The sequence below is a fragment of the Anomalospiza imberbis genome, chromosome 18 (assembly GCF_031753505.1).
Source record: "Anomalospiza imberbis isolate Cuckoo-Finch-1a 21T00152 chromosome 18, ASM3175350v1, whole genome shotgun sequence".
NCBI lineage: Eukaryota > Metazoa > Chordata > Aves > Passeriformes > Viduidae > Anomalospiza > Anomalospiza imberbis.
The window spans coordinates 1,829,854-1,897,155 of NC_089698.1; the positions used below are offsets into that span (position 1 = coordinate 1,829,854).

The 67,302-nt window shown below is 52.8% G+C and overlaps 3 protein-coding genes and 5 non-coding genes across 12 annotated transcripts; 7 read left to right on the forward strand and 1 right to left on the reverse strand.

Annotated features, from left to right (window-relative positions):
• Positions 1–976: 976 nt before the first annotated feature.
• DHX37 (DEAH-box helicase 37) lies at positions 977–17,016 on the forward strand. The gene is made up of 27 exons (XM_068208346.1): positions 977–1,180; positions 2,008–2,177; positions 3,099–3,211; positions 3,781–4,105; positions 4,703–4,851; positions 5,131–5,223; positions 5,345–5,441; positions 5,795–5,908; positions 6,729–6,830; positions 7,340–7,454; positions 7,577–7,672; positions 8,001–8,077; positions 8,697–8,835; positions 9,068–9,144; positions 9,718–9,950; positions 10,802–10,913; positions 11,495–11,601; positions 12,154–12,342; positions 12,447–12,571; positions 12,806–12,922; positions 13,032–13,204; positions 13,602–13,716; positions 14,129–14,266; positions 14,538–14,632; positions 15,110–15,183; positions 16,089–16,186; positions 16,707–17,016. Exons 1-27 carry the CDS (start codon positions 1,078–1,080, stop codon positions 16,787–16,789), a joined length of 3,429 nt encoding a protein of 1,142 aa, XP_068064447.1. The 5' UTR covers positions 977–1,077; the 3' UTR covers positions 16,790–17,016.
• An 809-nt stretch (positions 17,017–17,825) lies between these two features.
• On the reverse strand, positions 17,826–17,897 carry TRNAA-UGC (transfer RNA alanine (anticodon UGC)). The gene has a single exon. It is a non-coding gene; the product is annotated as a tRNA-Ala (tRNA).
• A 192-nt stretch (positions 17,898–18,089) lies between these two features.
• On the forward strand, positions 18,090–18,161 carry TRNAD-GUC (transfer RNA aspartic acid (anticodon GUC)). Its single transcript has one exon. It is a non-coding gene; the product is annotated as a tRNA-Asp (tRNA).
• A 366-nt stretch (positions 18,162–18,527) lies between these two features.
• Positions 18,528–18,600, forward strand: TRNAF-GAA (transfer RNA phenylalanine (anticodon GAA)). The gene has a single exon. It is a non-coding gene; the product is annotated as a tRNA-Phe (tRNA).
• A 247-nt stretch (positions 18,601–18,847) lies between these two features.
• On the forward strand, positions 18,848–18,919 carry TRNAD-GUC (transfer RNA aspartic acid (anticodon GUC)). Its single transcript has one exon. It is a non-coding gene; the product is annotated as a tRNA-Asp (tRNA).
• Positions 18,920–19,183: 264 nt separating this feature from the next.
• TRNAA-UGC (transfer RNA alanine (anticodon UGC)) lies at positions 19,184–19,255 on the forward strand. The gene has a single exon. It is a non-coding gene; the product is annotated as a tRNA-Ala (tRNA).
• A 3,983-nt stretch (positions 19,256–23,238) lies between these two features.
• On the forward strand, positions 23,239–24,549 carry UBB (ubiquitin B). 2 transcript variants are annotated; one of them, XM_068208380.1, is made up of 2 exons: positions 23,239–23,371; positions 23,781–24,549. In XM_068208380.1, exon 2 carries the CDS (start codon positions 23,787–23,789, stop codon positions 24,474–24,476), a length of 690 nt encoding a protein of 229 aa, XP_068064481.1. In that variant the 5' UTR covers positions 23,239–23,371; positions 23,781–23,786; the 3' UTR covers positions 24,477–24,549. The 2 variants fall into 2 exon arrangements, with proteins under 2 accessions (XP_068064481.1, XP_068064482.1); XM_068208381.1 differs by having other exon boundaries at positions 23,250–23,405.
• A 3,815-nt stretch (positions 24,550–28,364) lies between these two features.
• On the forward strand, positions 28,365–47,803 carry SCARB1 (scavenger receptor class B member 1). 4 transcript variants are annotated; one of them, XM_068208372.1, is made up of 13 exons: positions 28,365–28,555; positions 32,178–32,335; positions 34,451–34,592; positions 35,040–35,243; positions 35,430–35,525; positions 36,113–36,225; positions 38,254–38,420; positions 39,042–39,160; positions 40,178–40,251; positions 41,101–41,152; positions 41,614–41,760; positions 44,037–44,162; positions 47,298–47,316. In XM_068208372.1, the coding sequence occupies exons 1-12, from the start codon at positions 28,436–28,438 to the stop codon at positions 44,160–44,162; spliced, it is 1,518 nt and encodes a 505-aa protein (XP_068064473.1). In that variant the 5' UTR covers positions 28,365–28,435; the 3' UTR covers positions 47,298–47,316. The 4 variants fall into 4 exon arrangements, with proteins under 4 accessions (XP_068064473.1, XP_068064474.1, XP_068064475.1 ...); XM_068208373.1 differs by lacking the exon at positions 47,298–47,316 and adding an exon at positions 44,640–44,848; XM_068208374.1 differs by lacking the exon at positions 44,037–44,162 and having other exon boundaries at positions 47,298–47,803.
• Positions 47,804–67,302: the final 19,499 nt, after the last annotated feature.

Genomic DNA, 67,302 nt, shown 5'->3' on the forward strand with positions numbered 1-67,302 from the left:
CTGGTAATACTGTTAAGTAGCTACAACTGTACCAGACTTATTTTTTACAGAGCTTTACATGCCTTTATTTATTCCTTTATCGGACCATCCAAACCATGTACACCGTATTCAGTATTTGTAGACCAGTTTCACAAATCAACTTAAGGTAATTGTGGCAAAGCTTCGAATAAATGTTTACTGAGACTTTGCACTGAGCTGCGAGTGCCTGGTGAGGCTCGGAGGGGTGGGGTGGGATCCGTGGGGTGGGGAGGGGAGGGGAGGGGAGGGGAAGGAATGGGGTAGGAGGGGAGGGGAGGGGAGGGGAGGGGAGAGGAAGGAATGGGGTGGGAGGTGAGGGGAAGGAATGGGGTAGGAGGGGAGGGGAGGGGAGGGGAGGGGAGGGAAGGGAAGGGGAGGGGAGGGGAGGGGAGGGGAGGGGAGGGGAGGGGAAGGAATCGGAAGGAATGGGGTGGGAGGGGAGGGAAGGGAAGGGAAGGGAAGGGAAGGGAAGGGAAGGGAAGGGAAGGGAAGGGAAGGGAAGGGAAGGGAAGGGAAGGGAAGGGGAGGGAAGGGGAGGGGAGGGAAGGGGAGGGGAGGGGAGGGGAGGGGAGGGGAAGGAATCGGAAGGAATGGGGTGGGAGGGGAGGGGAGGGGAAGGAAGGGAAGGGAAGGGAAGGGAAGGGAAGGGAAGGGAAGGGAAGGGAAGGGAAGGGAAGGGAAGGGAAGGGAAGGGGAAGGAATCGGAAGGAATGGGGTGGGAGGGGAGGGGAGGGGAGGGGAGGGGAAGGAATGGGGTGGGATCGGGAGTCCCGGTATGGGTTGGGGGGGGTCTCGATCCCGTGGGGCCGCCCCGCGCATGCTCCCGCCCTTTCCCGCCCTTTCCCCGCCCCTTTCCCGCCCTTTCCCCGCCCTTTCCCCGCCCCTTTCCCGCCCTTTCCCCGCCCCTTTCCCCGCCCTTCTCGCGAGACCCCGCTGGCCCGGAAGTGGCGGCAGCACGGGCCGCACGTGGGGCCGCGCCGGACCGGACCGGACCGGACCGAACCGAACCGAACCGGGCCCTGTCGTGTCCCATCGTGTCCCGTCTCCGTCCCCGCCGCCATGGGCCGGGCGCGCCGCCGGCACAACTGGAAGGCGCGGCTGCCGCAGGGCCCCGCGGCGCCGCCCGCCGCAGAGCCGCTGGAGCTGCCGCTGGAGCTGGGAGGTGCGGCGGGAGCCGGGCTGCGCTCGTTAGTGACTGCGCGGGTCTCAGCAGAGCCGCTGAGATCGGAGCTGCTGTCGCGTCTTCGTTGCAGTTTTATTGTTGTTAGTTTTAAAGCTCCCCGGGGAGGCGGTGGGTTCTCCGTGCCTGGATGTGGCGCTCGGTGCTGGGTCTCGGGCTGGCCTCGGTGGTCTCTGGGGTCTTTTCCGGCCGAATCCATTCCCTCGTTCCGTGACCCCGCCGGCTTTGCACTAACAGCTCTGTTGAGCAGTGACTGCCTCCGTGGAGTTCAGGAGTTGGGCTCGGGGGTCCCTTCCCACTCACGACACTCAGTGGTTCCATTATTTATTAAAGCGACTACTAAACATATCTCTTATGTTAAACATTCGCTTTCTCAAACTTTAAGAAAAAAAAATGGCGTTACGTTATAAAAATGGCGTTTGTTGTTCTGTTTTTATTATTCATAATTTAGTAATGCAGTTTTTTAGTGTTAAAATCCACTGGTGCCCGGGTGAAGCAGGACACTGAGGAGTCACCCCGGGGCACACTGTGTCCTGACCCTGGGGGATTGAGTAAAAAGGCAAAAATTGCACAATATTGTTACATAAATCTTGGAAAATCGCCCTCGGAGCTATAGAAAGCTCAGGGTTATTGAATCCCCAGTTTCGAGGTCTTTTGCCCTGGCTGATGTTGCAGGATTTTTTTGGCTGGGCATGAGGGCTGTGTTTGTTTGAAGCAGCTAAATCTGGCCTGCTGCTTGGTAAGCCTGCTAAGAGTGTGCTGAAAATAATCCACCTGGCACGGGTGAATAATCAAACCCTTGCCTTCAGATGGAGCAACGCTGAAGGGAATTGATGAAAGCAATGCCCTGGTCCTGCCAGCAAAAAAAGCCAAGAAGAAAAAAGTCACTTGTGTTGTGCAACAGCAGAAGAAACCCCTGAGCAAGAAACAGAAGAAAAACCTGCAGAAGGTCTTGGAGCAGAAGGAAAAGAAAAAACAGGTATGCTGCTGTTTCTGGCACCAGCAGCTTCGTGCTGGTCTCTTGCAGTGATGGTTTGGTGTTGGAGGGTGGGTGGTGCTGAGGAGCTGGGGAGGGGTGTGAGCTCTCAGGGGACTCTCACAGGTGCAGGTGCTGAGGGTGATGCTACAGCAGCGCCAGCCCCCCTTTGCTGGGCGTGGGGGCAAAGATGCTCTCCCCACGGGCTGCCGAGTGCAGCTCCAGTGGGGCAGGCGTTCCCTGCCCTCCCAGTGGGTCAGGTGTTGCAGAACACATCGTTTGTGGGCCGGGTTCCTGTTCTGTACAAGTGTTGGGGAGTTCATCACTGGCAGTCACTGATGGTTTTGCATTTTAAAAGCGCTCTCCGAAGCGGGTGCTGGGAGCAGTTGTGGCTGCAACCCTCCCTGCACCCCAACATTGGCCTGTCAGTACTTCTGAAATGCTTATTGCGTGCTTTCACTGTGGAAATAAGAGCTTTTCTGTCTTTGTAAAACCTTTCCAGGCAAAATTCCTGCTCCTGTTAGTGTCTGAACAATGGCTTTCCCAGAGGAGCTCTGGTTTTGGAGGCAGTTTCAAACTGTGGCTGCCTGACCTCCTGCCCCGCCATGTCCCACGGGAGGGATTTGAGGGAGGCTCCCATTGCTCCAGGCCTCATTCCAGTGGCTCAGTTCAAATCTATTTTCTTTGCTGGTGTTCCCAGGGTGCAGCTGAGCTGCTCACTGCTGTGATGTCAAGTCCCCATTTCTGTTTCTGCCGAAATCTTCACCAGGGAGGACTGACCCTGGAGCAGCAGGAAGGTTTTCCAACTGCACAGCGGACTTGCCAGAGCACAGAGCACACCTTGGAATGCTCAAGTGCAAATCTTGAAATGAAATTCTTTCCCCATCAAAGCAAGCACTGATTTTGGCTGTTTTCCCCAAACAGAGAGCTGAGTTGCTGAGCAAGCTGAACGAGGTCCAGGCTTCTGAAGCAGAAATGAAACTCCTGTACACTACTTCCAAACTGGGCACTGGGGAGCGCATGTATCAGGCTAAAAGGTGAAGTGATTTTTGGGTGGAACCCTTGCAAGTGATCACTGTATTGGAACAGCAGCATCCTGAGCTTTCCCTTGATTTTTATTTCTTCTTCTTGGTGCAGACAGGTTCTTCAGAATGGATGGAGTTAAATAATTTGCTATTTTTATCTGATAATGTGATAGTTATTTTCTTGTGTGAGAGGATGTTAGTTGAAAGAACTTGGTCCTTCCTATGGGTTGGGGATGAGGTGGGTGACACAATCTGCAGGCTTTTAGCAGTTGTGCTAAACTACAAAACTAGTGGATAAACATTTACTTGTTTTCTTGTGCTGGAAGACATCTACTGATGTTGACCACAGTTGCTAGATTTATCAAGAGCTGCACTTGTAGATTAAACTACAAAGATGCCTTCAGAAGAAATGGATAAACCCCAGGATAGGAAATGCTTAGATACAAATCCATCAATCAAAGCCAAGGCTTTACCTGGCAGAGTTGTGAAAACCTCCAGGAGTGGAGATCCTGGATTTTGGGGAAGTCATATCTGGTTTGAGGTGCCAAAACACAGCTCACACATTGATGTTTTGTTTCCAGGGTGACACAGGAGCCGAGGACTGATGTCCCTGAAAGGATCAGGAGCATCAGCGGTGCCAACAAGAGAAGGCACAGCTCAGGTTCAGAATCAGAGCCTGAGGAAGAGCCCATCAGCTCTGAGGAGGAGGAAGAGCAGAAACAGGACACTGAGAAGTTCCCAGCCAGTGCTGTGAATGCTGCTGAAAAGGCAGAGGGAGGAGTGGGGAAGGCAGGGGCTGAGCAGCCTCCAGCTGGTCCCAGAGCCCCAGTTCCCCAGGCAGCCCCCAACAAGGCTCCCTGCCAGCCTGCAGTGTTTGTCCCTGTGGACAGGAGTCCCGAGATTCAGGTGAGGCTCTGTGAACAGCACAGTGCTTGTCAAAGGGGCTGGAGAGGATGCTGTGTTCCAGCAGCTGGGTGCACTCAGCTCTGCTCCAGCAGCAGGAAAACTCGCCTTGTTTTAGGCTATTAGCTTTGTCTTTAGTTTTACATACAGAATTTATTAACAGTCCTTTTCCTTTGCTGGAAAGCCTTCTGAAGTCCCCTTCAGCTCTCTGTTTTGTACCTTATGCTGGATAGTTTTGTCCCATTTGTTGTAGGTAGGGCATCGTGCAGAAACAGAAAAGCCCTGCACGAGTCTCAACAGACGAGGCTGTTGTGAAATGAGTTTTCCCTTGAAGTGCTATATTAAGAGGCTCAAGGGACTCTGAAGTTTCACAAATTAAAGTGAAAGGCTTGCCCTCTGCTTGCTGGGAAGCTGCTCTGATCACTCTGGTTCTCAGCCAAGCTTATGTGGTGTTAGCTGGTTTAGAGCTTCCTGAGTCACGGGCTTGCAGAATTCCTTTTTGTGGGTTTTATGGTCTGAGGAGGGCAACAGTTTTCAATCCTGAGGAAAACAAAAGAGCGAGAAACAGTGCAATTGATATATGTGTTTTACACTATTTAGGAGGCACGACTGAAGCTTCCCATCCTTGCTGAAGAGCAAGTGGTCATGGAAGCCATTAATGACAATCCCATTGTGATCATATGTGGAGAGACAGGAAGTGGCAAAACCACCCAAGTGCCTCAGTTCCTCTACGAAGCTGGATATGCCAGGTAGGAATTGGATTTTATATGCAGCAAATGGAATTGCAGAGACAGCATTTTGGGAAAAACTAAGCTGTAATCCATGCATCTTCAGATCAGTACAGATGGAACAGAAGGGAATCCCAGTGCTTCCTGCCTGTGTTTTTATTCCAGCTGTAACCAGGAGTGAGGCTGCGTGACTGATGCCATTAATCTAGAACCAGCAGTGAGAAATCCTGTTGTCATTTTTCTGGCTGCTCCTCTCTTTAATTAAAACAATTCCTCTTTTTCCTTCCCCCACCCCGTTAGTTCCGGCGGCACCATTGGGATCACGGAGCCTCGGCGCGTGGCCGCCGTGTCCATGTCCCAGAGGGTCGCCAAGGAGATGAACCTGTCTCACAGGTGAGCTTCAGAAAGGCTCGAGACCTTGCTGGAGGGTGGCACTGAGGTGCTCTGTGGGTGACATGGACTTTGTGCTTCTCCCCATGCTTTTTCCTGGGGCTGCCCTGGTGTTTGCCCACAGAGTGGTTTCCTATCAAATCCGGTACGAAGGGAACGTTACGGATGAAACACGGATCAAGTTCATGACAGATGGTGTGCTGCTCAAAGAGATTCAGAAGGTAACTTGCTGTCCTCAGTGTTAAAAAAAAGGAATTTTTTGTACAGCTGGGAAGAGAGGCCAATGTGGACTTGTTGCCAGTCTTCCAAATCAGAATCCCTTTCAGCACCAGAGATTTATTTCATCTCTACCCTGATATTTCTGCCCAAGTCCCTAAGCATTAGGTTAATCTTGCTGGGTAAAATGAGAGCAAGAAGAGGCCTGGGAGCCAGGCTGCTTTGTGGAGCGTGAGTGCATTAAACTGAGTGAGAAATAGAGCTGGGGATGGGGTCAGTGCCTGTGTGGCTGTGGGGTGGCCTGGCTCAGCTATCCTTGGCTGAGGCCTCCTGTGGTGAAACCCATCTCTCTCCTCAGGACTTCCTGCTTTCAAAGTACAAAGTCATCATCATTGATGAAGCCCACGAGAGGAGTATGTACACAGACATCTTGATTGGCCTCTTGTCTCGCATCGTGCCCCTCCGTCAGAAGGTGAGAGACATGCCTCAGGTTTGGCTTTTCTATTTTTCACACTCTGTGCTGCTTTAGTGTGCAGTTCTGGGCTTCACATCAGGGGATGGTGAGCTCTCTGCACAGAGCAGGGAGACAAAACAATTCCTTCTCCTGCTGGGGACCAAGGACAAATGATCCAAATCTCAGGCCCAAGAGCACAAACAACGTGGGCTGGAGAGAGAAAAACAAGCAGGATGGGGCTGCATGGGCTAAAGCTGGAATGGGACAATGAACTCCAATGTGCAAATGGAGCAGAACTTATCAAAGTGAGAGACCCCGTGACCAGGTGTGCATTTTGGGACCATTTGGGTTCATCTTGGGTGCGGTCCTGGCTGGGCTTTTGTGCTGCCCAAGGTGGATCCATGGAGGAGATCCTTTTAATAAATCCCTGCTTCATTCTGTGACTCTGCCCAGCCTCTGCTCCAGGGCAGCCTGCACAAGGCATCGAGAGGGGCAGGGCTCCTGCTCTGGACATGGATGTGCCAGGGAGGGGATGTTCCCCATGAAGAGGCTCTGTGATGTAGAATTCCAAGGAAATCTGACAGAAATAACGCTCAGTTAACAGATTTGTCTTTCTGTATGATTGAAGAGGCACAGAGCCTACAGCAAGGGGGAAATGGTACAGAGCAGTAGCAAGAGGTGACTTCTCAGGCAAAATCCAGTTAATTTGAGACTCACAGTGGAGATAATTGAATTCCAGCAGCCTGGGAGAAAGCAAGGTGTTTATTGCTGCAGTGGCCAGCAGCAGTGCTCGGGGGGAGCTGTTTGGGCACAGGGTGACAGAGCTGTGTCCCTGCAGAAGGGGCTGCCCCTGAAGCTGATCATCATGTCGGCGACTCTGCGAGTGGAGGATTTCACTGACAACACCAGGCTGTTCTCTGTTAAACCTCCTGTCATCCAGGTACTGTCCCCTCCCTGGGAACTGAAATACAGCCAGCACAGCCTTATAAAACCAGTGACAAAACAGGGGCACTCTAATCTTTCCAGCTGGTGCTGAAATCTTTCAGATAAATGATTTAAAAACAGTCATTTTGTTTAGGCTATTGTTTCTTTTGGGACTTGGTGTTTTTCTTTCCACTTTTATCAGAAAACCACCCTGGCGGAATCTGATTGTCTTGAGAAACTCTTTAAGTTACGGTTCAGGAGAACTAGAAAGCTTAAATCTGAGTTGATGGTGTGAAAGGGAGAAAAGCTTTGGTTTCTAGCATGGTTTTATGGTGTTCAGAGCAGACAACACCAGTAATTTCTGTGGGCTTGGTGTTTTGTAGGGCACCAAACCCTAGAGGTGAACAGAAATACAGGGTGAGCTTTTCTGGTTGTCCATTGAACGCTGTAATGATTGTGTGGAGTTATGACAGCCAACAACCCCTTTATTTATATAAATACCTTGATTTGGTATTTCCTCTCCAGGTAGATGCAAGGCAGTTCCCTGTAACTGTTCATTTTAACAAGAAAACCCCCCTGGATGACTACAGTGGGGAGTGCTTCAGGAAAGTGTGTAAAATCCATAGGATGCTGCCTGCAGGTAAGAGAACTTCACTGCTGAGAACCTCTCAAATTGCTCATACTGAACATGTCCAAAGCTGCTTCTTGTTGTTGTGTGTTTTTCTTTTTTTTTTTTTTTTTCCTTTTTTTTTCCTCTTGCAGGTGGGATTTTGGTGTTTTTAACAGGCCAGGCAGAAGTTCACTCTCTCTGTAGAAGATTAAGGAAAGCATTCCCATACCAAAAAAACAGCGCTGCAGGTAATGCTGTAGAAACTATTAAGCTTCAAATTTATCCCGCTGAGAAGTGGGCTTGCTTTGCATCTAAAAATACAAACTTTTATTTTAAAACCACCAAAGACAGGGTTTGGGGAAAGGGCTTGTTGTGGATGGTTGTCATGACTGATGTTAAATTCTGTGCTGGTTTGAGTTTGGGAAAAGGTCCCCTTCCAGTTCCCCTCTGCCTTCAGTTTGCTTCTTCCACACTGGGCATCCCCAGAAAGGTGGGAGTGGGACCAGACTCCTCCCATTGCCTTTTCCAAGAGGAAAGCATGCTCAGCTAACAGCTGTTCCACTGCTGGCTTTGTAGGAGGAGAGGATGACAGAGACGACTCGGTGGAAGAAATCAGGAAATTTAAGAAATCGAGGAAGCGGAGGAGAGTTCTGGTAACGTGTGATGGGTAAAATTCCTCCAAGGGACAGGAGGCAGCGGGTGCCTCCCTGCAAGCTGCACTGCTGTGTGCCTGGGCCTCTGTCCAGCTCTTCCAGACCTGCCTGAAGCCCTGTAGGCCACAGGTGTCCCCTCGCTGCAGAGTGCTGAAACTCAGGATGTTATGGGCAGGAGATTGGTTTAGATTGAGTACTGACCACTAAAACCTGAATGGAAGGAGCTCCAGACTTGCTGGTGCCAGGGCTGCTCCTCATCTCGCCATTTGTTACCCAAAATTTGGGCTGGATTTGACAGAGAGATAAAATTCTAAGACTAACCCATCTTGACAGAAACTTTTGAACATTTGTTAGATGTATCTGGATTAGGAGGCCAGTTCTTTTCTTTCTAAGAGTGTTATAATAAATGACAATATAAGGAGATGGAATGAGATTTGCCATTGTATGCTTTTGCAATGCCTCCAATTTGAAAAATGTCTAATTTGCAAATACTTTATTTTGCACCTGAGAAGGCCTAAGAAATGTGAGTCCTTGTCTCAGCTTTGCTTCCAAAGCAATGCAAAGTGCTGCTTGTGTCCCCATCTTAATGTGCTGTTTTCATCTTCCCTCTCTTTCTCAGACACTCCCCAAAATTGATCTGAACAATTACTCTGTGGTACCAGTGGATGAAGGAGATGAAGACAGAGACATTGACAGTGATGATGATGCTGCAGGCTCTGATCTTGACCTGGATTTAGGAGATGGAGACTCAGAAGAAGGTTTGGCACCTGTGAAATGAGTGACTTGAGTTGCTTGTCCTGTGCTGAGCTGTGGCACCGGAGCAGCCCCGTGTCATGGCAGAGCTGCTCAGGTTTTCCAGCTCCAGTCCCAGTTACTGGTACCAGTTTGCACCAGTTGCTTTCCTGGTTTTAACGAAGTGGTGTTTGTGCAGATGTTGCTGGGACTAAGCCTGGGAGTTGGACTGAGCAGTGTTGGTTTGTTTCCTCACAGATGAGAAATCTGATTCGTCCCTGCCCCTGTATGTGCTCCCACTCTATTCCTTGCTGGCACCAGAGAAACAGGCAAAGGTAAAGGATTTATTGTCACAGTGAGCAGAAGATCTTACAGATAAGAGTGATCATTGTCTGAAATCACAAGTGAGATAAAATTCCCATTTTGGACTATTCTGTCAGCCTGAATGGCCCAGTGGGCAGGTTGGGATGGGATTGGGGCAGCCTGGCTTGGGCTGTGGTCTCCCTGCTGTGCCACTTCAGCAGGGTGGGAGAGATGATCAGCACCAGCCCTGCAGGGTCGCTAAATCCATCCTGGCCCTGGGCACCTGGAGGTGCTGCTGCCAGCAGGCAGCTTGAACAGATTCCTGTGTTCTGCTGTCTCTGGAGGCAGCAGCAGTGTCTGAACACAGCTCAGTGCTGGTGTGTGCCCCACCTGCAGCCCCTGGGCTCATTTCTGAGGTTTAACCGAGCTGGACAAAGAGCTTCAGAGCCGGACACACGGCGTTAGGTCTGCTCGGACTCCTGCATTCCCCTTGCAGTGCCATATACCCTGCCATGCCTTTGCAGCCCATCCAAGACCACTGCCTGTCCCTTCCCTGTCCCTTCCCTGCTGCCACTGCCTCTCCCATGCCCACGTGTCTCTTGCAGGTGTTCCAGGCTCCTCCTGCCGGCACCAGGCTCTGCGTGGTGGCCACCAACGTGGCTGAAACATCCCTCACCATCCCAGGCATCAAGTACGTGGTGGACTGTGGCAAGGTGAAGAGGCGTTTCTACGACAGGATCACGGGGGTCTCGTCCTTCAGGGTCACCTGGATCTCGCAGGCCTCGGCCAACCAGCGCGCCGGCCGCGCCGGCCGCACCGAGCCCGGCCACTGCTACAGGTCAGCCCTGCTGGGCAGGGCCAGCCACACCCAGGGCTCTCCCTGGCACTTTGGCACCATCCCCTCTTGTGATGCGGGTGAAGCCAGTGGGAGGAAATGCTGATGTGTGACTCCAGCTCAGAGGCTGAATGATTTCTTTATTAGAACTATGCTATAATACATTAATATACTATTTAAAGGAGATACTAAACTACAAACCTACTTGTTCTAACTCCCATATCTAACTCCTCACAACTCGTGCCCCTCTCTGAGAGTGCAGCCACAGGTGGGTTGGATTGGCCATCAGCTCAAACAATCCTCACCAGAATCCAACCAGGCAATCACCCCAGGTAAACAATTCTCCAAACACATTCCACATGGGAAAACAAGGAGCAGAAATAGAAATTGTTTTCTCTTTCTTCTCTCTGTGCTCCTCTGTGAAAAATCCTGAGAGAGAGAAGAATGTGCCTGGCACAATCCCACATGCACTGCCCCCTCCCCTGCTGCCCCAAGTGCTCTGGGGTTGCCTGCCCTGCATCCCAGTGCAAGGTGAAGCCAAGCGTGAGCTGTCACTGGTGATACTGGTTGGAGTTCGGCTGCTCAGGGGCATTTCTCTTGCTGAGAACTCTAGTTTTCATGGCCACATGAGATTTCACCATGGCCACATGAGATTTCACCATGGCCAGATGGATTTAACTCTGAGCCAAGTTAACTTCTTGTGAATAAGGCAAATGCCCCAACCTGTAAATAAGGATATGATGATGTAAATGCTATCCACAGCTGCCTTTTTTTAATCCCTTGCTAATTTTTCCTGCATATCCTTTGAGCTAAGATTTCTTTTAAGTATCTAAATAACACTTCTGGTCCACTAGGTTATACTCTTCAGCAGTTTTCATGGACTTTGAGAAATTTTCTGCTCCAGAAATAACAAAGCGACCAGTAGAAGACTTGATTCTGCAAATGAAGGCATTAAATATAGAAAAGGTGAGCTGGAAAGGGCTTTGTACTACAGCAGTCATTAAAGTGGCTGCCCTTAGGAGCCAGAAACAAACAGAAATGTATTTTATTGTCATTGCTTGAAGCTGTGCCTTGTGGTAGAAATTAGGATCCTGAGAGTCCATTTTGGTTGTGCACACTGCAGAAGCTGCTCTGAATTCCACTAGGCCTTAACAGACATGTTTGTTCAGGCAGTAAATGCTTGCTTATATTCTTAGAGGTTAAAAAAAACACCCTTGTCTAAACAGGGTCTGTGTTTTGGAGATACTGGAGCATTTCAGACAGCACAGCACTTAAATTTAGACCTTAGAGCAGCCTGCCCTGGGCGGTGCCTGCAGCTGAGGGTGATTCTGGTGTTCCTGTTTCCTCATGTTTTCGTTCCAAGCATTTCCTGCCATTATGTGTCCTTTCCTTTCGCTCCTGGCAAACATCCTAAATGTTTTTCTTAGGTACATGTGAGCAGAGGGGAGCATTTCACTCCCTTGCAGAGCTCCTTGCTGTGTTCAGGCTGTTTTCCAGTGGGTGCCGTGTCAGTGTGGGACTGAGGGGTTTTGCTTTTGTTTCCCTAGGTAATCAACTTCCCATTCCCAACACCTCCTCCCACGGAAGCTCTGGCAGCAGCTGAGGAGCTGCTGATCGCCCTGGGTGCCTTAAAGGAGCCCCCCATGACAGGAAGGTAATGCCTGTGATGTCCTGCACTGTGGGCTCTGCTGTCCTCCTGCTCCCCTTCCACCTCGCACCCAGGGATGCCCTCTGGCTCAGAAACTGGCACCAGCCCAGCCTCTGGTTCCCCTCTGCTTGTTCCACTGGGCCTGGGTGTGTTTGGGCAGGGAAACGCGGTGCTGGGAGCCCCAGGCAGGGAGCTGGCAGAGGCCACAGCCGCCCGCTGCTGATCTCCGAGCGGATTTTTCACAACAGAAAAAGTTTGAAAAGATGAGGGACAAGTAAATCTGTGGAGATGAGACCCATGAGACCCTGACCGTGCCCTGTACCCCTGGGGCTGCTGTGGCCCTTGGCAGCAAACCTGCATCCAGTTGTGTGTTCCCTCCTCAGCGAGCCCCAGGTGGGAGCTGTGTGAGGTAGAGGAATCTTCCCCCCAGCCTTTGGGACCAGCACATAACAAAACCTGAGAAAACACCTCCAGTTACTTGGGCTGCCAGAACGGGGAGCACAAACTTGCTCCAGTTCAAAGTTACCTCATCACGAGCTCTCTTCTCCTCCGGCCCAGGCTGAAGCAGCAGCTGGCAGCGAAGCTGAGCTGCCCCATCAGTCCCCTGGGCAGAGTGATGGCCACTTTTCCCGTGGCCCCCCGCTATGCCAAGATGCTGGCCTTGAGCAGGCAGCACAACTGCCTGCCCTACACCATCACCATCGTGTCTGCCATGACCGTCAGGGAGCTCTTTGAGGAGCTCGACAGGTGGGTGGCTGAGCCTGGCGTGCTCCCCACGGCGGTGTCCCTGTCACAGCGTGCCCTCTGCCTTAAGCACAGCCCTCACGGGTGCTGCTCCGTGTCCCTTGCAGGCCAGCGGGCAGCGAGGAGGAGGCAGCCCAGCTGAAGGGCAGGAGAGCGAGGTTCCTGCAGGTGCAGAAGGTCTGGGCTGGGCAGGGGCCCATGCAGAAGCTGGGGGACCTGATGGTGATGTTAGGTACAGAGCCTGATTCCCCGTGCCGTTCCCTTGGTCCTGTTCTCCTCCTGTCCCGCCGAGCCCTGGGCCTGGCACGGCCGGAGGCTCCCTCGTGCTGCGGCACCGAGCTCAGCAGTGCTGCCCAGGCTCCGCTCCCCCGTGCCCAGAGGAGAGCCTGAAGTGCCCGCCTGGCCTGGGCCAGCGCTGTCCCCCGTGGGTGCCATTAGACCTGACCAGCCCCTCTGTCCACCCCAGGAGCGGTGGGGGCCTGTGAGTTTGCTGGGTGCACCCGGAAGTTCTGTGAGGAGAACGGGCTCCGGCACAAAGCCCTGCTGGAGATCCGGCGCCTGAGAGGGCAGCTGACCACGGCAGGTGAGGGGGGCCGGGGGGAGCTGCTGTGCTGGCTCCCTTTTGGGGGATGGCACGTGCACACCGCTGATTCTTGTCCTGATGCATCTTCTCTCCCTGGCTTTCCCCGCAGTGAACTCTGTCTGCAGCGATGCTGGGCTCTACGTTGACCCAAAGATGAAGCCCCCAACAGAAGCTCAAGTCACCTACTTGAGGCAGATTGTGCTGGCTGGGCTGGGGGACCACCTTGCCCGAAGGGTTCAGGGTGAGGAGCTGCTGGATGACAAGTGGAAAAATGCCTACAAGGTGAACAGCTTGCTTGGGCTCAGTTCCTCCTCCCCTGCGTGGCAGAAAGGTGCTCCCGTGCAAAGCCCGGGTTTCTGGCTGGGTGCAGCACTGGGGATGCCTGTGCTGGCTTCCTGCCACTTCTCTCTATGGAATTGAAGTTGGCGGTGTTTCCATTTCCTGGTGTTCACGTAGGAAATGTTGTGAAAGAGCTAAGAAGTACCGTTAGTTCATCTTGTGAAGTGCTTGGTGTCTCCAGAGAAGGTGAAGCAGAAAATGATGGGGTTATTAAAAACCTCCATCGCTTAAGGAAAGCTTACAAATGTACATCTGGGAGAGACTGAAATGAGGTGCAGTGAAGAACTGGAATTGTCAGGAACTGGTCTTACTGTGCTTCAATCTTTGTGCCTCCTTACAGACTGCACTCCTGGAGGACCCAGTGTTCATCCACCCCAGCTCAGTCCTCTTCAAAGAGCTCCCAGAGTTTGTGGTGTATCAAGAAATTGTTGAGACTACCAAGCTGTACATGAAAGGTGAGTGAGTGCCGTGGGTGTGTGCTGCAGCCCTGGTGAGGAGCTCAGAAATGCCTTGGCAGAGTGTTTTCCCCTCTGTGGTGTCCTTACTGAGTGGTTGTGACTCCTGGGATTTGGATCCTTAAGGCTTCCTAGATCTGGATCAGAAGATAAATTGGCCTTTTTTTATTTATTTACCTGGCAGAACTGCCTGGAGCAAAGCTCAGCTTCTGAAATGCCTGCTTTGCCCCAGCCCTGCCAACCACAGCTGCCCACTGCTGATCTCCAAACAGATTTTTCACAACAGAAAATGTTTGAAAAAATGAGGGACAAGTAAATCTGTGGAGATGAGACCCTGACCATGCCCTGTACCCCTGGGGCTGCTGTGGCCCTTGGCAGCAAACCTGCATCCAGTTGTGTGTTCCCTCCTCAGGTGTGTCTGCAGTGGAGCCCGAGTGGATCCCTGCCCTGCTGCCACCCTACTGCCACTTTGGGAAGCCTCTGGAAAAGCCTCCTCCCTCCTACTGCCCTGGGACAGGCCGAGTTCGCTGCCACAGACCCAGTGTCTTCTGTGAGTGTCCCTCAGGAGCTGCTCTGGAGCTGCTGTGATGCTGCCTTAACAAGGCTCTCACAGGAAGGTCCAGAGCTCAGCAGTGCTTTGGACCCCTCCGTGGGGTTTGCAGCGTTTAAATATTGGCATTTCCCGTGGAAATGGGCGCTGGGAGGGCTGGTGGGGCTGGCCGTGTCCTCCCCACTTCTCCTGGCACCTGGGTTGTCCCACCTCCCTGGAACTGTGCCCTCCTCAGGGAGCATGGAGGAGACCTGGGGTGTTTTGTTTCCAGACCGAGTGGGCTGGCAGCTCCCTGCTGTGGAAGTTGATTACCCCGCAGGAATTGATCGCTACAAACACTTTGCCCGGTTCCTGCTGGAGGGAAAGGTGAGTGTGCTCCAGCTGCACCATTTCCCTGATGTTATCAGTAAGTTTTTAGCCCAATTTTTGGAGGAGATGAGCCTTATGGCTTCATTTTTTTGTGTCTTCCCTTTCCTCAACACTTGTTTGGTGGATGGAAGAGTTTGTTGTGGTTGATGAGGTGGGGAAGGGATCTTTAAAACACAAAAAAAAAGCATGAAAAATCAGTTTTTCAGTGAAAGACACCCCCAAATTTAAGTCCTGTTTTTGCAAAGTAAATAAAGCTAATAGCCCAGGTCTTTGTCCACCCTGAGACAGAAGAATTGTCCAACAAGTCAGTCAGGACAAGACTTATGGACACATGGATAGGAGGAAGATGGTGATGGAGAATATCATGGATACATAACATGGAAATTTGTAGTAGCACAAGTTCATTGATGGCTGTTACCATATCACATTTAATTTACCTTATTCATTATATAATTGTTGTAACAAATCTTCCAGGTCATTAAAAAGCTGAGTTCTTACAGCCAGTGCCTGCTGTCCAGTCCCCTCATAATGCTGAAGACGTGGTCCAAGTAAGTTAAAAACAAACTTCAGGTCGTTGTCTCCACCAAACACTTCTCACTTCCTTTCTAAATTTAAACAATTCAGGGCTGAGAAGGGAGATGGAGGCTGTGATCTTGGGCAAATGAGTTTTCTCACCAAGAAAAGTTGTGTCCCAGGAGAGTTGGTGGTGGTGAGGGCAGTGCAGGACGCACAGCCTGCTGGCCACTGCTGGGCTCTGCTGGCCACTGCTGGGCTCTGCTGGCCACTGCTGGGCTCTGCTGGCCACTGAGCTCTGCTCAGGTGCTGCCCACCGCTGTGAGGAGTGACAGGTGAGCACTGCTGCCCTCCGAGCTGTGCTTTGGAGTTTGGCTGCTTACTCTGCCTTTATTTCTTTTCAAAAACATCTTTCCAACCAACAGTGGGGTTTTTGGTGACCTTGACAGGCCTGTGACCCTCCAGGAGGCTGTCAGCCGTCACTCCCTTTCTCTCCCCTCGTTCTCTCAGTCACCGAAGGAACTTTCTCAGGGTCTGCTCTGACTTTTCCTCGCGTTGATCAGCGCAAGGATTGGTCCCTTTGTTAAAAGTGACAGATGTTGTCTGAGGGCCCTGCAATGACCAAGTTCCAGTCAGGTCAGAGCTCAGCATGGCCCCTGGGGACTCCTTTTGGCTCTGCCTTGAGCTCTGCAGCTGCAGAGGAGACACAAGAGCGACCTGCTGCTGCTCGTAACCACAAGAGGTTGTGGTGGGGGGAGCAAACTGCTTGTAGTGGATTTTCTTCAGCCAGTGGCACGTTCTGTGTGCAGAGGTTGTGTGTTTATACATCTGTGTTTAGCCTTTGCAAAGGATGTAGAGTTCCTAAAGGTAAGCGGAATGCTCTAGCTCTGCTGAGCTGTGCTGATGAACGTTGTTTTACTGCTCCATTTCATTCATTCAGACTTCAGCCCAGGACAGAAGCCCTCCTGCAGGCTCTCGTCAAAGAAAATTGTGATAATCGTGATGCTTTGGTGGCTGCATGGAAGAAAAATCCTAAATGTAAGTGTTCTGCTTGCCGAATTATCAGTCATATCAGTGGGGTACCTCGAGCACTACTGAGTTATAATTTCAAAGAATTGGCTATTTCAGTTGTTAAGCTCCAGATAGTTCCTGTTTGCTTACCAGGAACAGTAATGCTCTGTGTTTGGTTCTTGTGAAAAATGACAGAAAGCACTTCAGAAAGCAACATTTATCTGTATTCTAAGATTTTTTTTTCTGTAGTTGTAACCACAGTTCAAATGTATGGACTATGGTGGTACTTTCCATGGATATATTGATTTCTTTTTTCTGGTAGAGTGGATTTTCTTCATTATTGGGTGCCAGATGATAAGAATTCCTTCACAGGAGCAGCAGCAGAGTGCTGCAGTGGTGGCTCACAGAGATTCCTGTGGATGCTGTCACCTGTGCATGGCAGCATCCCAGCTCCAGCACCATCCCAGCAGTGGGATGCTGCTCCTGGCTCCCAGTGGGGTGATCATTTTTCCAGCCAAACTCTGTAACTGCTCCTCTCCCCTTGCAGATCTGCTCGCAGCCTATTGCCAGTGGGTGCCCGAGGCCATGCACCAGGAGCTCGCCCTGAAGTGGCCACCAGTAGCCCTGTGACTCTTGGTGTTGATGGATTCCTTTTCTCCGAGATGTTTTGAGATCTTTCCAAGGGTTTCCTTGGAAATCTGAAACAGATGGACTCACCCACTGTAGCAATACCCTTTTGTAAGCAAACCAGGTGTTGTTCTGCTTTCCCAGAAGTCCTGCCAGCTGTTTAGCTGGTATTTCATAATATTAATGTTTGGATAATTTTATCCATTGTATTTTATGGGGTTGTTTTGTTTCATTTTTAACCTGAAGTTTCTCTTTGGACTATATTAGTCATATGAACTGTAATAAAGGATGTAAAGTTCTTGGTCTGGATGGGAGAAATGTTTGCTGTGTGGGATGCTGCAGCGAGCAGAATATCAGAGCTGTGCAGGCTCATCCTCACGGGTGTCAGACAGAACCTGGGCAGCTGCTCAGGACAGGAAACACAAAAATGAGGAAATTCGTGGGTTGAGATAGGAATGCTTTAATTAGTGAAGGGAAGAAGCTTCAGTTTACCTTCACCTGATCCTTTTGAGCCTTGGTAAGCCCAGTGCTCACACTGCTGCTTGTGACACTCCTGCAGCAGAAAGTCTGGACAGGGACCAGGGACCCCCTGTCCCCGTGTTCCGAAGGAAGCTGGTGCAGCCCAGCTGCCTGGATGCGTGTCCGTAATTCCCACTGCTCCCACGTGCTTCAGGGGCACGGCCAGAACACAAGCAAGCATTAAAAACATCTAAAGCTGAACAAACAGCAACTCGAGCTTTGCAGCCAGAAGGAGAGCAGCCCCTTGGTGTGTTTTCAGTCTGAGGCAGGGTTTTTGGGTTTTTTTCAGCACCGTTGGGTTTGGGATGACCCCAGGCAGAAGCGTGCTGGGGGCTCTTGGCAGGGCTCCTTTCTTTAGCAGGAATCGCAGCACAAGTCTGCACACTCTGCAGAGGGGAGGGAAGAAAATCAACAGGCACTTCCCGAGTGTATTGGGGAATTTCGGCTCCTCTCGAAAACGGGGCAGGAAAAATCAAAAACCACCGGCGCGGGCTTAAAAAAAAAAAAAAAAAAATAAAAGTGGAGATGCCGGGGATTGAACCCGGGGCCTCATACATGCAAAGCATGCGCTCTACCACTGAGCTACATCCCCTAGCTGAACGGCAGCCTGCACACGGTGTTTACAGCGATAGGAGGAGCCGCAGGCCGGGTCTGGCGGTGACACCGCGGGGACAGCGCGGTCACCCCGCGTCCCTGCGCCCGCGGAGCGGAGCGGAACAGCGGCGGCTCCGCCTGGGGCGGCACCACCCTCATAGCGGGGTGAAAACGGCTATTTATACGCCTGTCCTCGTTAGTATAGTGGTGAGTATCCCCGCCTGTCACGCGGGAGACCGGGGTTCGATTCCCCGACGGGGAGGTGTGGTTAATTTTGTCGCCGGGTGCCATTTTTTGTGGGCGGCCCCGCAGGGTTCGTCTGTGACGCTGCCGTGGAACCCCCGCCGGAGGGGCGCGACAAAGCCGGCAGGGCCGCGTTTTGTGTCAGGGGAGAGGAGCGGGCCCGCCGCGCAGCCCGGGGTGCGTGCGGAACACCCCGCTGCTGCCGGTACCTGGGGGCTCCCTGGGATGCTCGGAGTGGAAGTGCGTGCGGGAAGGTGCGAATCCCCGGGCACCCCAGGAGCCGGGCGGCGGAGCCCGGGCCGGAGGGCGGGCAGCGGCCGGGCCGCGGCGCCCAGGGGGGCGCGGGGCGGGGTCGTATCCACGGCCAGCGAGGGCGCTCATGCCCGCCGAAATAGCTCAGTTGGGAGAGCGTTAGACTGAAGATCTAAAGGTCCCTGGTTCGATCCCGGGTTTCGGCAGGAAGCTTTTGTATTTGGTTTTTTTTTTTCTTTTTCCCTTGCCGTCAAGGCGGTTCCTTTTGCCGCCGAGCGGAGGGGCGGCGGTGCTGGCCCTGTGTCGGGCGGCTGAGCCGCTGCCACCGCAGGCGCTGCCGCGCGTGGGACTTTCGTGTCAGGAGCCGCTTCCCGAACAGCGGTGGCGACGGAGCGCGTCCTGCGGCCGCCGCTCGGCCATGGGCTGGCCCTCGGGGAGGGTTGTTTCCAACCGTCCTCGTTAGTATAGTGGTGAGTATCCCCGCCTGTCACGCGGGAGACCGGGGTTCGATTCCCCGACGGGGAGGTTGCCTGCATTTTTATTTTTTTTCCGCACTGATTTCTCGGATTTCCGACGGAACAAAACCATGCAGTTTTCTGTGTGCGAACCAGCACGTTCCTGTCTTTTTCAGGGCTGCCTGAGGATCGCACCAGGCTCCGTACACCGGAGCCGCCACGGCGCTCCCGGGCCTGGCGGGGCCTCGGCGCGGCCCCGTGCGCCCACCGCTCCCCGCACCGGGGCCGGCCCAGCGCGGAGCTGGCGGACGGGCAGGGAGCACGCTGCGGGCAGGGGGATGTAGCTCAGCGGTAGAGCGCATGCTTTGCATGTATGAGGTCCCGGGTTCAATCCCCGGCATCTCCAGGTGGTCGCTGCTCTTTTTCCCGTTTTTTGGTGGTGTTCTACCCGCTCAAAGCCACTGCGTCCCGCTAAGCAGCAGCAGCAAACTGACCGTGCGGCCGCAATGGGCCCGGCAGTGGCACTTCCCAGCCCAGAATGATTTATTAAAGAAATACGGATATTGGTCTAGTACCGATATCCGACTGCGACGGACAAAAACTCTCTAGCAGTTTGAAGTTAGGAAGTGTATGTTTATTGCGGCGCAGGGCGGCGTGCGGGATAGCTCCCAAATACACACCGCGCCCCTCAGGTGATTAGAGTCCTTTTTTCCATACAGGTATTGAATACCCAAAATACAAATACATATTCATAATTTTGGTACATCCCATTCCTCCCTTCGTATGCTAATCATTTCAAATCTGTTAAGCATGCTTAGTTTGTTCCTTGAAATGGGTCGGTGGTCCCTTTCATGGGGAGGGGTCCCAAAATGAGGAAGGAAATGAAGTCTTCCTCATTCTGACCTTTCTACCTTTTCAATGCAAATGTGACAAATGAACCTTGGTAGAGCTCCCATTCCCTGTTTTCAATTGGTGTCAGAACAGAGGAGGCCCACAATTGTCTTATGTTCCTAAAAGCCATTTGTCAGTTTCTATATTCTTCATTACAAACCCAGCTAACTGAACATTGTGTTGACAAGCAATCAATTATTAGTTAACTACTAACTCTTGACTTCATCAAGGCCTACTTATTTATTTTAATTAACTCCAGTAAGGCTTATCTCTAACTAAAATCGTAGCTCCTCCAAAATCTCTAAATCCCTTAAAGTTTATGTTTCAATAAAGTGTTGTTTTTTGGGTTTTTCCCCATTTGGTTCTCCTGAGGCTCGTGCGAACACACACGGCTCTTGTGTCCCACTGGGTGTCCCATCCGTGCACTAAGGGACACAGGAGGCACGAAAAGAAGGGCAAAGCACCAGACCCGGAGATGCAGGGGGACTGTGGATATTCTCACTTCAGTCAGAGAGCAAAAGAGAAGGTTTTCTAACCAGGCGAGGGCCTGGGAGACAGTTGGGAAGGAATGTAAATAATTCTCTAATCTCTCTTGTTGTTCACATTGTTCATAGATATGTTCTGCCACCGTGCGTCATTCACTGCACACCAACGGTGTGAGATGTTTTTACTGTAAGACCAATGAAATTAGTCCGCACGATGTTCTCTGAATATAGAGCGGTGCATTTGAAATAAATCAGAGTTCATTCTCTTGCCTTTTGACTTGGAGTCTTCTCGTTCCCATCCTGTTCTACAGCGACAAGGGATAGCGGCCACTCATCCCAGGCTGGCATTGCCACAACCCCACAGCCCGGCAGAGCTGGCGCCGGGGCTCTGCTGCACATTCCCGGAGCCAGAGGGCAAGGACAGCGGCCCGGACACCACAGCTGGCTGCGGCGCTGAGGGAGCTTCTCCTGGCTCTGCGGCACCCGCTCCCTCCGCTCTCCTGGCAGCCCCTTGGCAGCGTGAGCAGCTGGGGAAGAGCTCTCGGGGAAACAACCGCCCTGCTCTGCTCTCCTCGGGGTGGCTGGGCAGGCTGGGAGCCAGGGCACAGCTGAGAGGTTTGGCCCCGACACACCGAAGCCCACGCAGAGCCTGCAGCTTTGAGCGCCACAGCTGAGCGGCAGCTCTTCCGTCTCGCTGCCTGCTTGCCAACAGCAGCGGGAGCTGGCCGCTGGCAAATGCCGAGTGACATTTCTTGCCACGGTGGCTGGGAAGCTCCGTGTGCTGTTTATTTACTCATCCTACTTCCAGTTGTTATTTTGAGCCAATGTTTGGCTGCAGTGCTGGTAAGTGTGAAGATCCCTGTTGTAAATCGCTCCCTGGCAGCTATACTTCTGCAATGTGCCCTGCATGAGAATGGGAGAGATAGTCTGCAGTAACAGGCATGAAGTAATGGACTTTTTGTCACAAAACACTTTCCCATGTGCCTTTTTGATGATTTTCTGACCAGTCCCAAGTGCTCACCTTGTAACTAAAGGAACAAGCTTAACGGTATTACTCACCTTCTGCTGAGGAAAGACCTAAACCTGGAAGGCTTCTCGGATTTTTGATGTTTATACACTCCCAAAGCACACAGTGTCAGCCACTGAGCAGTAACCAAAAGACTTCTGTGGCATTTTTTTTTTTTCCATCTAAATGAGCCGAGTGTTTGAGATTGTTATCACTACAGCCGTGGTGAGTGTTAATACAAACACTGTCGCCACTGGACACAAAGTGAGTGCACAGAAGCTTGGGAAGTTCAAAAGAGAAAAAGAGCCAGTTTTATTCAAACATCTGGTGTTTATAGAATTCCAGAGGTGACCGTGGATTGGAGGATGGAATTACCACCTCTCCAACCACACTGGTCCAAAGATCAATCCATCATTTCTCTCCACCCACAGGGAAATGTGTAAACTGTTCTATTTCTACATGAAACTGTGTGGGAACTCTGACTCTCAAAGATGCGAACATGATCAGAAGGCTGAAGAAGTTTGGTGAGAACTTTAAAACTTTCAAAAGAACCGTAAAAGAAAACAACACTTTCAACAATCAGGGCAACAAAACACAAAGCAGCAGAGGCCAAAGAGCTCCCCAGAGCATTCCCCTCCATGTGCCGGGCACACACAGGCACTTTTCCTCAAGCCACAAAGCTGTTGCTGGACTTCTGCTCTTTTCCTGCTGGTGAGCAGCCCTGGGTGTTCCCGGTGTTCCATTTTCCTTGGGAGCTGCCAAAGGAAGGGTTGTGTAGGCGAACCGAAGGGAACGGCAGTGCCTGAAGCTTGCAGACACAGCTCGGTCTGTGCCCAGCTGCTGCCCGGGGTTGCTGTGCGCTGTGAGTAGGACGGTGCAGGAGCCAGCTGGCAGACGTCTATCAAAAGGTGCTTGTGAGCTCGGTTTTTAAAATTTTACAAGTTTAATAATAATAATAGAAGAGTTATAGAAATAGTAATACAATTCGAGTTATGAAAATTTAGAGTTAGGACAACTACAAGACAATAAAAAGTAAAGACTTACGGACGTCCGGATGCTCTCGGGCACTTAAGCCCGATAAGCATGCCTTGTGAACAAAGGAATAACCTTACAAACCATTCACTATTGCATATTCATACAGACTTCATGGTTATGCACACATTCTGTTTAAAATAAGAAACTCTGTCTGGAATATGTCAACTCCTGCTTCTAATCCCCACGGCGTCTTCGAGTCTGAGCAAGGCCTGAAGAAATTAGCTTCTTCTGAGAAGAGAACCATCAATTCCTCTTCTCTGGGGAGTTAGGTGTTTTGGGACTGTTCTCTCAAGGCGAGTATCTCATTCTTTTAAAAAAACCCCACATGCACAGTTTCTACTTTAACTACAAAACTACATTTACCACACTATCAAAATGTTAACACAGCACTTCTAATCAATATAACGTAACACGTACAGTATTCAATTTAATATTTGCGAAAAGCCAATCATAAAATATGCATTTTTCATGCATCAAAGTGAATGAAGTATGCATGAATCTGCAGCAGTGTATGGTTTTTAAGGTTTTCTTCACAAAACATGCTTGTCGGGGCTCAAGTGCCCGAGAGCATCCGGACGTCCGTAATTCTTTGCTTTTCATTGTCTTGCAATGGTCCTAACTCTAAATTTTTATAACTCTAACTGCATTACTATTTCTATAACTATTTTATCACTATTAAACTTGCAATATTTTAAGGACCGAGCGGCTGGCGTTTTTTCACAGCTCCCACCGAACCTCTCCCGTGCGGCTGACCCGGCCCCGCTCCCGCGGCTCCGGGCCGGGTTTTCCCGCGGCTCCGGGCCGGGTTTTCCCGCCGCTCCGGGCCGGGTTTTCCCGCGGCTCCGGGCCGGGTTTTCCCGCCGCTCCGGGCCGGGTTTTCCCGCGGCTCCAGGCCGGGTTTTCCCGCCGCCCGCGCGGCCTCAGCGCACCGCGCGAGGCGCCGATCCCTCCGCGCCGCCCCGCTCTCACCCGCGCAGGAGAGCGGCGGCGCGCGGCGCGAGGAAAATAGTGCGCAGCGGAGTGATCCGGCCGCGGGGGCGGAGCGCCGGGGCCCCTATAAAGACCGAGCGCGGGGGGATGCGTGGCGCAGTTGGCGCTGGCTGAGGTTTGGGGTGTCGGCTCGGCCGAGCGGCGCCGCGGTGAGAGCTCGGCGGGGAGAGGGCCTGGATACGGGCAGGGCATCCGGGCGGAAGGGAGGGGTGTGTGCGCCGAGGCGCTGCGGCTGGGGGCGATGGCGGGCAGGGCTGGGACGTCGCCTTCCCCTTCAACGGCAGCACCGCGAGGCGGTGGCGAGGAAAGGCCAGGCCGGGCGGCCACTGGCAAAATGGCGGCCGCGCAGGCGCGGCGCTGCTTCAAGATGGTGGCGGGCGCGCGCCTCGGGCGGGAAGGGGAAGTGGGCGGGGACAGCCCCCGGTGCTGGGTGTGGGCGGGGCCTGCGCTGTGACGTCACGGGCGGGGCGCGGGACGGGGAAGGGGAGCGCTCGCTAAAGCACGGCGGGTTTTCCCTCTTGCAGGGGAAAATGCAGATCTTCGTCAAGACCCTGACGGGCAAGACCATCACCCTTGAGGTCGAGCCCAGTGACACCATTGAGAATGTCAAGGCCAAGATCCAGGATAAGGAAGGCATTCCCCCTGACCAGCAGAGGCTGATCTTCGCTGGCAAGCAGCTGGAAGATGGCCGTACCCTGTCTGACTACAACATCCAGAAGGAATCCACTCTGCACTTGGTGCTGCGCCTGCGGGGTGGGATGCAGATCTTTGTGAAGACCCTGACGGGCAAGACCATCACCCTTGAGGTCGAGCCCAGTGACACCATTGAGAATGTCAAGGCCAAGATCCAGGACAAGGAAGGCATCCCTCCTGACCAGCAGAGGCTGATCTTTGCTGGCAAGCAGCTGGAAGATGGCCGTACCCTGTCTGACTACAACATCCAGAAGGAATCCACCCTGCATCTCGTGCTGCGCCTCAGGGGTGGGATGCAGATCTTTGTGAAGACCCTGACGGGCAAGACCATCACTCTGGAAGTGGAGCCCAGTGACACCATTGAGAATGTGAAAGCCAAGATCCAGGACAAGGAAGGCATCCCTCCTGACCAGCAGAGGCTGATCTTTGCTGGCAAGCAGCTGGAAGATGGCCGTACCCTGTCTGACTACAACATCCAGAAGGAGTCAACTCTGCACCTTGTCCTGCGCCTGCGGGGTGGTAACTGAACCAGCAGGTTGTTGCTTCCAAATAAAAGGTTCCCTGCACTTGTTCATTCCAATAAAGCTGTTGCATCTGTAAGAGTTTGTGTCCCAAGTTACGTGAACAGCCGTCCGTGACATTGCCCAACTCCAGGTCTCTAATAAACAATAATTACGTCGTTTTCTACAGACAAAGGAGTTGCAAAACTGCCTTATGCAAGGCTTGCACATTCCTGGTGATTGTAGCTAATCCCTGATCCGTGGTTTTCCTGGGCTTGTATAAGTGTTCTGATACCTGGCTGCAGCTCAGTGCCCGCCTGCAGATGTTTTGCAGCTGTGGTGTTGCATAAGCAGGGATATGCAACGGGAAGCTGTAGCTGCTCCCGAGTTAAAGGGATTTGAGATAACTCTTGGTTGCCCAGCAACTACCCTTATTTTGGGATTAGTGGAGAAACAGCAGAAGGGTGATCCTGTGGCTCTGTAACAGGATGTCACTGCTGGTCCTGCAAACCTTGGGCTTGGGAAGCGGGGTGGGAAGCGTAGATCTCATCAGTTACGGGGCGGACTTGTTTTTTGTCAGGCTTAATGGCGTTAAGCAAGCAGTAATTTCAGATGTACTTTTTGGAAATCTGAATGGAAAGCAGTAATTTCAGATGTACTTATTGGAAATCTGAATGTGCTTCATTCCAGCTCTGCCCCAAATGGAGATGCTGCTGAGCTGAGCTGTCACAGAGCAGTTCCTGTGTGCTGCAGAAGCCCTGGCAAAAGGGAAGTTGCCTCTGAAGTATTTGTGGAGTTTGCAGGAGGGGCTGATGAGGAGTTAACCATGGCTGTGCTGGGTGTGTGGAGAGGGAAAAGGGAGAGTGACACAGAAATGCCCTTTCAGGAGTGGTGACATGGACTCCCCTGTGGAAGGGGATTTGGTGGGAGCTGAATAAAGGTCTCAGCTTCAGGGGGACCCGAAGGGAGCTTGCACTGCCTGGGTGGGATAGCAGGGTGTGACTCCAGTAACATCAGTTCCTTTGACTAATGTGGCCTGTAGGGAGAAAGTTTGGAACACCAAGATCTGTGCTGTGCTGGAGGAAGCATTTGAATGCTAAGGAGCTAAATCCCGTGTGGGTGGGAGCTGGTGCTGTGCCATCCTGGATATCCTGTCCTCCCCCACAGGAGTGCCCCAGGCTCTGCCCACGCTGCCCTGGCACCCGGCTCCAGAGCTGAACCCCAACAACTGCAGTGAACACTGGGCCACTGTGTGGGCTTGCTGTCCTCTGGGGACATCAGAATTCTCAAACTCGGCATCTCCTCTGCAGAGCTCCTCAAACACGGCTGTCTGCTCAGTGCAGGGCAGGCTGGCACTGGAAAGCAGGGAGCAAAACGTGGCTCTGATTTGAAGGCAGCCTGACTGCCATCAGGGGAGAGCTGCAGGAGGACCCGGGGTGTTTGATCAATGTCGAGAGCCTCCACAAATGCCTACAGAGCCGTGCTTTAAGAGATCCTTTTATTTCCAATGTCTCAGTAAAAAACCTTTGCAGCGTTCTATTTAAAAACCACGATGCTGTACAAATCTGGAATGGCCTGGAGCAGGCCGAGCAGGAAGCCTGGAGGAGAAAGCTGTGCTGTGGCCTCACGCGCTGGGTCAGCCTCTGCTGACCACAAAGGGAAGTTGCATCAGGAGGGTTAGAAGGGCTGTTAGGAAAGAGTCCTTCCCACAGAGGGTGAGCTGAACAGGCGTCCCGGGGCTGCCACAGCACCAAGCCTGCCACACTTCAGGATGAGTTTGGACAGCACTCTCAGGCACGTGGTGGGATTTTGGAGCTGTCATGTGCTGGTTTTTGACTTGATCCTGGTGGGTCCTGTCAGGGTCGGGTTGGCAAGACCCCAACAGTGTGAAAGGCCTTTCTCCCTAGCCCGGCAGCCAAAGAAAAAGTCTGGAAGGTGTGAAGCTGAGTTTTCAAGGTTGTTTATTTCTTATCTGAAATACTTTCTTTCTGACCTGCCGAGGTCCAGCTAGTACAGAAGCCATGGCAGTTTTGCCCCGAGCCTTGGGCGTCTTACACATTATATACCCAAAATTACGTGTACCGTGTTCACAGTTCCCGTACCAATACCTAAAATCTCTGTTGGACAGTGTGTCCCTATCCTAGACCAACAGAAAAAGTGTCACCATCACACCGAGGCATGGAGGACAAGAAGAAGGAAGAAAAGGCTAGGGCACGCCCAGATTCCTCTGCATTGTATCCCTGAATTGCATTCTAAAAAAACCCCAAAATTCTACTTTTTCACCCTGTGTCAATTCCCTTATTACACTACTCGAGCCCTTTTGGCTTGTAATTCCTCATATAAGGTTGGCAGCCTCTCCCATGGGCTAAAATGGAAGCCACAGGTGGTTTTGACTTTGTGCCAAGGTCCCTGAGCCCCCTGCCAGGGTCTGGAGACAGCCAGGGCAGCCAGAGGGATGTGCTGGGCTCCCACAGGTCCCTTCCAGCCCAGGACATTCTACGGTTCTGCGACCCCCGCAGGTCGCTGTGCTGGCTTTGAGGAACCTCAAGGCTCAGTGTGGCAGTGCCAGCGCTTCGGAGGCGGCACCCGTGAGCAGAGACCACAGCCGGGGTGGGATCAGCCACACAACAGCCAAATCTGATGAGAACAGCAAAGCGTGTCCTAAACTTTGGGGCTGCGTTTTGTTCTGTCCGTGACAGAACATGCTGTTCCCAGAGATCTTCTCACGGCTGCGTTATTCCGCAGCGCCTCAGGGAATCTCCTGGATTTTACTGGGATTTTTTGGGATTTGAGGAAACAGTACTTTCACCATGTTTCTTTGTAAAAAAAAAAAGTCTTAAAAAGTTGAAGACAACACAATGCCTATTTTGTGCTGTTCTGAAGGCATTGCTGCTGGGAGAGGGGCCCCATCCCACAGCGGAGACCCGCCAGGATTGAATAAAGACATTGGTTAATTGATCAGGTAATTAAACGGAGGCAACTATCAGGGTAAAAGGTTTAGAAAGGAAAAAAAAAAAAAAAGACCCAGTTAAGTGTAATGACACAAATGCAAATGTTCCACCGAGGTGGGGCCATGGCAAGAGGCAGGTCCTGTGCTGGGCCCTGCTGGTGGCAGCCATCAGATTGTCTCCTGTCATCGTGCAGGACAGCGTGTGGCAGGTGGAAGCACTCCGGTTTCCAGATGTGTTAGCTCACCTGGGACAATGGCACCTTGCACATGATTGATTTAAAACAGGCTCTCGCAAACTGGACTCTATTTTCTGCCGCCTTCTAGATGCTTCTGGGGATGAATCTCAGCAAGGCTTTTATTCAGGGCCATGTTCAGATGCACAAGATAGACAAAAGACTCAGTTCCTTGGAAAAGCAGGGCTGGGTTAAATGGAAAAACAGAGGCAGGTTAATGGGTGATGGATGTTTACTCCTCAGGGAAGACGTACGTAGCTATACATACACACATGAATGCAAACACATTCATGTCTTTTTTGTCTAGCATGTAGTGGCAGAATGAGAAGGAATGGCTTCACACTGAAAAAAATAGGTTTCGATTAGATATTAGGAAAAAAATCTTTACTGTGATGACGGTGAGGCACAGGGACTTATTTCCCAGAGAAGCTGTGGCTGCCCCTGGATCCCTGCAAGCGTCCAAGGCCAGGCCGGTGTCCCTGCCCACGGCAGAGGGGGGAACGAGATGATCTCCAAACGCAAACCCATCCTAGTCCACAGCTGCATGACGGAGCGATATTTACCTATTTCGATATTTCCCTTCTCTCTCCATTTTACCGATTTGCCCGTTTTCCACACGCGCCTTGCCCCTTCCCCGGCGCCCCGCGGGGGGCGTGGCCTCCCGGCCTCGGCCCCGCCCCCTGGCGGCGCGGCCCCGCCCCCTCGGCCGGGCCGGGCCAGGCCGGGCCGGGCCGGGCTGCGGGGCCATAAAGCGGCCGCGGGAGCCGCTGCCGGTCCCGGTCCGCTGCCGACGCCGCCCCGCCATGGCCGTGGCCCAGCGCAGGCTGTCCGTGGGGCTGGGGCTGGCCGGGGTGGCCTGCGCGCTCCTGGGGGGCTGCCTGCTGCTCCTGGGGCCGCTCATCATCAGGCAGCAGGTCATCAAGGTCAGCGCGGCGCGCCGGGGGCTGGGCTCGCCGCGGGGTGCGGGCCGGGCGGCGGTGCGGGGTCGGTGCACAGATGGTCTTTACAGTCCCCTCCAACGCAAATCCGTTCTATTCTACAGTTGTGCTGCCGAGGGGGGTGCGCTGGAGGCCGCGTGCGGGGCGGGCCGGGGCTGGTGCGCGTTTGCCCTGTGCTGTGCGGTCCGGAGAGCCGGGCGCTGGGGGTGGCGGTGTCGCTGCGGCAGCTCCGAGCAGCCTCGGGCTCTGAGTCTGGGCAAATGCGGGCTTGGGGTGTTCCACCCTTGGCGACAGCAAACGTGCCCGGAGTGAGCGGGTTTACCATCCCTGGCTAACGAGGGATCTCTGCATCACTGGAATTGGCTGGGGATGCAAAAAGCGCTAGGCAGAGCATCACCCTAAGCACCCACACTTCCTCCCTTCCCTCCTGCCTCCACCTGCGGCACCAGTTATTCCTTTCATAAGTAAATGAGCGCACTACCGGGCTCACAGGCGAGCTGCTTTCCCAACTGGAAACAGGAAGATGTGCAGGGTGCAGCCTCCAAGCTGTCCTCTCTCCTAGGCTGAAAGCCAGAAGAGTTGCTTCTCTGAAGACCTCTTTTACCCACAGGAGAGGTCCTGAGGCTGGAGAGGGTTTGTCCCCAAAATCTGGGGCTGTGGATGGAGTTGTTGGTCTGTTTAGTAACTGCTGCAGTTTTCTGAACCAGCACTCCTGTCCCTGCTGCTGGGACACCAGTTATCCTGCCGTAATGTAGAGCTCATCCCCACATTTAGCCAAACCTTTTTCTCCCTGTCCAAGGCAGATGTGCTCCCTGCCTTGGCCTTTCTCCAAGCTTCCACCTACCCAGGTCAGCCCCTGGAAATTTCCTTCTGATGAAAGAGATGAACAAACACCTCATAGCCAGTGGCTGGCGTTGTGTGTGGCGCAAAGTCTCTGCCGAAAATGACCTACTTACACATACCCCTTGGAAGTGCTACTGGCTGGGCAGTCCTGTGGATTAAAGAGTAGAAAATCTTTGTTCAGTTTCAGGACATCAGGAACCTGCAAATAAAATGCTGAATGGCCCCTGCAGAACAGAAATGACATTTTTTTGTGCAAAAATATTTCTGCCCTCTTTTTAGCTAATCCTGTTTTTTTTTTTCAACCTATTTAGCTAAGTCCTAGTAATTTGCAATGAGAACAGAAGATGGAGAGAAGATCAACCCTTGTTTCTCCTCCCTTCACCTCATGCCCTTGGTCTCCCCGTCTTCAACATGACACAAAATTACCCTGAGCTCATTTTTTTCCATTTCACATTAAGCCTAATAACTGAATGATGACGGGTGATGAGAAACATTCAGCCCCTTACTGAAACTCCTGGGTTGGTCTTCAGAGTAGTGTGGGTAAGAGGAGCTTGAAGGGCTGGGGTTGGGCAGGTAGAGGTTAGCCCAGCCTGGCTTCCTGAGCTCTGTCAGGATGCTGTATCCTGATGGAAAAGCACTTAGTTATGGAGAGGTGGTTGTTTCTAGGATGTCTTTGGGTGAACTGTGCAGGGAAAGCAGGGAGCTTGGAGCCTGCCCCATCTGCACTGGGCTGCCTGTGGGGTTGGCCCTGCAAAACCTGGGGAATATTGCTTTTCTGGAAGCATCTGGAATGCCACGGACCTGCCTAAGGTACGAGCTTGCACAGAGTGAGGCTGCATCAGCTCATCCCTCTGCCACGCGTGGCTGGTCCCCTTGGGAGCTCGGGTGCTGTCCTGGGTGGCAGGAGCTGGGAGCAGCACGGTCCTGGGTGAGGAGGAGGGTGCTGAGAGGATGTGGAGGGTGAGGTCTGACTGACACCCGGCTTAACCGCTCCCCCCAGTCTGCAGGGGAAACCTCATCTCTCAGTTTTACGGAGCAGCGTGCCTCCCTCCCTCCTGGAGAGGCAGGATTTGGGTGCTGTGGTGGAGCTGCTGCTCTTCTGGCCCCATCTGGAGCCGATGGGCAGTAACCAGTTCCTTTCAGTTCCTCAGGAACAAAGATCAGCCTGGTCAGGCGGGGTCAAACATCTCAATGACCGCTTGCAACCCATCTAGTTGACAAATACTCTGTTTTTATTCCAGGCGTATGACTATGTTTGTTTTCACCTAAAAATAGCTTAATTTTAAGGCTACCCCGTTGAGAGGATCTTAGCAGCACCTGTGGAGTACCTTGAGCTGCTGTGCCCAGGTGGGGAAGGAGCTGGGAAAGGCAGCAGGGAGCTGGGATGTAGCTCTGACTGGGTACTTATTATAAAAATAAATGCTTATTTATAAAAATAAATTATAAAAATAAATGCATATGCAACAACAAGTGGTCAAGGGAGTGCGAGACAGAACATGCAATTAAAGGAAAGGAGATGTTCTTGATCATAATCCATTCGACGCTTGGGAATTAGGGTTGTAAAGCAGACTAAATAAAAATCTCTCCTATTCCTGCTTCTTTTCCATGAAACCCTTGAGACTGGCAAAATTAGAGCAGCATGTGGTGGTGGGAAGGGTCTGCTAGGTTACATGGGTTACACAACATTGTGGAGATGCCTTCCCAGGGATAGGGCTTGGATGAGGGGCTTGCAGAGGCTTCCCACTCACAGGCGGCTCAGCCTTGCCACAAAATGCCTCAAGAAAAAGGAGATGTTATGGGGAAACCTCTGGTACCTCAACTCCCTGCGTCAGCAAATATGTGCCCAGTCAGATGGAGCTGCTCCAGAGCTGGAGCTGCTGAGCTGCACCACGTCCCTCCTCCTGTCCATGGATCAACCCCACTTCCATAAGCTGGCTGGGTTACCTAAGCAGGGACAAGAATCTGTGTGCTTCCAGAAGAAAAGATTATGGTGGGACACATCCAAAGTGAGTGTTCAAGAAGGAACAAGCTCTGGCCCTCCTGCAGCACCCTGGAGGCAGGGAGGGAGTGGATGCAGATGTGCCCACGTGTCAGGTCTGGGCTCAGGAGGGCTTAAGTTGTCTTTGAGCTCCTGCAGGCATTTCCCAGCACACAGGACAGTGATATGGGAACATGAGTGTGCCTTGCCTTTGACCTGTCTCATGATCAGCTGTGAATCAATGCAGGTTGGCAGCTGAGAGGAGGCAGAGGTGTCCTGTGCTGTGCTGGTGGGACACAGCTGCCTTGCCATCCCAGTTCTCCATCTTCTCTTTGGGATTCTAATGGACTCTCCCTGCTGGTACCCAAACAGTTGTGAGGATAGCTGTGCCACTTCTTGCTTGCTTTTAGCCCTGTGGAGCTGCCAAACCCATGAGCAAAGGCCTTTGGAACAGACAAGTGAAACATGCAGAGTAGTGAATAATTCAGAGCCAAGTCTGCAGCACATCAAAACACTCAGAAACCCTATGGGTAGGATTAGAAAAGTTAAACCTGAATAAATAAGCCAGCAGACATCCTGTGGCATAAACCTGATGCTTCTGCACACACAGGATTTCTCACTGTATATCTAGCTGGGTTTCAGTCTGCCAAACACACCTGGATCCTCTGGAGAGCTGCTCTTATAACTGCCACCTTCAGCTGTGCCTTACATTGAGCTGAGGGTGGATGTGTTCACCTGCAGCCACAGAGCCCAAATGTTGTGACCCCTTATTTTTTTGCCTTCCAGAACGTCAGGATCGACCCCAGCAGCATCTCCTTCCAAATGTGGAAAGACATCCCTGTTCCTTTCTACTTGACGGTGCATTTCTTCGAAGTGCTGAACCCCAAGCAGGTCCTCCGGGGAGAGAAGCCGGTGCTGAGCCAGCGTGGACCCTACGTGTACAGGTCAGGTACCACTGGTGGTCCAGCTGGGCATGAGCCTGACCACTGTGCTGCCTGCCAGGCTGCTGGCTGGCTCCTCTGGCAGGAGGGCATGGCATCAGCAGGCTCGGTGAGAGCCCAGGGACACTGGATTTTAAGTGACCCAGATGTGCTCTGATTGCTCTGATCTTGCTAAAGACACCTGTAGGAACTCTGAGACAAGGAGATTGGTGGGTGCTCCACTGAGTTGTGGAGCTCAGTCTTCTCCTGGGGCCTGTTGGGCAGGCAGACCTGGGCTGATACAGTCCAAACATGGGTATGAGGGGTGTTGGTGTGGTGGTGGGTGACCCTGGCTTCAGAGTGCTGCTCTTTTACCTTCATTGTGCATTTAAGAGCCTAGCTCTTGAGCTGGAGTCACCTCAATATCAAACTTCATGGATCAGCCCAAGTCCTTACCTGCCGTGAGACCCAGAACGTGCCCAACATGAGTGCTCTGGTCATGGGAACCAGTATGGAGAACAAGTATGGAGCACCAGCACTGGGTCAGACCCACACACAGCAGGGCTGGGTCTGTTTGTCATGGCTGAGGATGGTGGCTGAAGCCTCAGGTGCTTCTCAGCACCTGAAAGAGGAAGCGGCGCTTGATGTTGAGTTGAGCGTGTGAACCTCCCCGTGAGCAGTGATCTTCAATGTGTTAATACCTACAGCAGTGGGGTGAGGTTGAACAGCAGCCAAAGCAAGCTCATGTGGGAAGATTACTGGTTAATCCAAAGCTTTTTGAGCAGTGTGAGGGGACACCTGCAGTATGTGTGTGCCCTTGTTTGCCCTGGCCTTGCCAGGGTGGGTTCTGTATGTTGCCATCGCATCTCTCTCCTGGACTGGGGAAAAGTTTTGCTTACCGTAAGTAAGAATAAACAAAGGGGCAAAGCTTATTAGTGTCCTTGTGTTCCTGCTGAGCAAGATTAGTGCCCTTCCCTAACGGGGGCTGTAAAACAGAGGCTCCACAGTGAAGGACTTTGTTTTTGCTGGTGAGCTGAGCTTCAGTTCCTCCAGAAGCAGTAGCAGGCTTGTGATGTTGGGGACAGCCTCGCACTGCTGCAGAGCACTGCAGCCTCCACGAGCCTGGGGTTGCCCCTGTGGCGTGGGCTGAAGTCCAGCAGCACTGGGCTGATGCCTAGAGAGGCTCCCTAGAGCAGAGGCTGGACAAAGTTACAGGAATAAAGTAGGGATTTATTACAAAGCCTTCAAAGGATGCACCGTGGGCAGCACAAGAGCCCAGCTGTGGCTCCACCCAAGCTGATGGCATGTTACGAGTTTTCACACTTTTGTAAGTTTTGGTCCATTTCTGTATTGGGGTTAAATGTCCAATTCCAGCTCCAGGTTGTGCAGTCCCATCCTCCCAGACTGCTCTCCTCAATTCCCTGTCATTTTACACTTCTTGGGCTGAAGCTGTCACAGTGTCCTTGGTTCTGGGACTGGAAAAGGATTGTTCTGTGAGACTGAGCTGTGAGGAGAGCTGCTGACACTTTATATGGAGTTCAGAGCCACACACCAATGCAGTACAGATCTGGAAAATACGAAAGCTAAAAGGCATCAGGCAGTGTGCAGGACGTAGATGGCCTGAAGCCCTGAGGAGCAGAAGGGCCACGATGCTGCGTGGAGGGTCAGGCTGCCCTGGACCCAGGAGCCATCAGGGAGCTTGGGAGCAAACCACTGGTGGAACATGGGGCATCTTGGCTGGTCCTCTCCTCCTGTGTGCAGGTGGTTTTGGTGTGTGGGCTCTGCATGTCTGGGCACCTCGCTGGTGTACCTGGGCTTAACAGTGGGTGAAGCAACAGAGGAGATTTACTCTTTTCTCTTAAATTTCTTGGGTAATGAGTTGGGAAGAAAGATTTTGTGTCTGCAAGAATCCAACCTGTCAGGAATGCCTGGCTCGTGGGCTGCCCTCTCCTCCTGCCAGGCCCTAGCCCTGGCTGGGGTGGGAGGTTTACATCTGTTCCCACACTGCCTCCCCAGCTGCCCCGAGGCTCCTCGCTGGGCTTTGGTCTCCCCCAGCAGCAAGCCCAGGCCTGTGCAGCCCATTCTGGCTCGAGGGGCTCTGCCTGGGGATGGTTCCCATGATCTCCCATCTCTTTGCAGGGAGTACAGGTTTAAAACGAACATCACATTCCACGACAACGATACCGTTTCCTACCTGGAGTACCGGCACCTTTTCTTCCAGCCAGACTTGTCCAATGGCACGGAAGACGAGTACATTGTTGTGCCAAACATCATGATGATGGTAAGTGCTTGTTGCCTGCAAGGCTTCCCCCTTCTGAGCTTGCAGGGAGGGTGGTGATATCCAGCACTAAACCACTGGATTACTGAATCGCTTTCTTGTAGGGCTTAAGGCTGATCAAGCAATGAGGTGGTTAAGCTTATATAATGCAATTTTCTGCTCTGTGGGTGTTAATTGTTCTGTTAGGCTGCTGCTGTTCCAAAACCAGAGTGTGCAGAGCAGCTGGTCTTGAGTCTGCAACCTCATCTGAGCATCCTGTGGGGAAATCAAGCCTGTGAGCCCTCAGCTGCTTTCTTCCCCAACTGGGAATAAATGAAGAACCTCAGTCTGTCCAGAGGATTCTTCTGGGGCTATAGATGGGAGCAGCAGAATGATTTTGGTTAGCACCAAAAATGCTTCGTCTTTGCTACAGATGGGCCTCTCATTGCAGAGGTTTGTTTTCTTCCTCAGGGAGCAGCTGTGATGGTGGAAAAACTGCCAAGTTTGGTGAAGTTCTTACTGAGTGGAGCCCTGGCCAGCCTGAAGCAGGAGGCGTTCATGAACCGGACGGTGGGGGAGATCATGTGGGGGTATGATGACCCCCTCATAGACGCCATCAATTTGATTGTTCCTGGCCTGCTCCCTTTCAAGGGCAAGTTTGGATTATTCATGGATGTAAGTAAAGTGTTGGTTGGGAAGGCTAGAATCACAGCAATATTGGTCTTGGGGATAGCTCAGACACTCAGCTAAGCAGAAGCTGAGCAGCTGATGGTGTGGGAGGCACCCCTAGAGCTGGTGGGGCACCCAGAGTCAGGGGCGTGTTGCAGCCTTAGATTAAACAATCATTCCTCTTCTCTGCAGTTTAACAACTCCAACTCAGGGCTGTTCACAGTGAACACAGGCATGAAGAACATCAGTCAAGTTCACATGGTGGATACATGGAATGGGCTGAAGAAGGTGAGTGTCTGGCAAGCCTTGAATAATGGGGAATGCCTGATTTAAAGCAGGGTAAGCTGAAAGCTCTGGGTGCTGCTGTGTATGGGTCAGGTGTGAAGAAAAGCTTCTACAGGACTTCAAGTGCTGCAACTTCTGTTCTAGCAAGTTGGCAGGAGGCAGCCATGTGGCAAGGGGCTTTTCAGGAAGCATTCAATTCATCTCCTCATGGGTTTTTCACTTGCACACCCTCGCAGTGCTTTTGGAGCTGGTTGCCTATAATGGTTGAAGTCTCAGGCTCCTGTGGCCTGTGTTGAAAGTGTTAAATGCTCTTATTAAAGAATGCTTTACTCTTCCCTTGTAGAATTCTGCTCCTAACTAAAATCAGCTGAAGGCAGAGCTCACCTTCTGGGGGCAGGTGGATGTTGTCCATTAATTGGGTGGATGTTTGGCTCACAGAATCATGGAGGATGGAAAATGTGCTTAAGATGGGAAAGATCTTTGCTGCTGCTATGGAAGCAGTGTGGGGTGGTGGACATTCCGTGCAGGGGTGAGAGCTGACTCCAGCAAGCTCGTCCTTCTGAGTTCTTCTCTCTACACCTGTCCCACAGGTGAACTACTGGCGGAGCAGCCAGTGCAACATGATCAACGGGACGGCAGGGGAGATGTGGCCACCCTTCATGTCCCCAACCTCCCTGGAGTTCTACAGCCCCGATGCCTGCAGGTGAGGCCACAGCTGCCAGCCTGTCCCCATGCAGGTGGCAGGACACGCTGCAGCCATCCTGCACACGCGGAGGGCTCAGGAATTGTTCCTGTAGTTAAAGTTCAGCTGCGGGTTGGGTTTGCAGTACCTCTGAGCTTTGCAAAGAGCCTAGTTGTCTCATTATCAGCATCTTGTGGTGCCCATAAATACCTTCCAGGTCACTGGAGATGTCCAGCTTGCCCACGTTTAATCGGTACAAAATAGCCAGATGTGGTTCTCTAATGTAGGTAAGATGTGGACAGTTAGAAGGAGAAGTAAGGGTTGTCAGAGGGAAATGCAACTGTAGCTGCAGAACTCTTTCAGCTGACTAAACTCTTGGAGAAATTAGGTCTGGGAGGAAGTTCATGCCACCATTTTCCAGGCTCTTTCTTCTTTTTTTTTCCTCTTTTATTTTTTCCTCTTTTTTTTTCCTCTTTTTTTTTTCTCTTTTTTTTTTCCTCTTTTTTTTCCTCTTTTTTCCCCTCTTTTTTTCCTTTCTTTTTTTTCCTTTCTTTTTTTTCCTTTCTTTTTTTTTCTTCTTTTTTTTTTCTTCTTTTTTTTTTCTTCTTTTTTTTTTCTCTTCTTTTCTGCCTGTGTAAGACACCCTGACCTTAGCTGATCAGCACACAGGGGTTAAAGTACCCCACTGTGCCTGTGCCTGAGGCTGGAAGGAGGGGAAGCAGGCACAAAACCCCTAAACCCCGTCCCTAGCTTGGGGAAGATAATGAGAATTCCAGCTTTGTAGATAGTGCTGCAAAACAAGCAAGTGCTCATGTTGAATAGAGAACAGTGACCAGTGAACAAACACACAGCTGAGCTGAGCAATAGCACAGGGATTCCTCTGCACAAGGGACATCAGCCAACACCAGAATGACCCGGGGCCAGGAATTTACAGGGAAGTTTACTTGCAGCTGAGGTTTAAACACATACCTGTCCCTGTCAAACTACAGGAACCTCTGGAACAGGGCCTGCTTCCAGGCGAGGCTTCCAGTGAAGTGGAGGAAACCAAGCTTGGTTTGTTGTTGGCACAGGAGGTTCCTGCCACACAGAACTGTGGGGAAGTGGCTCAGCTTCTCAGACAGTGCTGTCTTCTCCCCAAACCTCTGCCTCAGCCTCTGTTCACACAGTCACAAACATCAGCATCCCTGCCTCTGCAGGGCAGCAGGGCCCATCTCTCTGCTCTGTGCACATGAAGTGCAGCTGATGCTGAGAGGCAGCTGCCAAGGTTTTATCCTGCTGATGGGCTACAGCAAGCTCTGCCTCCTGGCTGGGAGGTGAGCAGTGCCAAGAGGCCCGCGTGTAACTGCTGGACATGCCCTGAATCCCCCATCCTTGGTCCCAGCATCAGAAGGCCTCTGTAGGAATGAGCATCCCCTTGGCCTGCCCAGGCTGTCCTGGCAGCCCACTGTGGCCCACTCACCCGTTCTGTGATTCTCGGATCCCTGCAAGCCTCACTCAGGTGTGAAGGGAGCACATTTTTGTGCTGGAGACTTGCATCAAACCTGGCCAGCAATATATTGCAGCACAATATCAACAGCTTCTAGTAGCAAGAAAAAGATCTTGCTGTGTCAGGTAGGGAAATTTTCCACTCCCCCTGGCAGTCTAATGCTGGAGTTGGCCTGCAAAAGAGATTTATCCAGTGTCCCTGCCCTGTAACGGAGCACCTCGGAGCCAAGGCTTGCATAAAGTGGGTATTATCTCTTGGAGAGCAGCCCTGGGGATTACTACATGCCTTTAAACAAATCTCACCTGGATATAGCAAACAGACTTTTAAGCCTGTGGTTTCTCTCTGTAACTAGTCCTGACCAACCCTTTAGATGTGCTTAAAACATGGAAAGCAAAAGGCTCAAATACTCATTCCCCGTTCCCCGAAGCACTGCTGAGGTTTTATCTTGATCTCAAAGTCTAAGTTACATTGCAACTGCATCTTATCCAGCCAAGATAAGAACCCACTTCTGTGCTGGGAACCTGTTGGCTAATCCTGCTCCTTCTCCACTGAAACCCTTCCAGGTCCATGAGGCTGGTGTACGAGCAGTCAGGGGAGTTCAAGGGTGTGCCCACCTATCGCTTCGTGGCGCCCAAAACCCTCTTTGCCAACGGCACAGACTACCCACCCAACGAGGGCTTCTGCCCCTGCATGCAGTCTGGCATCCAGAACGTCAGCACCTGTAGGCTCAGTAAGTCCTTTTAAGTCCTTTCCTCCCTGGCTGTCATTAGTGGGCCAGTATTAAATTTGAGATGCAATAGAAGCTTGACTGTCCAGAAAAACAGCTCTAGTGCCTGCTGGGATGGTGAAAAGTGCTGGTGGGCTCTGCTTGCACTCCCACAGGCCTCTCAGCAATGAGGGAAAGAGGGAAAACCCTTGTGCCTAACCTTCAGAGCCCAGCCCTAAGAGAGCCTGGCATTTGTGGGAATGCCCAAGGATACGGTGGGAGCATTAAATCCCCTGGGCTGGTGGGGGGAGCAAGGAAGAGGCAGCCCACGTAGCTCCCAAATGCAATGTTAACTTTGGACACTGAGTGTGTGTCTGACAGAGCAGACTGGCTGTCCTAACTCGTGTCTGGGAACAGGGAGTTGCCACGGCATCGTGTGCTGCATGCTGCGGGGAGAGAGTGAGTTGGTCCTGGATCCTCCCAGATCAGTGGAGCAACCTGCAGGGAGGGAGGGGAAGGAGATTGCTGGCTGGGAGGAGAAAATACAAAAGCCTGTTCAGAACAAGTACTGCAAGAGCTTAAAAACCTCAAAAAAAGCTTTTTAGTGGGTGTGGAGCAGCTTAAGATGTCTTTAATCTTGTCCAGATGCGCCGATGTTCATTTCCCACCCTCACTTCTACAACGCCGACCCATCCCTGGTGAATGCAGTGGAAGGCCTGCACCCCAACAAGGACCAGCACGGGCTTTTCCTCGATATGCACCCCGTGAGTGAACCCACCAGGGTCCTCCCCTCACCCCAGGGACCAGCCCAGCATAGGGGGGACCCTGCCATCAGCTGAGTGGTGGCAGCACTCTGCTGTTGTGGCACTGATCCGAGCAGGTTCCATAGTGCAAAGACTGGCCAGGACATGTGCAGATAAAAATGTCAAAGCCATAAACTCATTCAGTAATTAGCCTGGCTTCTAGAGAATTGCAGAACTAATTATAAACATAATTGTTTCGATAAGCACAGTGAAACTCTTTCCACTGACTCAGGCCTATAGGACTAGGAGGTGAATCTGGCAGCAGCCCAGCTATGCCATGAGAACTGGCTGGCAAAGTCTGAAGACCACGCTGTGGCTCAAGCTGGCACCTCCATTTTTGGGCTGGCTTCTTCCATTCTCTCAGCCTGCCCATCTGGAACTGACTGCTTTTGGACTGGGCTGCTGTGTTACACCCCTCATGTACCCACAGCGTGAGGGTGAAGTCACCACTCCAGAGGGGTGATTTAGGGTGTCCTGAGGTATCACTGTCCCAGCTGCTGATGGCAAAGGGACTTTGGGATTTTCCACCCACAGCCTGTGTTGTGTGAGGTCAGTTTGTCTAAATGTTCAGTGATATTTGCTCAAGCAAAAAAAAAAACTATTTCTCTCTTGAGGTAAGGTAGACTGTGTGTCTTATCTAGACGTTGGGTTCTGACTGCTTTTTCTTATCGCAGTTATGAAAATCTAATTAAGTTTATTACAGTATCAAACACCTACTGATAACAGTACAGTTAACTGCATTTTTATCTAGCTGCAGGCTGCTGACTACAAACAGGGACAGTCCAACAAAAATTCTCTGCTTGTAAAAATGTGTTGCAAAACTGCAGAGTCATGAGAAATCAATCTCTTAATGGGTGTCAACAAGACCAGCTTTGAAGTGGGTTATTTTTCATGGTCTTGGAATGTTGGATAGGGTCTGTTGGTCCCAAGAAGTCACTAGGAAGTTACTGATGAGCTGGTTGTTCTCTTCCTCTGCAGATGACAGGCATCCCCATGAATTGCTCCATCAAGCTCCAGCTGAACCTGTACATAAAGCACGTCTCTGGTATCACGTAAGTGGTCACCTCCTAGAAATGTCCATCTGCCCTCCCTGAGCAGGGAGTTCTGCTGATGCTGAGCTTGCTGCAGAGTTTACTCTCTCCAAAGCTTTACCATGAGCAGTTGTCCTACTGCTGGAGCCAGCTGGCTCCTGTTGAAACATCAGCCATTCCAGTGACCACAAGTTCCATCCTTTAGCAGTGCAGAGTGTGCTGCCTGTTTGCTCAGCTTGGGCAGCGTCCCTGTCCCTCACCAGACAGCTGAGGGATGGAATGTTTCTCCTGGTGGGGCTGGAGCTGTTCACCTACACTGTGCTGCCTCTCAGGAGCCACCTGCAACATGGAGAGGCAAAACCCACTCTGCCTGTGGGGTAGAGAGTGAAGCCTGTGTCCAGAAGACACTTCCAGCTCTGTGAAAGCAAACAGGAGGTCTCTGTAACCAAGCTGTGTGGTGCCAGCTGTTAAATATCAGCAAGGGTGGGAGTGTGCTCTTGCTGCATGGGCTGAGGGGCAAACACCTGCAGACAGCCCCCAAGGTGCCACCCAGGTGACTGAGACATGAACTTTGGCATTCTGCTTCACTGAGTTTCATCTCCTTGGAGCCCAGGTTTGGGATGGCACTTACTGCTGTCCTTGGGCAGCTAAACCCACGTGGAAGCATAAGCTCTGCTCCTGCATGGAAAGCACCTGGTGTCCCCCAAGGTGGGAGCAGCTCACTGGAGCAGCAGGGATTGCCACCTCCTTATGCTGGTTTCCTGGCCACTGTCAGTCTGTCAGACGTGTCCCCTTAGGAAGAATTGTGGTGCTAATTGTGACCTGATCAACCATAAACCTAAGCTCCTTTTTTAATTTTCTTCCCCCCAGTCAAACAGGGAAGATTAAGCCAGTGGTCCTGCCGCTGCTGTGGTTTGCAGAGGTGAGCTGCCTTCCTCAGCCTGATTCTGCAGAGCCTCTCCTGCTTCCCCATCACCCAGTGCTGGGGAAACTCCACTTTGGATAAAGCTTTAAGCCAGCCAGACTAATTAAGCACCAACAGAAGGCTTTTCAATACTTGGCTATGCCATTAATCCCTCTAAGCTGAACAAACCCTGCACTATACTTGGTAAATCTCTGGCTCTGCCCTAGATGTGGGGTTAAATAGGGCCCTGGACAGAGCTGCCAGCATCCCTTTCCTCCTGTGGGCCAGGGAGTGCAGCCTCCAGCTGTGGGTGCATGCCCAGCTGACTCCTGCTATTTAGTAAAAGCTCTTAACCTGTCTGAATCTTGCATAAATTCCCTAATTTATGCTGGGAGGTGGTGGGAAAGGAATCATGCTGGTCTGTCTCAGCCCTGGACGGGAGGGAAGCGCGCCACTGACAACTCTGCTTTTTTGAGCAGAGCGGATCCATCGAAGGCTCGGTCCTAAAGCAGTTTTACAACAACCTGGTGCTGCTCCCGTCGGTGCTGGAGTACCTGCAGTACATCCTCCTTGGCCTGAGTGTCCCACTCATTATCTCAGCAGCTGTGCTCGTGGCAATGAGGAAGGTAAGAATCTGCAGGTGCCTGGTGGGGAGTGCTGCCAGTCAAATCAGACTCAATCAGACGATGCAGCTCGGGCTGACAATCTAACCTGTCTGAGGAAACATTGGCTGACGCCACCAACAGTCTCCTAATGGTGCCAGGTGCCAGCAGATAGCAGCAGGACTTCCTTTGCCATCTAGCAAACAGATAACACGAAGCATTTCTGGCGTTTTTGGTGCACAGCAGTGATGGAAGTGGCCTCCTGGAGGAGGAGGTATTTCTCAGCTCACCCAGCTAGTGAAGAAACAATCCTAGTTTATCAACCCAGCCTCCATAGAAGGCAGCAGCAGGTCTGTGCTGTTGCACAGATCTGCATCTCTGCAGGGTCCCAGCGTTTTTCCAGTCAGAGCAGAGCCTTCTCCAGAGGATGGAGCTAGCTGAACACAGCATGTTTAGTGAAATGCAGTTGCTGTGCTCTCACAGAGGAGACACAGCCACTGTGGCTGCTTCTCAGCCCAGCACAGATTGTGTATTTCCTTGAAACTCCCTTGCTGTGCAAACTGCTCCAAAGAGCTCTGGAAGTGAAATCCTCAGAGCCTTTGTGGATCTGGGCTTACGGAGAAGTGAAGACCTTTGAAGCCTGCTGGGAGCTGGCAGCTGGGCTGTGGGGCAGGCAGTGGGGTGAGGCTGAGCTGAGCTGTCAGGAATGGGTATAAAACAGCAGATCTGTGGCTCTGGCTCCACAGTGATCTGGTAACACTAAGCTCTCTCTACAAGCTTTAGTTCTGGAAGTAGGGATCTCACTTCCTACCCTAACCCTATATCAAAAGAAGCTGATTTAGCTTTGCACTGCAGTCAGGTAGCTTAGGCTGGCTCTAAAGCTGCAGAGGTGAAGAGGCTGCTTGTGGGGATAAAAGGCAGTTCTTGGGATGAGAGCAGATTGAGGGGGAGCCTGTGTGAGGGGCTGCCTTTGCTCAGCTGGTTCCTGCCCTTCCTGGAACACCGATGCAAACCCACCTTAAATAGTGCCAGGTTTCTCGGAGTACCACGTAATTGGATTTTAATCAAGTCTACAATTACTTAAGTGACTTAAACACATGATCCCTAATCCCCTTGTTCCTCCACACACTTCCCTGCAGGGTGGGAGTGATGCTAGGGCCCAGCATGGAGCCCAGAGCTCACCACCAAACCCTTACTGTGCTCCCAGTGTGGTCCTGGGCTGAACTGCTCCCCTTCAGCCCATGTGAGTGGTTGCTGGCAGACAGGCTGCACTCTGCTGCATGACCCCAGGGGCTCTGAAAAAGGGCTGGGCAGCTGTTTCTGACACCTTATGCAGCCCTGAGCTGGCATTTCCTCACCCTGCTTTGTGCAAGTCTTAATTCCTGGTATCAAAGAGATTTAACCATGCTAGAAAGGGTCAGGGAGAAAAGCTGGATTTTTACTCAGTGAAGCCAACTGAATATCTACTTAAGAAATATCCCAAACCCAAGCGTAAGCCAGCTGTATTTCTGTGCTCATCCAAAAGAGTCATGAAGTGTTAGAACTAAAAATCCACGCAGGAAGTGCCTGACTACCTGGCAAGTGCCTAAAAAACCTCAATGACTTCACAAATCTCTAAGAAGGCTGCAGAACACATGAACGTCTCCACCTAATGAGTAGATAAGAGGTTGTAAACTGGAAGACAGCAATTTGCAGCCAAGGTGTGTTCCTCATTTGATTGAAGTGTTGCTGATCTAGCTCTGATTGCTTAATCGTGCACAGTTCTGCCTCCCGAAGTCACAGGCTGTGTCAGAGGGGACACTGAGCGGGGACATTGTCCATACCTTCACGTGTCTGCCAGCGTGAAGGTTTCCCTGAGCCCAGCTCCTCCTTCAGGTGTCTTGTCTGCCTCTGCCTTCTGGAGGGAGCAGTGTGCTCTGAGGCCAGTGTAGATGAGGTACTGTGAAACTTAAATCTTAGTCTAGCTTATAGTGGAGCCAGTTTGAAATGCATCTGTTGGACTCGCAGCTCTGAAAAAAAGCATAATTTGTACAGGTGTAAAATATCCCAGATTCTGTAGCTCTCTGCCATTCTGGCATAAAGCTTGTGTGGTAACACTTTCAAAAGGCAAACAGACCATTTTAAAACTGGCTTGACACTGAACAAAATCTTAAATAGGACTTAGTTTAATCTAAATTTCGAAATCTTCATTAATAACTCGATTCTAGTTAAACAGTGATTTCTCAAATCTCCTCCAAAAATTGGAACCCTCATGAAATTCATGTCTGAGTGCACCATAAACCAGACTGATTGTCTTCTAGGAAAAGTGCTCTTTATTTTGGAGTAGCAATAAAAAGAGCTCAGACAGTAATAAGGCAAACCAGGCCACCTCTGCCAAAAAGCTGCCTCCGGTTAAGGGGACGGTGTTGCGGGAAGCCAGACTGTAGGTGGGTACCCACTCAAGGTAACTCGCTTTTCTCTCGTCCTGATTTGATTAAACTTCACTTAAAACCAATCAAATGAAACGTTTGCTGTCCACATCTCCCAGACACGCCCTCCTGGCGAGCTTGATGGAACAGTGTTGTCTCATGGCTTTATTCGGGGCAATCCAGATGTGTTTTAATGCTGGCACTGAACCAGGTTGCAAGCACGTGCTCTTATTGTTTCTCCTGGTGTACCTGATCTGCAGCCCTGATAACGTCAGCAGGGATCAGGGGAAAAGTAGGATTGCTGTGAGGAAATACTTTTCTTGCCTGTTTTCCCCCCCATCTCTGAGTGTTTGAGTTCCAGAGGTAAGTTTTTTGAATGGGTAGAAACTTGTTGGGATAACAGAGGTCAGTCCACTGGGTGTCACCCCTCCCCTCAACAGAGAGGCTTTCAGGAGGGGATTTCTGATGTATAAAATATCTGGGTTTGTATTACAGGAACACAAAATCACTGAGTCGTTGAGGTTGAAGGGACCTCTGGAGGTCATCTATCCCAATCCCTCTGCTCAGGCAGAGTCTCCTAGCTCAGCACCATGTCCAGATGTCTCTTAATGTCTTCAGGAATGGAGATTCCCCAGGGCAGCCTGTTCCCGTTTTTACAGTTTTCACAGGGAAAAAAAAAAAAGAAAAAGAAAAAAAAAAAGTATTTCTTAATGTGCAGCTGGAATCCCCTTTAAGTGTTTCAGTGTCCCCTTGCTCTTGTCTGCCCCTGGACACCACCAAGAAGAGCCTGGCTCTGTACTTACACCCTCCCTTCAGAAACTTGTTTTCAGTGGTAAGATCCCCCTGAACCTTCTCTTCTCGAGGCTGAACAGGCCCAGTTCTCTCAGCCTCTGCTCACATGAGAGACTCCAGTCCCTAAATCACTTCAGTGGTCCTTTGCTGGACTCTTCCCAGTAGCTCCATCTCTCTCTTGTGCTGGGAAGCCCAGAACTGAACACAGTACTCCGTGTGTGCCCTCACCAGTGATGAGCAGAGGGCAAGGATCACTCCAGGACCTGCTGGCAACACTCCCAGTGCAGCCCAGGAACCAGCTGGCTGCCTTTGCTGGCTCAGCCTCAGCTCGCTGTCCCCAAGACCCTCGGGTCCTTTTCTGCCAAACTGCTGCAGAGCTGGGTGACCTTTAGTGGGTACTGGTGTGTGGGCTTGTTCATCCCGAGTGAAAGACCTTGTACATCCTCTTGTTGAAGCTCATGAGGGTCCTTCCAGTCCCTTTCTCAGCCTGCTGAGGTCCCTCTGGTGTACCAGCCACTCCCCCAGGTTTTGCAGATCATTAATAAAGATGTTAAACAGGCCTGGACCCAGAATTGACCCCGGTGTACACTGATGGTTACTGGCTCCAACTCAACTCTCTGGGCCTGGCTGTTCAGCCAGGTTTTCAGTCCACCTCACTGCCTGCTCATCCCATCCCAACTTCATCAGCTTCCCTATAAGGTTTTTATGGGAGATGGTGTCAAAAGCCTGGAGTCCAGGTAGACAATATCCACTGTTCCCCCCTGCTCTACCAAACCAGTCATTTCATCACAGCTGATCAAGCACAGCTGCCCCTGGATGAAGCCCAGTGACTACACTTGATGATTTAATTGTCCTTCATGTGCCTGGAAGTGGTTCCTAGAATTAGCTGCTGCATCACTTTCTCGAGGATGAAGGGAGACTGACTGGTCTGTAGCTCCTGAGGTCTTCTTGATCCTTTTCAAGACAGAAGTGACATTTGTTTTCCTTCAGTCTTTGAGCCAGGACGGGTCAAAGACAACAGGGAATGGCCTTGCTGTGACACTCATCCCATCTTGGTCCATGGATTTGTGCATGTCTAAGTTCCTTAAGTGTTCTCTGACCTCATCCTCTTCCACCAAGGGTGCATCTTCCTTGCTCTGGACTTTCCCCTGGTTTCTGGGGTCCCCTGCCTCATTCAGCCCCAGGCCCTTATGGTTCCCTCCTCTTTCCTTTGTCACCTGGGTACTTAGAGAAGCCTTTCTTGTCTCTGACATTCTTGACTGGATCCAGTTGCAGTTGGGTTTTGGCTTTCCTGACTTCATCCCTGCATGCTGGGAGAGTTTCCCTATGTTCCTGCCAGGGTGCCTGTCCCTGCTCCCACCTTCCATGTGTCTCCTTTCTGCATTTGTGTTTGGAGCTCCTGGTTCATCCATGTTGCCCTGCTGGCATTTTTCCCTGGCTCGGGATGCTTGTTAGGGTGGACTGTTCTTGAACTTGGAGGAGGTGACCCTTGAATATTAGCCATCCTTTTTGCCCTGACTGCATCCCCTCACCAGAGGTCTGTAGACCTTTTTAGACTCATAGACTCATTAAGGTTGAAAATTCCTCCAAGATCCTCAAGTCCAAACTTCAGCCAAATGCCACCATGGCCAAAGAGTCTCCAGGTGTTCCTGGTGGTATCACTGCTGCCCACACTGGAGCAGCAAAGGGCAATAGTCAAAGGGTTAGACGAGCCTCACAGTCCCTCCACAGCAGCCCAATCCACGTGCCCAGCAAGCAAAAGGCTCTGGGGGGGCGGGCAGGATGGTGTCCCTGTCCCCAGCAGCAGGAAGTGACCACTCCTGTCACCTGCTGCTTCCTCCTGAGGTTCTTGCATTAATTGGGGTCAGGGCCCACGTGGTCTGTTGGAAGGTGTATCTAGCTCCTGCTCAGCGTTGAGGGTGGTGAACCTGTTCTGTAGGTGTGTTTAGGTGAGGAGGAGCCTTCTTGGTGCCAGAAGGCACCAGCTTCCATGCTTCCCCAGAGGCTGCACCTGCCATTATCCTGGGAAGGAGCGCTGCCTGTGTGTGCCACAGCTGGTGCCTGGGGCTCTCCAGGCTCTTCTGCCCCTCCGCAGACTGTCCCTGTCCCTTCCATCTTGGATGACTGTCCCAGAGCTCCTCCACACAGCTCTTCAGGCTGGGTGCTCGGGTGGTGGCACAGGTGCTGGTGGGCAGGAATGGAAATAAGCTTGTTTTACTAACGAGGTACAAAAATGAGGAGGTACAGAAATGTTCCATTCAAGAGCAGGGTCCTTGGCCACTGCAGGAGGGTTGGGGTGTGCATGCCCTGGGTGGGGACGCCGGGTGTGGCCAGGCTGTGACCTCTGTCCCTCCCCTGCAGAGAAGCGCCGCTGAGAACAGCCCCCGTCCCCCCGGCACGCAGAGCAGAGCTGCCCCCTCCTCCGAGACCACGCCGCTCCTGCACGCCGACAGCCCCAGCCAGGACGGTCCCGAGGCCTGAGCCATCTCCCGGCACGCTCCCGGCTGGGACAGCTCCCCACTGGGACAACCTCCCACTGGGACACGGCCACGCTGCAGGTGACACTGCTTCAGATCCCCAGAGCTCTCTGGACGATGAACTCCTGGACAGCTCGGCCAAGATCCTGCACAGCACAGCAAAGCTGTGGGATAGTCCTGCTGCTCAGCATTCCTGCTCATCCAGAAACAACACTGTTCAAGAGCCCTGTTTTCCCCAAGGGCCAGCCCGAGCCACTGCCCTTCTCTCCGGTGGAATGAAGATGGTTGCTGACTGATCTGAGAAGTTATTTGCAATTTAAAACTGCCTATTGCTAGGGATAAAAGGCACTTTAATGGCAGCCTTTAAAATAAATGAGGTTTGTATAGGTAGCACTGATGGGATTTAGTGATCTCTTTAAAAAGCCACTGTTCATCTCACCAAATGGAGCACGCTGTCCTGGAGCCACTCAGTTTTATTGCCACTTGATGGAACTGGACTGCACTGCAAATCATTCCTGGGTGCTGTCACTTCAGTGATGTCTGTTCCTACAGTACCTGGAGCCTGCCTGGGGTTGCTCCAGCCTTTGCATGTGTTGGAGAGTAGTGGTGACTTTTAAAGCCCCAGTTCTGTGCCATGCCCTTGTGCTCCACAGCGATTCCAGCTCACAGCCCTGTTACTTAATCTCTCCTGGCTGTAGGTGGCTGTGTGAGATAAGCCTTGGCAAAAGCTCGGTGGCACATCTGAGCTGTCACTCAGCTCCTGGCAGTTGTCCCTGCTGCCTGCTCAGCCATCTGGGATCAGCTCTTCTGGCCGTGGCCATCGGCACTGGGAGGCACTGGTCACACTGGCTGACCACGGGAAGGGGGGAGCTTCGCCCTGTCCTTGCGTGTTAATGGAGATATTTGTGCTTTGGAGAAGCAGGAATATGTGCAATTGTGAAAGTAACAATGGCCTTAAGTAGGTTTGATTAAAGTATTGCAGATTTCTGAAATGGTCTGCTGGGTGACCTGGGGCTGGATGTTACCTGGGGTGGGTGGTCTTGGGCCCCGCTTTCATGGGACGGAACCCCAAAGCCTAGGAATATTTTTGGAAAATTACTAGCCTGTAGTTGTCTATCACGCCTGCCTTGCCCACTTCCAGCCAGGAGTTTGAGAAAACCAAAGGGGCCAGTGCTGGAGCATCTGACAAGGATGAGACAGAGATGGGGAATCTCTGCTCTGGCCGGGAGCAGAGGACTTGTTGCACTGTGTGTGACATGGATGCTCATGGGGTCTGGAAACCTTTGTCCAGGACAGCCCTGTGACTTTCTAGTGGGGTAAGCAATACTTTTCTCTTACACCTCCATTCCTCTTACCGGGCAGGAGGAGCACAGGACATAAACCCAGTTCTGGGCCAGTGCATTCCTTGCTGGCCATGTCGCAGTCCTGCAGTGGGCCTAGGCTGCCTGGCCACGGAAACAGCCCTGATGGAGCCCACAACAGGGAAAGGTGGCACTTCGGTCCGTGGGCTGGACTCCCCTACATGCCTGAAGTGTGTCTTGCAGGCGTGACAGCACTGGCCAAGTCCCTTCTTCTGGTCACCTCTGCTGGGTTATCTCCGTGGCACAAATCCCCTCTGAGAGCGACTCTTAAACTGCAGCTGTGAACTCGCTGTAGCCTTGAATCCGAGTGTATCCATCGGCAAAGAGCAGCTCACAGCCACAGCCTCGGCCAGCGGCGATGGAGCCGGGAGTGGGGACACCACGGGGCACAGCAGCGAGAACACGCGTGGGCTCCCTTTGAGGGGCTTTGACGACGTTTCGGTGCAGTTGGGGTCGGACAAGCGGACAGGAGTAGGTGAGGGGCGCACGGCTCTGCGCACAGGCCCTGGCGCGTGTTTTTTGCGGCTGTGCACGAGAACGCGGCGCTGCAGCGCGGCCGGGCGGCCGCACGAGGGCGCTGTGGGGCCGCGGACGCTGCGGGACGAGGGACAGAGGGACAGGGGGACAGAGGGACAGAGGGACAGAGGGACAGAGGGACAGGGGGACAGAGGGACGGGGGGACAGAGGGACAGAGGGACAGAGGGACAGAGGGACGGGGGGACAGGGGGACCGGGGGATAGAGGGACAGGGGGACAGAGGGACGGGGGGACAGGGGGACAGAGGGACAGGGGGATAGAGGGACAGGGGGACAGAGGGACGGGGGGACAGAGGGACGGGGGGACAGAGGGACGGGGGGACAGAGGGACGGGGGGACAGGGGGACAGGGGGATAGAGGGACAGGGGGATAGAGGGACAGGGGGACAGAGGGATAGAGGGACAGGGGGATAGAGGGACAGGGGGACAGGGGGACAGGGGGACGGAGGGACAGGGGGACAGGGGGACAGGGAGGGACAGGGGGACAGGGGGATAGAGGGACAGAGGGACAGGGGGACAGGGGGACAGGGGGGACAGAGGGGGACAGAGGGACAGAGGGGGACAGGGGGACGGGGGGGATAGGGGGGGACAGGGGGACAGGGGGACAGAGGGACAGGGGGACGGGGGGGATAGGGGGGGACAGGGGGACAGGGGGGGACAGAGGGACGGGGGGACAGAGGGGGACAGGGGGACAAGGGGGGACAGAGGGACAGGGGGACGGGGACAGGGGGGACAGAGGGGGACAGAGGGACAGAGGGACAGAAGGTCTGATCCTGGGGGACAGAAGGTCTGATCCTGGGGGACAGGGGGTCTGATCTGGGGGGACCAAGGGTCTGATCCAGGGGGAAAGGGGCTCTGAACCTGGGGGACAGGGGGCCTGAACCTGGGGGACAGGGGGTCTGATCCAGGGGGACAGGGGCTCTGATCAGGGGCGACAGGGGCTCTGATCGGGGGGACAGAGGGTCTGATCCTGGGGGACAGAGGGTCTGATCGGGGGGGACAGGGGCTCTGATCCGGGGGGACAGAGGGTCTGATCCTGGGGGACAGAGGGTCTGATCGGGGGTGACAGGGGGTCTGATCGGGGGGACAGAGGGCCCCGGGCACGGTCAGAGATCCTGGGCACTGATCCCCTGCCCCGAGCCCTGCCGTGTGCCTGTCCATCGGCACGCAGCGCTCCCGTTGTTTTCCTCCTGTACTTCAGTCACCTTGTTGGCCGCTTGTGAATTTTCCAGCTCGTTTTAAAATGCTTCTCACAGCGCCGAGTCCTTCCCTGGCCCTGAGTCACTCTCCCTTGCCAATTCCCTCCGTACACGGCGTTCAGGGCTGTCACAGGCCTGGCGCAGCACGCTTCCTCCCCTGTGCCAGGCCAGGTTGAAGTCATTCACCCTCTCCAGAGGTTTTTAATTGGCCCCCACAGGCTCAGTTATCATCACAACAATCTCGATTTACTGTGGGAGCCGCCTTTCACCCGGCCTGGCACAGCCATGGGAAATGAAGGAGTCATCTCCATCCTCCAGGCACTTCATCACCCAGGGGGAGCTGTCAGGGCTTGGTGTCACTTCCCCCACGATGTGACAGAGGCTCCACTGTCTCCTCTGGAAGAGAGAAAAGAGACAGCACAGCCCCCTCCATCCACACTGGGGTAGGGTGCTTTCATAAACGCAGCACAGGGGCTTTTCCCATCCCATGTGTCCATCTCTATCCCACCTTTCCTGAAGCACCCCCAGCCTGGCCATCCTCTGGGGCTGCAGGGGTGAGGGGGCAGTGCAGACCCTCCTACCCCAGGAGCAATCTCTGTGTCATGCCCTTCACCTGTGCCCCAGGGCTCCCAGGTGTTCATCGTTAGCTGTGCTGGGTTAAAACCCTGTTGGGCACAGAAAGCTCTGCTTTGAGCTCTGCCAAGGCTCTGCTTTGAGCTCCAGCGAGTCTCTGCTCCGCTGTCTGTTTGCTCTGCTCCTCCTCACGGCAGCCAGGTCCGTTCCTGAGCTGTGGCTCTGGTCTCCTGCACACAAGGCTCCTCCAGCAGTGCAGGGTGGTGAGTGGGGCTGCTGCTGGGGTGGCTGTGGGCAGATGTGTCTCTTGGGGCAGAGCTCAGGCTCTCCTTGCTTAGGAAAACCCCAAGAAACCCCCAAACAGAGCAGCGTGGAGCTGTTGCAGTTATAGGGGTGGTATGGCGGTGTTTGATGGGGAAGTGTTTTCCTCCTGGAAGCTGTATGGTACCCAGCTTTATGTCCCTGCAGCGTGGGACTGCAGGGCCCAAAATCCAGGCAAGAGCTGCCTGGAGGAGATGAAGTGCCTTGTGGCACCTGGTTTCTCTTGCATTTGGCCACAATGAACCTCTCTGTCTGGAAGGAAATTGCTGGAGGGAAGACAAGCAGCTGGTGTGGGTTTGGAGGAGAGCCTGGACTGTGCCTGGGCACTGCAGGGTTTGCTCCTGTGCTGGTTGGGTTTAACCCTGTCTTGGGCAGGGCTCTGTGGTGCAGGACTCAGCTTAAACCCATCACCCTGCTGTGTGCAGCTCAGCCTGGGCCCGGCTCCCCGGGCTGTGCGAGGGGCTCTGTGCTGCTCTGCGCTCCTTCTCAGTGTGGCACAGAGCCGGAGGTGCTGGCAGTGCCCGGCCCTGGCCCTGAGCTGCCCTCTGTGCTTGGCCAGCCCAGCTCTGTGCAGCCTGGGCTGTCCCCAGGAGGTGCCCAGCACTGCAGGGATCCCTGCCCCTGTCCCTCCCCTGCCAGCACGGCCCGGGGACAGTGATGGGTGAGCCCAGCATCGCCCCCGGGGTGAGCCCTGCCCTGGCTATCCCCTCCTGGACAGCTGGTGAGTCCCGTGCTGGGTGTGTCACTGTGCACAGAGCAAATAAAAATAAATAGAGGCACTGGCTGACCAGGGGAACGGGGAGCTTCGCCCTGTCCTTGCGTGTTAATGGAGATATTTGTGCTTTGGAGAAGCAGGAATATGTGCAATTGTGAAAGTAACAATGGCTTTAAGTAGGCTTGATTAAAGTATTGCAGATTTCTGAAATGGTCTGCTGGGTGACCTGGGGCTGGATGTTACCTGGGGTGGGTGGTCTTGGGCCCCGCTTTCATGGGAAGGAACCCCAAAGCTTAGGAATATTTTTGGAAAATTACTAGCCTGTAGTTGTCTATCACACCTGCCTTGCCCACTTCCAGCCAGGAGCCGGGCTTTGGCAGAGAAGCCTGGGCTCTCAGGGCTGTGTTGGATGGTTACACTTGGCGGTGCTTAATGCCTCACTGAGAGAGTGTGACTGAACCTCCTTCCACCTCCTGCTCTTGAGGACACAGGAGCTTCATGTTACTGCCTTGCCACTCAGCGGAGTCAGGGCTGGACCATTTCTGGGAGTGAGCCTGTCTGTGCACAAGTTCCTCCACCCAGGGCTGCCAGAAATTCTCCTGCCCTTCCAAAAGGGAAACAAAACCCCCTGTACTTCTTGCTCTGGGCTGTTGTTTTTACCGAGGAGCCCCTGTGTACAGAGCATCCCTTTGGGATGGCCCATCCTTGCTGCTGTGGGCTCCCTGAGTCACCCCAGTGCCACCTCCTCATGGCTGTTTGTGTGCCAAACCTCGCTCTGTTGGGGCAAACCAGACTGCAGCCCCATGTGGAATCCCTGTTTCCCTTCCCCATCCACGAGGGGAAATGCCCCCATGGCAGCAGGGAGATCCCACTGAAACCCAGTGGGATCAGGGTGGTGATGTGCAGCCGCTCACATCCGTGCTCCCTGTGTTTGGGAGAAACAAGAGAAACAATTCCTAAAAAGGAGCAGTCAGATGGAAAATGGATACCAAGTGGTGCTCTGTCCCTTGAGGAACGAGGTTTGGTCCCTCAGCCTGTGGTTCCTGGGGGTTAGCACAGAGGCACACAGTGCTATTTTAGAGGCATTTCTCTTTAAAAACTTTATTTTCCTCCTGTTGTAAGTTCCTAATTTTACCAGATATAAACTGGCTTCAGATTTGATGCTGATGTGGGAAGATGCTGCTTTGGATGTGTGTGGTGCCTGCAGGATGAGGAGGGTCTGAGAGCTGCTTTATGGGTTCTGCATCCCCAGCAGCTGACACCAGGTCAGGGGCTTTGCCAGCCCCACGGGGCTCTCCTCAGGTGGAGACAATCTTCATCAGGCAACACCCCAAGGGCTGCCTGCCTGGTTCCCAGCCTGGTGATCCTTCCCACCCTCACTGTCTGCCCCTGTGGGTGCTGCTGCTGAGTGTTCCTGGGGGTATCCAGCTGCATTTCTGCCCTGAAACTGTTTGTAGCACTGTTAAAAGCCCCATCTCCCTAGGTGACCCATCTGCTTTGTCTTCCCCATCTGTTCTGGTTCCCAGACCAGCTCCTGTAGGAAACTGCCTCCTGAGCAAGCAGTGCCACAGGCAGGAGGCTTCACCTGGCGCCCAGGAGCTGGGACTGTGGTGGGTCACAGTGTCCCACCACTCCTGGTGCTGAGCACAGGGCCAGGGCCTGGAGGCCATCGAGGGGGGAGAGCTGAGCTTCCAGGGAAGGAATTTCCAGCAACTGCAGATCCATCCCCAAAGACAGCATTTCAAGGAATTACCCTCTCCCCCTCGCTGCAGACTTCCTCTGCTTTTCCAAGTAAGTCTCTGGCTCGGGGCCATTTTTGCAGTAACTGGAGCAGAGCAGATCCATGGGAACATCCGGGGCTGGAAGTTGGTGTTTTCCAGGTTCACAGCCCATGGCTCTTATCTCATTAAGTGTCCCCAGTTCCAACACTGAGCCTCTCTCTCAGCTGTCTCCCTTGGGAGCACTGTGTTTCCAGAGCTCTGGATGCCGCGAGGAGCAGGAAAACCACCTCCAGTGATGACTAAAATCATCGGTAATTAGGGGTTTTTTGAGACCTGCTTTAGCAAGCAGCAGTTGCTGGTGTTGGTAACTCAGTGCCCCCCTCATGGCAGGGCTGCTCTGGGTCCAGATGTGCTGAGCATCCTGGAGGGGTGCAGGGGGGATCCCCTGAGGGTGACCATAGAGCTTCTCTGCCCCCAGAGGGGCAGTCCCTGCCTGCCTGCAGAGAGCTGCCAGGCAGCTCGTGGTTGTGCTTCCCCCCTCTCCTGGTGATGCTGCGTTTGCAAGGTTAATTTCCATGCCCTGACGGGAACAGGGAATGATCTGGGGGCTCTGGAGGAGGTGGCCCCTCTCCCTGGCAGCCAGGGCTGAGGGCAGGGATCACGTTCCCCCTCCCCACCTGAGCAGCACTCCGTGTCCTGGCGGGTACAGCCCTGGAGACATACCTTGTGGATTTTCTTCAGCTCATAAATACTCCCCTGCCCTCAGTGCCCCCAGCAAATAAATTATCTGAAGCTACATTTCCCCATTTCAAAGCCTGGTGGAAGAAACCAGAGGGTTTAGCAGCCCTGGCTGGCTGGAGTGGTTCACATACCATGCGCCCATTTGCATTTGATCTACTTCATCCTGTGTTAAGTAATCCTTGAGAGCCCAGTGGGCTGCAGGCCCTCTTCGTGCCTGTAAATCACTGGGGCATGTCACAGGCTGGAAGTGAGCGGGGTGAGAGCATGTCCCAGCCCTTCGCGTCATCCAAAACCTCCCCCTGCCCCGGAAAAATGACCCTTGGTAGATCAGAGCTGCAGCCTGCTGGCCTGGGGTCAGCACAGGCAGTGGGGTGGCAGTGTGCCTGGCCCCACAGGTGTGTTTCCGTGTGGGACTGGAGCAGGATGCTCCCCTCGAGGGGCAGCTCCCTGGGGATGGATTTGGTGTGTGCCTTGGTCTGGGTGCCCCCAGCTCACCTCTGCTTGTGTCCCCCAGAACCTCCCTGAGCCCCCATTAACTGGGGCTGCCCTGTGGCATCTTCTGCACCTCCTGCCCTACTCAGTTTGCTTTCCATCCCTGGAATTTCCTGGGACAGAGGAGGAACTCTGCCTCCCCCCAGCCCTGCTGGTCAATAGGAGCCCGTGTGATTCCACAAGTCCCTCTTGCAGCCAGGCTACGCTCTCTGCCTTGTAATAAATCAAAGATTATTCCGCTCTTTCCATCACCTCCCCTCAAAGGTTGCTATTGCTCAGCTGTGGCCTGACTTTAATTACAAATTAAGAGCAGCTGAGCGGGCACTAGGTGCTGTTAATTGGCTTTCCAGGAAAGGTTTCAGGGGAAAGCTGAAGGCACCAGCGATTGATCTGCTCGGTTCCTTGTGCACAGCAGCTCAGCCTGATGTGTGCCCTGTGCCAGGTCCCAAATTCAGCACTCTGGGTGTCATTTGCCCAAAAACTGCAGCCAACCTCAAGGCTCCAAGGTCCTTTTTCCTCTGCTAATTGAAGCCTCAGGGGCTCAGACTCCCCCTTGCCTGCACTGGGATGGATTTTTAGCTGCTAAGAACAAATTCCAGGGGAGGATGCTGGAACAAAGCAGATGGGCTGATTCTGGAGGTCAGAGCGAGGATGCACTGCCAGGCATCATGTGATGAAAACACACTTACTGCTCCAGCAGCTGTCAGAGCCCAAACAGATGAGGCAAGGTGCCCAAGGAGTGTGCAGGGATCTCATTTACCTGGTAATTAATGGAAATCGTGAAACAAATCAACACATGCTCCCCGTGGAGAGCTTCACGCTCTGGTTTCCAGCTGCTGGTGGGGAGCTGGGCAGGGCTGTGGGCTGGGACAGGGCTCTGTGCCCGTCACTCTGCCCCTGGTAGAGCCCCCGGTTATTTGAGGTGTCCCTGCTGGCACAGCAGCCCCTCCCTGCCCCCCTGTCATTAGGGCACCGCTAATTGCTCGGGGACCCCGGCGCTGTCACCGCCCCGGCTGGTGCCCTCTGCGGGGTGGGAATGAAGATGTTGGGATGAGCCCCATCCTCCCGCTCCGATCCTGCTCGGCTGATGGTGTCGCAGGCGATTTTGGTGGCCCAGCCCTCCTGGGCGGCGCGGGCAGCTCCGCCCGGTGCCAGCCCTGCAGGGGCAGGTGGCAGCCGGGCTGGCACCCACGCCTTTCCTGCTGGACAGAAACCCCGTCCCGCTGCAAAAAGGCCGTGCCATTTCTTCTTGCCAGTTAATTCATTTGGCTCGGTTTAAATGTTAAAAACGCTCTTTGCTGGGTTGTTTTTTTAATATTTCCTTGCAGAGCAGCAATGCGCTCTGCGGGGCTCTCGGACAGGAGCAGGGATGCTCGCTGTGCTGCAGGGATGCTCGCTGTGCTGCAGCGATTCGGGACAGGGCTTTGGTTCCCTGCCTTCTTGTTTATTCACTGCGTTGAGAAAGGGTTTTGCAAAACAAAGGCTTTCAAACAATTAATGCCAATCAGACTCGCTGACAGCCCAGCCCCCGGGCATGGGCTGAGCTCCCCACGGCTCTTGGGGGGGGGAAATAACCCCAAAATAGCACAGGTGAGCACAGAACTCACCTCGTCAGCCTCCTGCCAGTAGTTAGCAACTGGCAGAATGCCTGAAGCATAAGGTTTGTGATCCCTTCCAAAAATTGCATCTGAATGTTAAGTGAAGTATAGTAAATGCCAAATCCCTTTTGAATCTTGCTTAAAATCTCAGTTAAAAATATGCAAGCGACCTTTCTGTCTTTCTGAAAAGCTCTTTGCTTCTGGAAATTTACAAAAAAAAAAAAAAAAAAAAAAAAGGGAGAAAAGAAACCAGAGCAGCAATCTCTTGCTGCTGGATAAAAACAGATATTCTTGAGGTTGTGGGAAGGGGCACAGCTTTCCTGGGCAACAGAGGTGGGGCAGGGCCCCCTTGGCAGGCTGGACTTGAGCAGATCATTGAACTGCTGTAGTAAACCTCTCCCAGCTATCCTGACAGGAGAAACTACAGAAGCTCTGCCTGAGGGATTGGTGGGCTCCTGCTCTCTCTGATATCCCTCACATTATAATTAAGAGATAATGTCAATGGAATAAAACATTGTCTCAGGATAATGGTCTCCTGCTGCTGCAGGAGCGTCAAGGTGAAGTCAAATCATTTATCAAAAATGAATGTTGAGGCAAGTCTGGGACGTTTGTTTTCACAGCAAGAGGCATCAATCCTGGAACAACAGTATTCCAGAGCTTTTATTTCTCCTGTGCCTGGTGATTGATGCCAGTGCATCATCGTGCCTGAGAGCCGGGGGGCTGAGTGATGGGCTCTCCTGCCAGCTGCATTGACCAGGGGGCTTTTGACTTGCTGGAATAGATAACAGTAAATCCAGGAGTGCTGGACTGTGCATCACAAAGTGGGATGTTTCCTTCCAAAGGTGAGCAGGGCCCTGTGTGGGCTGGCCCTGCCTGGCCAGGGTGTGTTTTGGGGCTGTGCCTGCCCTGCTGCTGCAGCTGTGGGAGGGCTGCTCGCTCATTTGCCATGCAGGGCTAACCTCAGAGCCTGCTCCCAGCCCAGCTTCACACTGCTTTGAGGGTTTTTGGGTCCCCTTCTGAACAGTGGGGCTGAGCAGCTCACTGGCTTTATGCGTTTATTGAAATACTGCTGAGCATAAATACTCACAACCTCCACAGAGGTGTGGGGAGTGTCTGTGGATCCAGGTCCTTCAGCAGGGGCTGGGGCAGCCTCAGCCCCATCCCTGGCACCCAAAAGGGGCTGGGAAAACCATTCCTGTGGGACACAGCACCAAAAAGGGCTGGGAAAACCATTCCTGAGTGACACAGCACCAAAAAGGGCTGGGAAAACCATTCCTGAGTGACACAGCACCAAAAAGGGCTGGGAAAACCATTCCTGTGGGACACAGCACCAAAAAGGGCTGGGAAAACCATTCCTGAGTGACACAGCACCAAAAAGGGCTGGGAAAACCATTCCTGTGTGACACAGCACCAAAAAGGGCTGGGAAAACCATTCCTGTGTGACACAGCACCAAAAAGGGCTGGGAAAACCATTCCTGTGTGACACAGCACCAAAAAGGGCTGGGAAAACCATTCCTGTGTGACACAGCACCAAAAAGGGCTGGGAAAACCATTCCTGAGTGACACAGCAATTGCTGCTGCTCGGGGCTGGGGAGAGCAGCAGCCTCTGCCTCCCATCCTCAGTTTGCATTGGGAGAAATTGTGAGGTCAACACTTGAAACTGAATATGTGTAAGTGGCAATTAGACTTGAAGCCAAGTCCCGGGAGGGTGTGCATAAGCTCTTTCAGGATTTTTTTTTTTTTCCCTCCTGGATTTGTTAGTGGAGAGAATTGCAAACATTTGGGCTGCAGAGGAACACAAGTGCTTTGTGCTGTCTCCAAATGCCAAATCTGTTTTTCTGAGGCAGGGCTGGTGCCTCCTGCTCCTGTCTGTGAGACCTGAGAGGGGGCAGTCCCCTCTGCCAATGTGCTCTCCACGGTTCCGTGCCTTTTGCAGGAGAGGCAGAGTCATTAGGCTGGAGCAGAACTTTCTTAGACAGGGTGGTCCCAGAAGAACTAATTGGAGGTGATTTTGACTCATTATATACTCTTAAACTTAATGTAAACTTAAAAATTACATACTCCTAAATCACGGGCTCCTTGCACTACTCAAGGGATCCAAGCCCTGTGGCAGCAGGCTGTGTCCACCAGTTTGCTCAGTTTACTGGTGCTGTGAGTCCTCCAGTGCAGCCTTTTGCACTGAGAGGCCGTCAGCAGCTTGGGCCAGGACAAGGATGGGATGCACGTGGACTTCTGGGTGCAGATCCTGCCTTTTGAAGCTCTGGGTGGTCCTGCTCCCCTCCAATGACTCCCAGATGTGTGTGACCACCTCGGAGGAGTTGGGCAGGGCCAGTGCATCCTGCTGGGGGTGGCTCGGCCAGGACAGGGGCACGTTTTGGTCGGTTTTTTACTGTTTTCTCTCGTTTGCTGCCTGTAGGAAGGGGCAGGGGCCATGGAAAACGCTCTCTCTTTTAAGAGGTGGAATGATTTGGAGCATGGCTGGGTTTTGCTGCCCAGCAGCTTGCACCAGGATAGACCCAAGTTAAAAAAAAAAAAAAATGTAATTAGATTCTTCAGTTGAGAACCCCAAATCCATGCATTTGTAAGAGGGTAGTGGAGGCAGAACTGGTTCTCTATCTGGGATGGAGGACAAGGAATCAGGAGCTTATAACTATAATTCCACTTGTGTAGCATTGGGCAGGTTAACTAAAAGAGGGAGGGAAGGAACTGCATTTTCTGGGCTGGTGTTAAACTCTGAGGCCAGGGAGCTGCAGCTTGTTTGAAAAGGAACAATTTCTCTCTCTTTCCACTCACCCTCAGGGAGGGGGCACTCAGGCTAAGCTCAAATGTGAGGTGGGCACTGGAAAAAACCAGGGGAAAGCCTTGCCCTGTGGCTGCCCACCCCGGCTGAGGCACAGCGAGCTCCTGCAGCACAGCCAGATGGTGATTGAGCCAGGAAACGATTGATGCCAAGTGAGGGATGCTCAGGGCAGCCCGGGCCCCCAGCACCTTGTGCTGGGCATTGCAGGAGCACAATTGCCTGTCAGGTGTGTGTGTGCAGGGCTGTGCCTGCTCCTAGCACCAATAAAGATGTCAAGCTGCTGTGTGTGGGGAAATAAATCACAGCATTATTTTCCTGCCCACGGCATCAAGGTGTCTTCTGGTGCAGCGTGAGGGGGAGCCAGGGAGGGGCAGGCAGTGATTTTGGAGCTGTGCTGGGGATGAGGGCTGCTCTGCCACCCACGCCAGGCACTGCTGCCTGCAGCCCCTTCCCACCAGCCCTGACATGGCAGGCACATTCTTCTCTCTCTCAGGATTTTTTCACAGAGGAGCACAGAGAGAAGAAAGAGAAAACAATTTCTATTTCTGCTCCCTGTTTTTCCCATGTGGAATGTGTTTGGAGAATTGTTTACCTGGGGTGATTGCCTGGTTGGGTTCTGGTGAGGATTGTTTGAGCTGATGGCCAATCCAACCCACCTGTGGCTGCACTCTCAGAGAGGGGCACGAGTTGTGAGGAGTTAGATATGGGAGCTAGAACAAGTAGGTTTGCACTTTAGTATCTCCTGTAAATACTATATTAATGTGTTATAGCATAGTTCTAATAAAGAAATCATTCAGCTTCTGAGCTGGAGTCACACATCAGCATTTCCTCCCACCGGGCTCACCTGCATTTACAATACCTGACTGCTCTGGTTGTACCTGGCCACTGGCCTGATGCACCCAGCAATTTGGGATGTGGCCACCAGCTCACCCATCACTGTGGCCTCGGGGTGGGCACGAGCAGCAGCTGATCTCACCTGAGGTTGTCTCCCCTCCCCTTCGCTCTGCAGCGGGAGGGCATGGCCATAAGATGCTGCCAGGGCCTGACAGTGGTCAAAGAGTAACAGAAGAGGTGGAAAAGTTGAAATGATGAGGTGCTTTGAGGCAGGCCTTCGCTGTCAGTGTGAGGCAGCAAGCCCTGATTTAAGCAGCCCCCTCAGTATCTGCCCTACACCGAACAAATCCATTTACAGGGTCTTGTTTCTCCTCGCTGTTAAACTGCCAGAGTTCAGAGACGATCCCTTAAATGTTAATGGTGCAGGAATTTGGAAACTTTCCCAGAGTTGCTAGGGGAGCTGTGCAGGAATATGTCTGCTGTGCTGGTGCAGTTCAATTTCCTGCTGAACATCAGGCAGGCTGTTCTCGCCTACTGCTTTGTAATTAAAGTGCTGAAAAACCATCACTCTCCCAGGTTTGCTCAGCTTCACCCCGGGCGGGGGCCAGCCCTGTGCCTACCTGCGAGGAGGACAGCTTGCAAAATATTTATAGATCAGCCCCAGCCTGCTGTCATCCCTCGAGCTGTCCCAGAGCTTGAATGGGGCTGGGGAGCTGCCTCTGTACCCTGGGCTGGCTGAAAAACCCCACAGTCCCACTCTGCATGCCCTGTGCTGCCATCCGTGGTGGGGTCAGACCCTCAGGGCACGCTCTGAAGGTTTGCCCCCATCCCTCAAAGAGCTCAGCATCAGGAATGTGGCAGGGAACCTCTGTGTGCGACCAGCAGAGTGGGTTTGGGCCCTAGCCAGGAGCATCAGAGCTTCTCAAGAGCCTTTTGCAGGTGGTTTGGTGCACGCTGCTTGGTTCCATCTAAGCTGAGCTCAGGGTGATGACCCTGGCCATGAAAGGTCATTGTCTCACTGCTTCCTGCAGTGGGATGGGGTCAGTGTAAATGCACCAAATCCCTGCAGGGCAAAATGCACAGTCCCACGCTGGGCATGCCAAGTTTCTTCATCAGTGCCCTGCTCACAGCACAGGGTGTCTGTGCCTGGAGCAGCCTCCTTGCCAGAGCTGCGAGGGACGTCCTGGCAGGGCAGCAGAGCCTCCCACCTGTGCTGAGATGGGGACGCATCCTGCTTTGGGAGCAGCGAGAGCCAGCTGACAGCACCAGGGGAAGGAGCTGGTTTCTGGGGAAAACAAGGGCTTTGAAAGGAGCCACAAGGGCTGAGCTGGCATGGCCTCCTCCAGCTCTTTTGTCTCTAAACTTGGATCTGACTCTTTCCACCATCTCGTTAGGAACAAGTGCTTGGCCCAAGTCTCATGGCAAATTTTGACATTTTAAAAATTGATGCCTTTTCTGCTCATAACTTAAGCTGTCTAGCTTATCAGAGACATATGGAAAGTTTATTGCATTCTTATTGCAGATCCAGCCAAGAGAGCTGACTAATGAATGTGATTTTATTATTCTTTTATTTATTTATTTATTTATTTATTTTCGTTAGGACTTGGCATGGAAGGCCTCCTCCAAAAGGGATAGCTTTGGGTCAAGAAAAAAATCCCCAGAAGTTTTTTTTTCCTCTCTGTCCTAACAGTTCAGCTTGGCAAAAGCCACAGCATGTGTGATTTGGGGGGGTGGAAAGTGAGGCACAGGCGGAAATCAGGGGTTTGCAGGAGATTTATTGTGCTGCCCATGACAATCCCAGCAGCCGCTGGCAGTGTGGGACCCTTGGTGCTCCTGCTCCGTGTTGTGGGCAGGGAGCATGGATGGGCTGCCAGGATAAATTGTGCAGATTCACAGGAAGCCAAGGTTTTGTTGCTTAGATCAACTTGGGGTTGATTAAACAAAGGAGTGGGGGTGCTAGTGTCCTTGGAGGCCTGCAGCAGCTGGGGCTGGGAGGGTGCAAACTCGTCTGTGGCTTTTGGCAGCTGAGGGAAGCGTGAAACTCCTTGGGGGCTGCTTTGGGTGAGCTCAGCTGGGTGCCAGGTGTGAGGGAATGGAAACAGCCTTGGGCTGGCCCCAGACCACACTGCTGGGGACCCTCCTGTGCCCCCCACCCTGACCAGCACCTTCCCCTGGCCTGGACATCTGCCCGCGTGCAGCTCTGTGGGTGGTTTTGGGTTGAAAACAGCGTGTTTCTGTTCTGCTGCAGTGCTTGGAGAGGCTGGCTCTCTCCTCCTGTGCCTCTCCCCTCCCTTTCGGTGCCAGGTGTCCCCGGAAGGTTCAACCCGCACATCTTCAGAGCCCATGCTGTAGTTACACGTTTTCCAGCCCAAACTTGTGCTCAGAAGATGCTCCATCCCTTCCAGCCATGCCCTGGTAACCTGAGGGCGGATCTCCCTGGGTTTAACCGCTGTGGGCACGAATTTTAGTTTTTCCCCTTGTAGGAACCACTCACTTCGGCTTTGGGCCCATTTGATTCATGAATTCAGTTGGTTTTAACTCACTGCTGGTTTCCCACTGCTCACATCGCCCGCCTGTGCCTCCCCTCTGCTGCTCGGTGGTTTGCGGTGCCCGCTGGGACGATGACAGCAGCGCTGCAGAATGCAGGGCTTGGCTGGGCTCTCCTGCTTTTACTGCCTTGCATAATGCAGAGATCTCCAGCCAGGCTCGTCCTGCACTGCATCTCAGGTTTCCTGGCTCCTTCCATCGCCTCCTCTGGTGGTGGTGGTGGCCTTTTCCACTCCCTTCTGCCCCCTTCTCAGCTCTCTGCTGCTCTTCTACCATCTATAGGCAAAATCTCTGACTCACTGCTTGGTGCTTTCCTCCCTTTGGGCTGCTGGCTTTGGCATAATTCCCCCTTGCTGCACCCATTGCAGGGGGTAGCACACACAGGGCGCTTTTCTGGGAGAGGGTTTTCTTCACAGCACACCAGGAATCAGCCTTTGGCTGGTTTTACTCCTATTTGCTACATCTATATCCCGCTTTTGTGAGACGTGAGAGGTGTGTTTCCCTGTGGAGCCCGGTAAATCAGCTCTGCGTCCTCCCTGGGTCTCTTTGGAGGGCACTTTTGGGGTTTTGGGTGTGTTGGTAGGTCTTGGCAGGGCAGAGCTTCCCTGCAGGGCTGCTGGGCGAGGCAGGGGAGATGTTACACCCCGTTATCTCTGCAGCCCTTGCTCCTTGTGGCTCCACACCCGGAGCTCTGCCTGAGCCTGGGGTTGCTCTGCTCCTCATCCCTGCTCCTCCTGTGCAGCGGCTCAGTGCATCCTTAAACTTGGATCCTCACAGCCCGGGCCATCTGGTGTGTTTTAGCCCTACAAAGAGCCATTGTTTGCTCCGGAATCCGTGCTCTGGCGAGGTAGCTCTGCTTCTGGAGCGCTCCGTGGGCTTTGCCAAGGGTCCTTCTGCTCGGCTGGCAAGTGCAGGTGCCTTCGGAGCAGCCTTTGTCCCTGACAGTGGCATGGCTTGGAGTCTCTTTTCTTGCTTTCCCTTGTCTAATCACAATCCTGAAGTTTCCCACAGTGAGATGTGCCCCTGTTCTTTGTCAGGGATGGGACCTGGGGCTGATCCCTGCCTGGCTTTCAGTGGGAGCACTGTTCTGAGCTTTGGGCTTGAAATGTCTTTTTTTAGCACTAAATCTTTTCATGTCCTTTAGCATCAAATCCTCAATGTCGGGGTCTCAGTCAAAATGCATTGCCCAAAGCAGGACCCTTGTGCAGAGGGAAGCAGAGGGTTAAAAGCAGAGCCCTGCTGCCAGCTGGGGACACTGGTGCATGACAAATGCGGCTTTCGCATTTCCCTCTGCAAATGAGCCCATAGTCAGCCTAATTTGGGAGGGAGCCGGCTCTGAACCCGAGTGACTCAGAGGAATTTGCTCTGCGCCCCGGCGGGGCTGCGCCAGCCGCGCAGGTTTCATTTGTAAATGCTGACACATGGCATTTCCTCACCGTCTCGTTGGGAAGGGCGGCGTGTCTGCCGGCACTTCCAATTTGTCACTGTCAGGGCCGGCCCCATCTCCTGCTCGTCTCTGAAATGCCTTCTGATCGCTGCTGAGGCACTTATTGGCATATAATTTATCATTTAATATTACCAGAAGGGTTTCTTCTGCAAACATCCCAGAAATGATTACCCAGATAACGTCTGGTAGCTCTTCCTTTCACCTGCAAAAACCTCCCGGTGTCTGTTTGCTGCTCTCCTGTAGTGCTGGGGAGAAAAACTGCCCTTGATGTGATGTCTCCTTCACCAAAAAGCCTTGATTAACACCTGGCTGAGGCTGCCTGAGTGCAGCAGCTCCCTGTGCTCTCGCAGAGGATTTTGCATTAGGGACTCTTTCAGGACTGCACCGTTGGCATCTCTTATCAGGCAGCTGGGGAAAATATTTCCCCAGACCTTATTCCTCTCTATGGAAAAAGGATTTGGGGGTGAATAAAGGCCACCGTGGTGCCTGGGCATTCCTGGATGGTGTGAGGGGGCTGGTTCTGGGATGCTGTGCCCTCAGGAATCGAGAATTTTCTGTATTGCTGTCGCAGTGGTGGCAGCTTGCTCTTGCAGAGGGGCGCTGAGGTATTGCTTGACACTCGGGGAAAGCAAATCTGTCCCCAAAGGCTGGCACAGAGAGAGGGCAGAAGGCACCTGGGCTGCTGTCCTGGTTCAGAGCCCTCTGGTGCAGCAGCAAAGGCTGATCCTGGTGGTCCCCAGCTCCTGCTGGTGCTCCCAGATGCACCACATGGACACTGGGAGGAGGCAGCTGACCCACACACAGCTTTCCCAACTCACAGCCAAAGGTGGGATGTGGGAGAAGCTTTTGGGGCTAAAACATCTTATTTCTCAAAAGGGGCATTGCAAACATTTCAAATGCCACATCCCTCGGGGCAGGGGTTGGTGTTGCCCCAGCACAGCCTCTCCCCTCGGGCTTGTTTTGGCTGCTGCTCTCTCCATCTCCTCCGGAGTCCTGGGCTCAGCCAGGCACTCAGTCCCAATCCCTGCTGGCGTCCTGACTTGCACAGGTCAGCTTTCCTTGGGAGCTGGCTCGCGGTTTTACAGTCTTGCTTTATTAGAGACATGAAAGTGATTTTTGTTGTTGCTGCTTTATGAGCCAGACTTCAAAGAATGCAATTACGCAGAGCGGGCGAAGACCTGCTGGTATCTCCTGGAAATCTGTGGAAAACCACTTCCCTCCAGAGCTCATCGCACAGCCAGGCTGCACCACTGCTGTTTTCATTGCATGTGCAGATTTCTGAGAGAGATGGCACTCAGACAAGGTCTTTGGTGGCTGTGGTTAATTGTTCCTTGGTTGGACATCCTCACCCCCTGTGACGTTTCAGCTGGATGCCAGTGCTGGGTGATGGCTTTAGGGCCGGGGAGCATGAACTTATGGGAGACCAAAGAGCCAGTGCTGGGGAATCAGCTCAGAAAAGAGCAAAATGGCTGGAAAAGGGATGTCTTTACCTGCAAAAGCTAGGCAGTGTTCCTGCTGCAGGCAGATAGTGTTGCAGCCACAGTTCTCTCCCTCTCTGCATTGCCAGGGAAAGGTGCCAGCTCTCCACCCTGCCCTGAGCAGCTGAACAGGGCAGGGGACCCTGCCTGAAACACAGGCAGTGCTTGTGGTGGGTGTGGGGTTGGTTCCCATCAGGAAGTGTCCGGGATCCATGACATCTTGGTAGTTTTTTTAATTGCAGGGGGATTGTGCTCTCAAGTGTCACAGGAAAGCCAGCTTTCCTTGTGGTCCTCAGCTTCCTAATGGAGATATTCCCCTAAAATCCCTGCCTAGCTTCCCTATTCCCAAAAGCAAATCCTGGGCATTGGACAGCTTCCCAAAAGCAGACAGCTCTCTCCCTCCTGGCTTCATTCTGCTCCTTCCCAAGGCTGTAGGTGTGGGGATCTGAGCCTTTTATCAGCTCCTGTACACCAGGAAATTTTGTAAGTGTCTGAGAAGACCCTGAGGCTATATGAAAGTTCAGCTCGTGATTCATTTCCTTCCTATTCAGGGATAGGCTAATTTGAGAGTATGTGCTAAACATTAATTACTTTCCTTGCCATGCTTTCCTAGTCAGGCATCCTTTCCCAGATGACTTTCTGCTCACTCGGGTCCAAGGCCATAAAAGCTTCCCTATTAGGAAAGGAAATATTTTACATCAGGTTTATACTGTATGCCTGAGGTCATCAGAGGTACAAATCGAGTGGCAGAAATACACACTGAGCTCTCCTTCCTGCATGAAAAATGAATCAATAACTCATTGATTTAAATTAAAATGTCTGCCTTGCAAAATGCCTCTGAGTGCTAATATTTGTAGCCCCCGTGTTTTGCAGTGGTGATTGGAAATCCACTGCCCCTGTAGCATGTTCAGGGATCCATCTCTGCTAACAGCATGTGATTGCTGACACCCAGGAAAAAAACCTGCCTTCCCTTCCCCTGGAAGGATCCAGCAAGGTGAACTTCTGGAAATTGCTTCTCCTGGCACATGAATTATGTATCGAACAGGTGGCAGTCAATATATCTGACTTCTTCATGAGGTAATTAAGAATAAATGTGGGAATTCAGGCAGAACTGTTGCCCTGTGCAGGAGGGGAGCGTAACAATGTGCAGCCAGCTCTGGGGGGAAGGGGAGGGGATGCTGCAGGGGAAGTACAGCTCAGGGGACCTCTGTTGGTCCCACTGCTGTCTCCATGTCCTTCTGGTGCTGGCCCCAGCTGCTGTTTGCTCTCCCATCTGCCTGCCCATAGTGGGAGTATCCTGCTTTTTCCTGAATTCATGGGGTTATTTGCTGCTCTGCTGTTCCTGTGTGTGCTGCCAGCCCTGGATGCTGAAATGAGACTGAATCCAGAAGCCTGGATGGGGTCACTGTCCCCAGACTGCTGGGTTTGGAGTGGCAAGGAGGATGGATCCTTTAGTGCTGTCTCAGTTATCTTGGGATAGCATTAACTTACATTTAAAAAATCCAAGCATTCCTCTCTGCTCAAAGTT

Excerpts from the sequence above, each read along its gene's own strand:
- DHX37 (XM_068208346.1), top strand. The coding sequence starts at position 1,078 with ATGGGCCGGGCGCGCCGCCGGCACAACTGGAAGGCGCGGCTGCCGCAG. Across the intron at positions 7,673-8,000 it reads CCAAAAAAACAGCGCTGCAG|GAGGAGAGGATGACAGAGAC; the intron begins GTAATGCTGTAG and ends CTGGCTTTGTAG. Across the intron at positions 16,187-16,706 it reads ATGGAAGAAAAATCCTAAAT|ATCTGCTCGCAGCCTATTGC; the intron begins GTAAGTGTTCTG and ends CTCCCCTTGCAG.
- UBB (XM_068208380.1), top strand. The coding sequence starts at position 23,787 with ATGCAGATCTTCGTCAAGACCCTGACGGGCAAGACCATCACCCTTGAG.
- SCARB1 (XM_068208372.1), top strand. The coding sequence starts at position 28,436 with ATGGCCGTGGCCCAGCGCAGGCTGTCCGTGGGGCTGGGGCTGGCCGGG. Across the intron at positions 28,556-32,177 it reads TCAGGCAGCAGGTCATCAAG|AACGTCAGGATCGACCCCAG; the intron begins GTCAGCGCGGCG and ends TTTGCCTTCCAG. Across the intron at positions 34,593-35,039 it reads TGCCAAACATCATGATGATG|GGAGCAGCTGTGATGGTGGA; the intron begins GTAAGTGCTTGT and ends TTTCTTCCTCAG.